We start from the raw sequence: 72,089 nt of genomic DNA, 5'->3' as shown, positions 1-72,089 counted from the left end.
TACTTTAATTACATCCTTCTTTTTTTTTGAAAAAAGAGTAACTTTTGCGCCTCTATGAACTAATTTTTCGTGTACCTTCATGATCATATCAACAATTTCTTTTTCTTCAATAGCATTTTCGTCCTGTAATGCCCCAATAAAGCATAAACTTGCTCCAAATCTGTAGATGTTTTGTATCGTAATATAAAATCGTACATCTGTAATCGTTCTATCCATCTTATTATCCTAGGAGAATTTATCTCACCCTTACAGTTTAAGGCTTCCGGTGCCTTATGAGCCGTGTAAATTGTAAATTTCCTTCCGATGAAGAAATATTTTAAATGTTCCATTGCCAAAATGTGTCTAACATTTCCTTTTCTGTAATCGTATAATTTCAACGGCCTGTCGTAATTGCCTTGAGGCGAACGCAATTAGTTTTCTTTCCCGTCTATTTCCTGGCCAAGTACGGCACCTAATCCCGTGTTCGATGCGTCTGTTGTTAATACAAAGTCTCGTGTAAAATCAGGTTGATACAAGCATAAAACCGATATTAATGCATCTTTCAACGTTTGAAATGCCGTTTCTTGTTCTTTTCCCCAAATGAACGGTTGTTCTTATTTAATAGTATCACTAGTGGGTAGCATATCTCTGCGCAATTCTTTATAAATTTTTTGTAATAATTTACAATGTTTAATAATTTTCGTACCTCATCTACATTCCTCGGGGTTGTATATTTTTTTATTCCTTTAGTATTATTTGCCAACGGAGTTATCTTATTATACGTTATGTTGTGACCCCAAAAAACTTATCTCTTTTTTTTATTAGTTTCTTTTTTTTTATTTGCTAAGAATCCTGCGTTGTTAAGTAATTTACATACTCTTCCCACTGCCTTTATATGCTCTTCAATGGTTTCAGTATATTTTAGAATATCATCCAAATACGCGAAACAATTTCTCCCAATTTCTCCCAATTTCTTGCTTAAGAACTTTATCAACTATTCTTTGAAATATTGCTGGGAGTTCTTAATCCCCATAGGCATCCTAGTGGATTCATATGTCTTGTTTTTTATCCTGAAAGTTGTTTTCATCATGTCGTCCTCTTTTAGCTTTACCTAAAAGAATGCCTCCTTCAAATCTATCTTAATAAAATATCTGCTTTTTCCCAGGCGGTAGATATGCTCTTCTATCTTTGGTAGCGTAAAACTATCTAGTGCCACTATTTTGATCAGTTTGATTAAATTTATCGTAAGCCGTATGCTTCCATCTTTTTTTTGACGAGTCTAACGTTATTTAACCACGTAGAGTGAGATTCTCTAATATATTCGTTGGATAATAATCTCTGTATTTCTTTTTCAATTTTCCCTTCCCATGCTTGGGGTATTCGATATGACTTATCTACAACCTTTTTACCATCCTCAGTATATATATTACATTCAAATCCCTTTATTCCTTCGTTCTTTATTTCTGTGGTATTATTTACCACATTATTTTATTTTTATTTATTTCCCTTCAAATGAATTTTCAAGAAAATATTTTGCTATAAATATTTTCCTTTTATTTTACCCCAAACACATAAGGATGAAACTGAGAAGAGAAAACAAGGAGTCTATTAAATCAAACAATAAAAATAATTATAATAACAATCAACATTATATTGCAGGGAGGAGCACGATCGAGTGCTATTTACAAACAGGCCGCCTCCCTGGTGGTAACACCACACTTATAAGCACATAATCTATTTATTTCTTCATTAAAATCTGTTATTACAGTGATAGGATTTGCGGGCTTTGGTGTTATCATCCATTTACGTCCTATCATCGCCGTCTTATCATTTCGCGTTGGTAAAATATATAACTTCTCTTTGTAGCGTTCTTTGCTATGCTCAAATTCTATTTCCACATATTCATCTAACGTAAATTCTTCTAATAGGCAGGTATATAAATAGATCGGCGTTTTCAATAAAGATGCTCCGATCTACAAGAGTGCTTGTATCGGTTTTGCTATAAAACCATTTCCGAACCTGTGTCAAAAATGGCCCTAAACCGAAGACCCTTGTTATAAACTAAATTTTCTTCAATAATTTCATCGACCGTTTGACGTTATTCAGCTGTCTCTTATGGGCTGTTCTCGTTGCGCTGCTTTGTTTTGTATTAAGTCTTCTGAAATACGCTTCTCTCTTGATTACCTCTATTTTCCTTATAGTATCTAGGAATTCTTCATCAATTATTTTTTACTTAGGTGTTGTTTGTACACATTCCTCTCTCAAATTCCTCAATCCATGGTAACTATTCTCTAGTATAAGCTCATCATCATCAATAATAGCATCTCCCAATTTTCTCATCCTTATAAAAAATTCATAACATGTTTCTTCTTTTTCTGGAATTCTCTTTTAGATATTTTTTTTGTTAAAAATGGAAAACATGTATTCTTTCCATGCTTCGTAAGAAACCTTTCTTAGTTTTTTATCCCTTTCTAAGCATTCATGGGCTTCGATTATAGCCATATCTGCTTTGTCCAAAATTTCCTCAATTTTTTCTTCATCCGTTAAGGATTTAAAAGCTTTCTTTCTAGTTTTTTTTAATGTAGCTTTCAGATCTTTAACAGTTATTTGTATGGTGAGATCAGCCAGTAACTCCACTATGTCTTGTTTTGAAATATTCTCCACCATGTTAGACATATCCAAGTTAAGGGGTATTTAATAATAAAAATTTAAAGTAAATAATGACATGAGAATGTCACAACAGTTACAAAGCTATATCTTATGAGAACATAAAAATGAAAATGAATGAGTAAAGATAATCATAATATAGATTTGTGTAACTTCTATGCAACTGCCAAATCATGAAAGCGGGAATCTCCTTATGAGCTAGATATATTTGACGAGAGGTAGGACATCTTATATTTTAAAAAACAAATTTCATATTATATTTAAATTATCAAAATTATACATAGAATTTTCAAAACAAAGCGATATTTTTTTCACATAGATAATCCTTTTTGCCACAAATGAAAAGATAGAATATTGTCAGGAATGACAAATGAAAAAAAAAACAAAAATACTTATCTAAGATGAAAATTCCACATGTTTTCAACAAAAAAAACTATTTTAGAACTAAAAGTTGATAATATGTTACATAAAATTTAATGAATAAAAAACATGCCAAAGAATATTCGATAAACCCTTTATCTACTTTTAATCAAAGTATTTATGAGTTTTTTATGTTTGTCTGGTTAAATAAGGATTTCCCTTCGTTTTATTCGTTAGAGACAAAAACATAATGTTTCAAGGGCATGGAATTTAAAATACATCGTACTCTTTTTTGCCGATATTTAATCATAAATTCAGGCGACCTTTATAAATGAGATAATGATTGCAAAGTTCTTTTATAAAACTAATAAAATGAAATAGGATATAAAAACGTGTTCATATTTGTGAGACTACGATAATATCATGGGAACACGGAAATATAGCGTGAAGTACTTGATTTTAATCTGGGTATTTAGCAAAGGGGAATGTATCTTACATTCTTAAATTGCTTTGTAAGTGGCCATCAAATTTGAAAATTCCAGAGTTGATTAAAAAAATATACAATAAAACACCCGAAAAAGCAAACAAGGCAATTAGATCCCGTAAACGATATAAGCTTTTGTTAAATTTATTTTCCCCGTGATTGTAATACAAAATCAAAAAGGAACACGCCAACGAAGTAATAACAGATACTAAATTACAATTACTCGTATCACAATATCAAAGATGGAGAAGATGAATTTTTTTTGTATTATACAAGCGATAATTTGAGAAGTTAGAGATATTTGTTAAGATTTGGATAGTTCAAAATTAATATAAATGTTCTTATATAGTATAAACAACCCGCATTATATCAAAGATTTGAATATAAGACGCAATCTGTAGCATATGATAAACCCCCTATCTCTGTTTCAACTCCCAAACTTTTAATGATGGAATATGTTTTTATATCTTTGAATCAAATGAAAATTATCTAAGAATATACACTCTAAGATTTTTAACATAAAAACAGAAAGATCAACATTTAAAGAATTAAGACATCTCTATTTTGTATGTATTTATGTCGTTACTCGAACATATAATGGCCAATATGTCAAAGTGTTAAGTAAAATATTGTTATTAACGGATATTTTTAATTCTTCCGTAAGAATTTTACACAGAAACTACTGCGATTTGACTAGGAGGAATGTAAAATCTTGTTTTGATGAGCTCCCGCCATATATTTGTATAAAACAGATGGATATTTAATAAAATCGGCAGCAAAAACAAACAAAATGTTCAAAGCCAAGAAAGCTATTCATTGCAGTGATAATTTTATACTTAAAATAGAATACAATAACAAGTTAAGGTTATTAAATAAAAAAAAAATCATGACCTAACCCTTGATCGATATAAATAAAAATTCAACAGCCAAGAGACTAAAATGCAATTGTGGGAAAGATACCTCTCTCCTTGCTAAATATAAAAAACCTTCATTACTATTAAATGCCCAATTTAATGTTGAGAGATTAAAAGGGTTGTATCATATCTTTTTTTCGAATGTAATTATATGCAATCATCTTGTTTACAAGACTTCGAATCATTATATACAAACAATTCTGTATGTTTTTACAACTTTATGCTTTAAGTTCTTATGTGTGGACGGCGGATAGTCCAGATATCATGATTGGTAATTCTAATCAGTAAAACGTTTCATTCTGAAACAATGTTTCAGAAATAAATATAAATACCTTTTTGGAATGACAATCATGGGTAAAAATAAATACAATTCAACTAAATCTCATATTTCGTCTAACGTCAAAATTGGCGACAACGAAGATAGACCTGCAGGTAAAGACAGGCCGAGCACGTTATTAGAAACAGTGGGTTCTAGGAAAGACATAAGATCATTTGGTGGTAGTGATGGCATAGAAGTTGAGGCATGGTTTGAACAGTTTTCCTATTTGGAAGAAGAATGGAAAGGCGAAAACTACTCGCGTATATGAAGCCACATGTTGTGGGGAAAGCAAAGAAATGGATGGTAGCTTTGGAAGACATCGAGTACACGGATTTCACCACATTCAAAGTAGTTTCACAACCAGGTTCAGTAAAACCCAAAGTACAACAAAAAATGAGACTAAAGAGATGTACAAACTTTTAATATCAGGTCCCCGAAATAATGACTTCGAAGAATATATACTTGACATTATGGCACAGAACCGAAAATCTAAACTTGATTTTAGTGTACAAAAGAATGAATTAATCGAGCTTTTCCCAAGTGTTCTTTTCGAACAAGTGAAAGCATCGATTGATTGGAAGAGTCTTTTGAAAATCATAAAAGAAAATGAAAAGCTAATTAAAGGACTATACAGTCCTAGAAGATCGCCGATAGAAGTGAAATCTAAAAATTTGATATCGGCAAGTAAACATGGAAAAGAATCTAAAATTAACTTTGCTTGCTATAACTGTGGAGGACCACATGTTGCAAAGAAGTGTCCAAGCGATAAGCGTCGACAGACAAAAGAAACTAAAGAGGTGAAAAAACTTTTTGATGAAGAAGAAAATAAAACTGATTTAGTCTATTTGAAAGTTAAACTTAATAAAAAACTTGTTGATGCCTTATTAGATACAGGCGTATCTCATTCTTTTATTGACAAAAGTTTAGTCAAAAAATGTAAGTTATAAAAAATGTTAAAAGAGAACCCATAACAACCGCAACTGGGATAGTTTCAAGTTATGGTACTATAGAAGAAGTCCTGGAGATTGAGAGGAAGAAGTATAGGATCCCACTCCAAGTGATGCGTCCCTTAAGTGAAGACATAATATTAGGTAGAGACTTCCTAACAAGAAACGAAGGAAAGATTGATTTCCTAAAGAAGAGAGTAACCCTTAGGAACAATATTATGAAAACAGGATACATGAAAAAGAATATGGACTGTCTCGAGTTGAGACAATTATCCATAGAGACATCACGTCAGCCAAGTGTGCACAGTGCGTGTGACACCTCCTTAGGATTGGTAAAGGAGTACTTCAAAAGACTGAATGGACGTGAAGAAGGTCTCGGGAACACGTTGGGAATAGCCCATAAAATTGATTTACTTCCCAACGTGACGATAGCAAATATGAGAAGCTATGCCATGGATGGCAAAAAGAAAGAATTTATTATTAATGAATGCCTGTAACTGGCTAAAAATGGTATAATTAAAGAAAGTGTGAGTAGGTGGAACGCGCCTATTGTAGTTGTAAAGAAACGCACAGGAGGACACAGAATGTGTATAGATTATCGTCAGTTGAATAATCGGACGGCGAAGGAAGTTTGCCAACCTCCAACGATTGAAGAGTGTCTGAACTCTCTGAGCGGAGCTAGATGGTTCACACAGTTAGATCTAGAAAAGGGTTATCATCAAGTACCGATGGACCCAGAGTCGGAAGAGCTTACGGCATTTATGTCGCCAGTAGGTAAATTTCAGTATTGTAAGATGCCTTTTGGATTAACGAACGCGCCCGCAACCTTCCAGAGACTCATGTATGGAGTTTTTAGGAATTTAATAAATTCAAAAGTCGTGGTTTATATGGACGATATTACCATATACAGTAAAACACACGAAGAACATCACAGGGACGTGAAAGAAGTGCTTCAAGTTCTGTTAGCGAATGGATTGAAAATAAGTACCGAGAAAAGTGTGTTTTGTACACAAAGGGTAGACTTATTAGGGCATTCAGTGATGAATGGAAAAGTGGGCGCAACGGTCAGAACGGTCAGAACCCGGACTTCCATAATATTTTACGTACTGAATCCGGGTACTGACCGTAAAGTGGGGAAATATTTTTTACGAACCATATCCCCAAGAGTCGAAATTTTACAGATTTGTTTAAATTTCATTCGCATTAACATTTCTTGAGTTATAAACATTTTTGTTTTTTAGATGATTTTTTCAAAAATATTTTACCCTTATGGTATGTATGGAGCCGCTTGACAGTAGGTCGAAAATATTCCAAGATCCACATGAGGCAATATGTTGGTTAGTGGATGAAATCTACTAAAAACAACAATGGAATGTACGAAATGTCCTGGTATAATGATATTAACACCGGACGATTCGTACATGAACTGCCACCGGTTTAAGTGTAGGGGGAAGACTGGATGTGGAACATCAATCGGAGTTTTTGATAAAACTTCATTTTCTAATCCCCGAATACCTATACATAATTATTTGTATATTCTGTATTCGTTCACTGAAAAGCAGTCTACACTAAACCTAAACAAAAATTCCCGGGTGTCTGCTTCTAGTGTCTTCAGAGCTAAAAAAAATATACGAAGCACTGAAAAAAGAAAATCTCAAACACCAAAAAAAAATTGGAGGATTTGAAGAAGTGACACAGACCGATGAAACGGTTATAGTAAGGGGGAAGTTTGTCAAATCTCCATCGGAAAGATATGACACAGTCAAAAACTGTGTGTGGTTGGTAGGGACGATAGACGAGCGAACGTTAGAACTGAGAATCGAAATAGTACCTAACCGGACTATACAGACGATGACTCGGTTTTTTAAAAAGTATATAAAAAATGACACTACATGCATAACTGATGGTCATAAATCTTATCCCGCTGCAGTAGAATCTATCAACGGTGATCATCGCGTTGTAATTCATGATGAAGGCTTTAAAAACGAAGCAGGAGAGACCACAAACTTAATAGAAGGTGCTTGGTCACATCTTAAATGTGATATAATAGCTAGAAAAGGGATCAAAGAAAGTGCTATCCCTGATTTTTTGGAAGAATTTAAGTGGAGAAGAAGATGTGCAATTTATAAAAACATCAAAAGTTCAAGAGAGTTCTTCATTGAAATTATCAAAGTTTTCTTAGAATAGAATGGTTTTTTATTATTATTATTTTTTTTCGTTTCTCTCCAAGGGGGGACCCTTAGAGAGAAAAAAAGTCCGGGTTCTGACCGATGCGCCGAAAAGTGTTTCCAGATGAAATAAGATTAGGACCATTTAAGGACAAGCTAAAAATAGAAACTATTAAACAGCTGCATTCTTTTGTTGGGGGAATAGGTTACTTTAGAAACTACTTTAAGAACTTTCCGAATAAAACGTTCGCATTGAATGAAATAATCAACCGGAAAGAGAATTCTCGAAAACAGAAGTCGAGAAAAAAGTAAATGATTTGCGACTAAAATTAATAAATTCGGCCTTTTTAGAACTTCCAGATATGGAAGAAACGTTTATAATAGAATCTGATGCTTCTGACTATTGTATAGGCGGTGTTCTTAAACAGAGAAAAAAACGGAAAGATGTAGTTATCAGATTTTGTAGTCGAAACCTAATGCCCGCTGAGAGAAATTATTCTACTCTCGAAAAGGAGACCCTAGCCATTATTTATGCGGTGAAAATCTTTAAAAATTATTTACATAAAAGATTTATCATTCGAACGGATCACAAGTCTCTTGTGTGGCTCTATAAAGTCAAGAATCCTCAGGGAAGGATAGCGAGGTGGTTGATGTTTTTGGCAGATATGGTATTTACCATTGAATATAAAGAAGGAAAAAATAATGTTGTAGCAGATTGCCTTTCAAGAGTTCAATTGAAGTCGTTGACAAAAGAAGATGATGGGCAGAAGACTACGAAATACATCTTAGAGGCTCATTCTTTAACGGGACATAGTTGTGCCAATAACACTTATAATTTTTTAAAGATACATCATGCAGGGGCAGGAATATCTAGAGAAAAAGTAAAGGAGGTGTTAAGAACTTGTAGAACTTGCTTAAAATTTAAAAGAAAAAGACCGTTTAAGCAGTATCCCCAGACTTAGAAGGAACGTTTATGAAAATGGGGATCGACTGTATCGGTCCTCTTCCGAAGTCCAAATCAGGAAATAGATTCATTGTTCTGGCAACCGACTATTTTACCAAATGGGTCGAAGGTAAAGCGTTAAAAAAGAAATCGGCTGAAGAGATAGCTAGATTTTTTAGTGGAAGATGTATTTTCACGACATGGAACGGTCAAAACGATCAGGAGTGATCAGGGTTTGGAGTTTACAAACAGATTAGTAAATTCAGTAGCAGAACTATGGGGATCTAGATTTAAACATTCATCTCCATATTATCCACAGGCTAATGGTCTTGCAGAGAGAACAAACAAGACGATAATAGAAAAAATATCTAAAGCCATGGTAGATCACGAACAAAACTGGGACAGAGTATTCCCATATGTGCTGATGCAATATAGGATAGGGATAGTAGAACGTTTTAATGCTTCACCGTTTATGTTATTATACGGTAGAGAGCCGATAATTCCAAGTAATCTACTTGAGATCCCTAAAGACTTCGAGCTATATTTTGTTGATCCAATTGGATACGTAAGACAGAAGAAAGAGAAATTAAATGTCATCCAGCAAAATGTGAAGGAAGTAGAAGATAAGAAAAGAGAAAAGGTTAACGAACGAAACCTTAAGAAGTCAGACCCTAATGACTTGGAAATAGGAGATATGGTTCTTCTGAAGAAACATGCACTTTTAACAAAAATTTGAATCACCATACGAAGATGAAGAGTTTGAAATTATTGCCGCGAAAGGCAAGGGTGCTTATCAGATAAGAAGTCTTTGTGGAAGAAAAGCCTTTGACATTAATCGTAAGGATTTAGTTGCCGTAACCGAAACTGAAAAGACGATATCTTATTTACTGAAGGGAAGAGTGTGGACGGCGGATAGTCCAGATAACATGATTGGTAATTCTAATCAGTAAAACGTCTCAGTCTGAAACAATGTTTCAGAAATAAATATAAATACCTTTTTGGAATAACAATCATGGGTAAAAATAAATACAATTCAACTAAATCTCATATTTCGTCTAACGTCAACACTTATGAATATTATGTCACATTTTTTTTATATATTATGTAGGGGTTAGAACCCTTAATAAATAAATGGTTAACATGGCGAACACAAGGATGAACAGGGAAACAAGAAAGTCCCGTAGTCAAGAGGCTAGAACATTAGAGAAAGAGGCAATTAGGATAGATAAGAGACTAAAGTTAATATTGAAAGTTGAGAAAGTTGAGTGGAAAGATGTTATGGATTTGGCATCTGCGAACTTGCAGAATTATATTTTTGAAAATTTTTGTGACGGAAGGAGCAGTTGGGAGGAAATTTATAAAGGCTTACAAAAAGGAGCAGAATTTGAGAGAGAGTCAGAAGAAAGACAAGAAATGATTAAAGAGATTATGGATAAAGTGTTGAAAGAGTTTAGGGAAGAAAGAAAAGAAAATCTTAGGATGTATAGGAAAAGAAGAGAAATCAGAGAAACTACAAAATGTTTTATATGTAAGAAAGAAGGGCATTACGCTAGAGAATGTCATGAAAGTGTAGCTGGTAGGGAAAAATATAAAATTAAAAAGGAACAAGTTTTACAGAAAGAACCAATTATCAACAATGAAGGGAAAAGATGTAAAACAGTAAATAAGTTAGAAAATTTAATTGAAAAGTATCCGGAAGTTTTTAAAGAATCAGAAGAAAAGATAAAATATCTCACAGGAGAGAAGTGTCCAATAAATACTAAGCAAGGTGAAAAGGTTGTGAAAAGTGGGCAGAATGTGCCATACTACCTTAGGGTGAAATTTGAGGAGTACTTGAATAAGTTGGAAAATAGAGGGGTTATAAGACGTTCCAAAAGTGAGTGGAGGAGTCCAATAAGAGCACTTGAAAAACCAAATGGGGACGTAAGATTGGTAAGCAATTTGAAGGCGTTAAACGATTTGGTTGACAAGGACCCGTACTCACTACCGTTAATTAAGGATATTATGAGAGCCACACAGGGGTCAAAAGTATTTACGGTTATCGACTTAAAAGAAGGGTTTTATCATATTGAGATTGAGGAGCACCATAAGCACAAAACAGCATTTGAAGTGAATGGTCGAGTATACGAATGGAATAGTATGGTTATGGGGTTTAAGAATTCGCCTCATATAATGCAGAGAGTAATGAACAGAGTTTTAGATGAATTCAGAGGTAAAGGCGTGGAAGTATATATGGATGATATAGTTATTCATGGTAAAGACGTAAGAGTGCATGACGAGTTACTAGAGAGGGTAATTAAAAAGTTTAAAGAGTGTGGGTTGAGAATAAACCAAACAAAGATACAATACAAAAAAGATGAGGTGATGTTGCTGGGAGTAACAATTAATGGGGAGGTCATGGGACCGAATGAGATTAAAAAGCAGGAGACATTGGAATATAGAAAACCTGAGAGTGTTAGAGAGTTAAGAAGATTTTTAGGACTAACTGGTTGGTTTAGAGACTTTATTCCCAACTATGCGTATAGAACAGTAAGGCTTACTGAGGCTTTAAAGAAAGATGTTAAGTGGAATTGGACGGAGGATATGGAAAGAGCCTTTGAGGATATGAAGCAAGGCTTGAGAGATATGAAAAAGTTGAAGATTCCGGACGGAAAAAAGCTATTTAGAGTAAGAACTGATGCGTGTGATACGGGGATCGGAGCAATTCTATTACAAGAAAATAAAGAGGGTGAGTGGATTCCGATACAATGGGCATCGAAAATGTTGACTCCTACCGAGCGAAGATATACGATAAGTGAGAAGGAGATGTTGGCGGTGTTTTTTGGAATAAAGAAGTTTGAAAGTGATTTGAGAGGAAGGAAATTTCATTTGATGACGGATCATAAAGCATTAGCAGAGATCAGAAATAAGCCATACTTCAATAATAACAGAATAAACAGATGGGTAGAACAGATACAAGAGTTTGACTTTACAATAGAGTATGTGAAAGGGGAGTTGATGACAGATGCAGATGCGTTAAGTAGGCAGTATGATCAGGTAGAAGTTTCGGATGAACAAAAAGAAAAGGACAACAAGAGAAAAGAAGTGATAGAAAAACAAATTTTGGGAAAAAAGCAGAAACATATTAAAGAAAAGGACGGTAAACAGTATTGGGAATTTTCCACAGGTGAGGTGAAAGAGATATTGAGCCTAGATAGTAGAGAACATGAAATAACAAGAGTACATGAGGAGTTAAACCATAGAGGTGTCAAAGGCACTTATTATAACATTAAACAAAGATGGTATTGGCCTGGTATGAAAGATCATATTAATAAGGTAATTAAGAATTGTGAAATATGTGGGATTAACAATAGGAAAAACACAGGAGGATGTGATTTCGTAGTAACTAGAAAGAAATTGGAGAAAGTGGCGTTGGATTTAATGGACATAGGTGGAGAGAATAGGTATGTGTTACTGGGTATTGATTACTTTACTAGAAGGTTGTGGGGTTCGAATTTGAGATGTAAAGAGAGTAGTGAAGTTATAGAGGTATTACAAAAGTGGATAAGGGAAGATGGATTTCCAGAGGAATATGTGACAGACAACGGAAAAGAGTTTGTAAGTAATAGATTTAAAGAATGGTGTAGTATTAATGATATTAAACATAGGAAAGTGGGCTTAGAAGCTCATAGGAGTAATGGTAGAATCGAGAGATGCATCAGAACTATAAGAGAGACATTGATAAAGCAAAATGATGGGAATATTTCTGAAAAGATAGAAAGAGCAATCAAAGGATATAATAATACACTACATACAGCAATAAAATGTACGCCGATGGAAGCGTGGAGAGATCAAACTGCTGAAGTTATAATTGAAAATGATGAAAATGGAAAATATGCTGGTCGATTCAAGAGAAGACACAGAGAGACATTTACAGTAGGCCAAGAGGTAAGAATCGCTAGGAGAGAAAATTTAGGTACACGTGCGAAAACAGACAAGGGAAGATTCACGGGTCGCGGAAGGATCGTAGCTATAAGTGAAAATGATTCATATATTGTGAGACTACTGGATGGTAAAATTGTTAAAAAGAGGCATTATGATTTGAAAGAGATAAGGAAGAGTTGTTTAGAAGATGGAGAGACTACCCGTCTGGAGGGGGGATGTAGGGTTTAGATCCCTTAATAAATAAATGGTTAACATATTATTTAAATTTCATTTTCAGCGAAGATCATTTATATTTTTTTGTAATCCTTCATTAATTTGTTTCTGTCCTATATAAACGGGACTTTGCTATATTTAAAATAGCATTCTAAAATGTTGTTAATATTAATAACTTTATTGATGGTGTTTCTATTCCTCAGATATTCCATACCCTTCAAAGACAGACTTCTTTTTATATTTTATTTTTAATTTAATAGTTGTTCAGGAATTTTGATAAAGATTAGTGCTTTCTCATTTGTAAGCATGTTTTTACAATATTCTTTTGTTTGTTAATTTATTCACGATTTGACATGTCATAGATGAAATGTTTGACAGATGGCACTATTGACACCTGTTATTGTGATGTAGTCCATAACATCCCAGTTTCAAATTTTATGATTGCATGTTCGCATATATTTTAGTAAATAAATTGGTTAAATTGCGATGTTCCCCCTCCTCCACCCCTAAAAAAATAGTAAAAAGACCAAACTAAAATTATACCCCTAAAATGAATATCAAGAATTTTAGAAAATTAATATATAAAAAAGAGGAATTAATTATATTCCTTCTTCAAAAAAATATATTAAAGGTACCGATGTGCAATAAGTGCATGAAACCCATGACCAAAATTAAAAATAATTTGGACAAATATCGTTGTTACTTACGACGAAATGGGTGAAAATGCTCAAACATAGGTAACAGTTACAAACAAGGCTTTTTAAAAGTTCATGATTAGATATCGAAGATTTTTTAATTTTGCTGTGTAAATGGGTTAAAGATGAAAACAATGTTTACGCTACTATCGAATTGGATATAGATAGTAGTACCGTATCTCGCTGGTTTACGCGTTTTAATGACGCTGTATTCTTATCCTATTTCAACTATATAAGAAACAAAACCATAGGAGGTTTAAATTGCATAGTCTAAATAGAAGAGACATTACTTGTCAAAAGTAAAAACCATAACGGTAAAATCCTTCAATACCAAGTTGGGGCTGTTGGTAGAGTAGTAAGAGGAGACAGCAATTCTTTTTTCGAAATTGTTGAAAATCGATCAAGAAATACTATGGTCGATTTAATAAAACGAAAAATCGCACCTGGATCTACAATTATTACTGATTGTTGGCGGGGTTATGAAGGGTTTTCGGAACTATGTCCGGATTATAACTATTTACATTTAACTGTAAATCATAGCCAAAATTTTGTAAATCCAACAACAGGCGCCCACTCCTAAACAATTGAGGGAATGTGGTCTGAAATTAAAAGGGAATTGCGCAAAGAAGGAACAAGCCATGGTTCTCTGATGAATCTCATTCGAAAACTTTATATAGCTCGTTTTAAGTTAATTTATAGAGAATCACTACTTGAAAGAATGTTATGCTTTTTTGAAGTTCAACATATATGGTTTTTAAATTACGATTTAGCCCGCGAATTTGACTTTGAATTAATTGAATAAATTTTAGTTTTGTCTTTTTTTTTATTTTTTTAATGGTGGGGGAGGGTAACATCGCAACTTAACCGTAAACACGATGCCGGAAAAGTTTCAGTGTGTAATGAAAGATAATTTAGCTTGAATGGACAGAAAATGTGTTTATAATTCTATCAATGATTTTTCTATTGGGGATTTAGTTGTTATAAAAAAAAGATTTTGACACTAATGCGAAAACAAAAAAATAAATAAATTGAGTTTTTTTTATGGTGAGCCAAAGGAAATAATAGAAAATTTATCGAATAACCGATTAAAAAATAACATATATAGGTAAAAGGGAAAAAAACCAATGAAACTGGTTAAAAATTAAATAAATGAATCTTTAGATGAATTTCACCATTTGTTTTTCAGTCTATTTCATTTTTATAGACACCTTGTTCCATTTTTTTAGAAACCTTGTTTAATTTTTATAGACACTGTGGTATCCACCACTGAGGAAAGTATGTAAAATATTTTTATTGTAAATATTACTTCTTCTTTCCATAACTCCGTACCCCTCTCCGGATAAAATTTTTAAATATATGTTGGAGGGAAGACTGGAAGAATTTGGAGGGAAATATTTAAAAACTATTTTTATGATATTTAGGATATCATAATCCGCCCCTCCTTAGATTTTATTTTTTAGTATCCGCAATATGAACCTATTCATATTTTTCCTTGACTTTGATCCATCTGTTATTTTTGCTAACTAATTCTACTATGTATGGCCCTTTAAATGCCTTTTCCTATTTCTTGCTTTGAAAGTTTTTCACGTATACTTTATCTCCGATTTTTGATTCGACGAAACTTTTCTTAATTGTAACGGTTTCTTACTGCTTGATATTTTTTTCAGCTGGATTCTGTCTTCAGGATCATATTGATTGGTACCTGTAACATATTCTTCAGGTGCACATCCTATTGATCTTCTATAGTTCTTATTAAGTCTAATCTCTATATTTTCTATTATGTTTTCTAAAGATTCCTTTCTATATAATCTGATTATTTCAGAGATAGTGCTATTTGTTCTCTCACAGATACCATTGCTCTGTGGATGGTATTTCGGAACATGTATAAGATTTATATCATTCTTATCAGTAAATTCTTTTACTAAATTACTAGTATACTGTGTTCCGTTATCAGTAATTATTGTTTTTAAATGGTGAAATATATTAAACCATTTTCCAAAACACTCTACCACTCTTTTATCTGTAATTTCTCTTAATTTATATACCTTTGTGTATCTTGTGTAAACATCAATTATAGTCATAATATACCATTTTTTATTATTTATTTTTGTTGGACCATATATGTCTGAACAAATTTTATCAAACGGCGCTCTTGCTTTAATTTTTAGTTTATTTTCAAATCTGTGATAGCTAATTTTTTTATTAAATTTACAGTTCTGACAACTGTTAACTACTTTTCTTATGACTTCTTTCATGTTATTTATATAATAATAATCTTTCAAATTGTTATATAGTACAAACATCCCTGCATGCTTGCTTTTTAAGTGCATATTCGACTAAATTTTCACTTTCATTGGGCTTAATATAAAGTTTACCGTTCTATTTAATTGTTGTAATTGCCGGCGTCTCTTTTAGTAATATATTATCTTCCCTTCCATTATTACTCTTTACTTGCAGTACTTCATCTGATGACATTCGCGATAAATAGTCTGCGATTACGTTTTTCTTTCGTTCGATGCTTTCTAATGTAAAATTATATTCATTAAGCCTTAATTTCCATCTTATCATTCTACTATTATTATTTTTTGTTTCGAATAAGCAATTTCTGTTATCACACATAATTTTTACTTGATATCCCAGAATGCATCCTTTAAAAAATATTAAACTCTGTAAGATTGCGAACATCTCTTTTTCAACAATCGTGTAGTTTATCTCAGTTTCTGTAAACTTCTTACTATAATATCCTATGCATCCATGTTTTTGGAATAATACTGCTCCCATGGCTTTATCAGATGCGTCAGTCTGTAACCAGAATTCTTCGTCGTATTTAGGGGACACTATTTTTCATTTTCTTTAATTTCCGTGATCGAATCTTTTATATCTTGCTTTTCTTTATCTGTTAGTTCTATCTTTTGTTCTGCTCCTTTTAATTTATCCGTATAGTTCAATACTTTAGCACTAAAATTTGGTTCAAATTCTCGGTACCAATTCAATACCCCTGAAATTTTCTGTAATTCTCGGCGTTTTGATATATTTAATTTTAACACCAATTTATCAATAACAGCTACATTTGGTCTAATTTCTTTTTCGTTTATTATTAGTCCCAACATTTCAACTTCTTTAACTCCGAAAATGCTTTTTTCAAAGTTAATTTTTACTTCGTAACTAGCCAACCTATCTAATACTTGGCATAAAATCTTATTATGCTCTTCTTTGGTTGTGGTGTATATATAAATATCATCAATGTATACTACCACATTCGGTATTTCAGCTATTATTTTGTTGATGGTCCTTTGGAATATTTTAGGACCAGATTTAATACCAAATGGGATTCTAGTATATTTGTACACGTTTCCTAAAATTTTGAAACTTGTTAAATTCATAGAATTTTCTTCTATGGGTACTTGATTAAATCCATTTTTTAAATCAATTTTAGTAAAATATTTTGCCCCTTTGACCTCGTTAATCAGATCTTTAATTTTGGGCAAAACATCTAATTCATCTATTATATTTTTGTTTAATTCTCTGTAGTCTACTGCTAATCTTATCTCGTCATTTTTCTTAGCAATAACAAACGCTGGACTGCTATACTTACTTTCACTATACTTGATATTTTTCTCTTTTAGCAATCTTTGTATCTCTTGTTTAGTCGCTATAAGGAATTTATGTGGAATAGTGTATTTCTTATTTATCAACTTCAAATCCTCTTTTGTGTTGATATCAAATGAAACTTTTTTAATTTTCATCTCTTTATACAAATCATTATTTTTTATATATTGTATTATTTTTGAAGTATTTTTCATGCTGACATTTTCCTCATTTATTGAAAAGCATTTTTGCATTAATAAATCATTGTTTTCTTCGAATGGTTGAGGTAATCCGTTAACCATGTTAATAATATTCTTATTATGATGTATTGTTTGGGTTATAAAATTTAGAATAATTTGATTCTCACTTAAAACTCTACTCCTAAGATTATGTCTGTTGATAATTCTTTTATCACGTGCAATCTTAAATCAATGTTTATATTTAAATTATTTATACTAATCTTCTCTTCTATTATCTCATCTGATTTTTCCTGATAACCGTTTCCAAATATAAATACAAACTCTCTGTCTTTTCTTGCCATGAAACCTAATTTCTTAACCTTTTTTAAACTTTTTAAATTTTTGGTACATCCTGTATCTAAAATAGCGATTACGGTGTGGCCCTTAATTGATATTGGAAGTTTTACTGTTAAATATTCGGACTTTTCTTTTAAAACTACCTTACAATGAGAAAACTTAAGATTTTTATTTGTTTTTAATTCATCTGTGTAAATCTTATTATTCTTATTCTCGATTCGCCTATTTTTACTGAAACACTCACTTGTGTTATGAGTTCTTGATCTATGCAAGCTACACCATCGATTCATCTCATTTCTCTGTCTTGGTTCATTTATCTCGACGTGGGCATTTCTTGATAACTCCAAGTCATTCTGAATTCTGACTACCAATTCTTTCTCCAAGTTTACCAATAGATTTATAATATCCTTGACACTCTTGATACTTAATTTCATCACATAGTCTTTGGTAGCGTCAGACAAGGCATTCAAACAAATTTTATTAAATCTTCGCTCATATTCACTTATGGTATATTTTTCTAAAAAAACCGCCACTTCAAGCTTGGCATGGATATCGACAAACATATCTTCTATCAAATCATAATTCTTTTGTTTAATCTCTAACAATTTAATTCCCAGATTTGAAAATAAGTGATGTGGATATGCGACACTTAATAATTCCTCTTTACTTTTTAAATAATTTTTAGAACTGTCTTTTCTTTCCATTCTTTATTTTCAATTAAATTTTGTAATACTAGGAGAGTCTCTTCCTCGTCCCATTCCAGTTTATTACGTAGCTCTTCGAACTTTCGAAACCATTCTAGCATATTGGTTTTCTCGATGTTGTTTACAATCTCTAATTGTTTGATAATAGGCTGCTTTAGGCCTTTAACATTGATCTCGAAGCTGATCATGTTTCTCTGTTCTTTAATCTCTATCCTTTTGGTTAGTTTAGGATACGTCTTTGTTAAATTTAACTTGTGGTATCCACCACTTAGGAAAGTATGTAAAATATTTTTATTATTAATATTAGATCTTCTTTCCATTACTCCGTACCCCTCTCCGGATAAAATTATTAAATAAATGTTGGAGGGAAAACTGGAAGAATTTGGAGGGAAATATTTATAAATTATTTTTATGATATTTAGGATATCATAGACACCTCATTTTATTTTTATAGAAACCTTGTTTCATTTTTATAGACACCTTGTTATAAAATTTATTTTTATTTTTTTCATAATTTATTTATATAGTTGAATCATTAAGAAGAGATAACGATAAAGGTATAAACATCAATATTTTCATGGGAAACAATGAAAACATCTTAAAGTTTTTGACGTAGCCATGCTGATAAAAATGTTCCAGCATGTTGTCGTGGTCGTTTAAACTAATTTTTTTATTTACAATGTTTTTCTTTGTTTTCTAATATTCATCGTTAGTCTGTATTCCTTTTTGGTCTGGGTAAGGGCAAAATTTATATAAAAAGTTTTCTTTGTTTGCAAACAATTCGTTCTGATCAAACAAACGAAGAACAAAAAAAATGAATTACTTGTGGGATACCACAGTTTTTTGAATTAAAATTTTTAATTTCATTAATTCAGAAAAAATCCGCATTGACAAAAGCTTTCTCGATAAATTCTTTCATATGAAAAAAGTAACCATCCATGACGAATACTTCTGTGTTCAGCACGTCCTCAATACAATCAATTAACAAAGGAGTGGTTGTTGGTCTTGGTCTCTGTTAAACTCGGGACTTGAAACTGTTAAAAAACTTTTCGATGGAATTTAGTTGTGGAGAATATGGAGGGAGAAGTTTTAGACTGTATCCTTTGTTTCTAAGGGCTGCAAATACTTCGGCTGTTCTGTGTATAGATGCGTTATCCAATATTATAATTCTGTTTTCCTCTTGCTCACAAATAGGTAGATTGATGTTAATTAATTCGACAAAATCTGTAGATTTAAAACTTCCGACTTTAGTTTTATGCGCATATAATTTATTAACGCTTATAGCACTCATTTTTAAACAGTAGTCCCTTTCGAATTCGGGACCGTTACACAACACTTAGTATTTCATGAAGAATAACCAAAAGTATTGTTAAGGTGCAGATTTAAACCAGTTTCATCGAGAAAAATATAATAATCATTTGATATGATATCTATTACTCTCGCATATTGAGACCTTAGCAGCTTGTTCTGAGGACTGTTTCTACTTAGTACAATCAAGATCGGGGTTTTAGAACTATACCCTAATTTTTAACAAGTCTGCAAACAGTTGACTTAGAGTAATGTCCCGTGGAATTTACATTTTGCAATTTATCAGAAAAATTATAAAGACCTAGACAGGGAGTCAGGGTTATTTCCGTTGCAATAATATTTGAAACCATAATAAAATATCTTTTAAAGATTCACTCTTTTTTTGTCCTGCCGTTTTAAAAGTTGAAAGATTTGTAAATTCTCCTGTAAGATAGCTTTTATATTGCGTTTGACGCTAGACTTACTGAGATTTTTAGCAACTTCCATATCAATAAGTTTCATACCAGTGTCGAGCAACGAAAGAAAACTTTCGATTATCGACCCGGTAATTATCTTCCTGGTTTTTCTTGGGTATAAAACTGCGTTTCATCTTCTATCTCAACAAATATTTCTTCTTTACGATATTCCTCAAGTTCTTCTCTGACATTTAGGCTTCTCATATTTTAAGGGTTAAATATTCAAAGGATAGTAAAATAAATATTAGAACAAGGGTTCTTAATAATGAAATAAGGGTTCTATAAAAATGAAATAAGGTGTCTATAATAATGGAACAAGGTGTCTATAAAAAAGAAATGGACTGTATTATAAATTTGGGGGTTGTACGATCTTTATTGATATACTTTATATATTGAAAACTGCATTTAATGTTTTTATTTATGGGTTATTGTTTGTTTTTGAATAATTATAAGTTATCTGTGTAAAAAAAAGATATCACTAATTCAGTTTTTTAATATAATCTATTTTATAATTATATATATATGTTGTGTGATATTCCATAAAAAATAGTGTAAAAAAGCAAATACCAACGTACTAGAAATATAATATCTCAAATGAACCTCGTAGATACTTTATTAAACGGGTGCCTAAAATGTTAGTCTATACACAGCTATGGGCCCCTATTAAACTAAAATATATTTTTGTGAACCCAATTTAAGTATTTTTCTAGAACTTTGTATATGAACGCAAAATCATATTTTCATTTTTTTTAATTTATTTTCCAAGATAATCAATGATTGAGTAAAAATTTTTGAACGTAATAAAAAAAATATAATTTGTTTATACATAAAACCCCCTTTTAATTTATTTTTATTGTTTATAAAAATTCTTATAAAGCGAGGTTTAATTAAATTTTAAGAATCTCTAAAGCTAATCTAGAAAAATCAAACCATAAAAATCGAGCTAATTAAGTATTATAAAAAAAACAATTAAATACAATGTAGCCATAAATTTGTAAAAATATTTTTTTGATGCATATGCATATAACTGAGTAGACAAAAGAATTATCAGACAACAGCTCTTTGTTATAATCTTAATGCGTTTATAAAATCACAAAGAGCTTAAACAAATTTGACAAAAATATATTTTTAATTAAAAATCTTAGGAGGTGGGGTACCACAGACCTCCCCTTTTGAGGGTGTTCATTTTATTTTTTTGAACTCCAAAAACGAAATGCAAAATAAAGGAGGAGCAGGAAGGAGACAAAAATTACTAAGCACTTATGGCATAAAAAACAATAAATAAATATTTATGTACACAGGTATATTTTAATGCAAGTTTAACAATAATATAAACTAAAAAGCATTTTCCCCTTCTGATTTTTTAGAATTGGGGACCAAAACGCCCCCCTCTGAGTGTGTTCACTTTATTTATTATAACCTCAAAAACGAAGTGAAAAATAAAGGAGAAGCAATCATTTGCACCCAAAATACTTGCATCTTTAGACAGTAGAAATACCAAATAAATATATGTTTGTATGCGAAATTTAATTTTAAAAAAGTATATACCTATAAACCTATATAATTCTAAATAACTTAACATATTGTAAATTAATTTTTTTTATTTAACAATCTATATAGATCGTTGAACATTTATTTACTTTTTTTATATGTACGTTATTAATATTTTTAATTGTTGTTTATTATAAAAAAAGATTTTCGTCAAAAATCTACTTTTATAATAAACCAACAATGAAAAAAAATGAAAAAATATTGAGAGCAAAAAAGAATCAATACCATAAATGATTATTATTGATACCGGCTGTGTTGCACACGCCAATAATCAGACTGTAACTGAAAGGTGAAACAAACCATAATGATCTGAAACATACTTGTTTCAGATCCGAAACTAAAACTATTTAAGAAATTTTAAATAGAACTAACATGCCAAATAAATATAATTCTTCTTTATATAAAAAGCCTTCTTCAACAACCAGCTCTTTTTCTGGTAACAAGTATAACTAAATCTAAAATCAATTTTTGGATCTAAGCATATATTTATTTATTGTTTTTAATGTCATGATCGCTTAGTAATTTTATTCCCTTTTTTGCTCCTCTTTTTTCGCACTTTAATTTTGGGGTTCAAAAAAAAAATCGAAGCGCTTCAAAGGGAGGGGGTCTAATGTATCCTTCACCTAAAATCTTATATTATGTTTATATGTTCATGACGTATGTGGGCATTAGTAAAGTGTTACTATAAAATTAAGATCTTTTTGTATATAACCTTGTTAATAATAATACTTTTTTAAACCCCAAATAAAAAGTTAGATTGAACACACTCTATGCTTATGTAAAATTTCTTCATAAATTCTTCCGAGTGCGCGACAATAAAATAGCCCATTTTTTCAATCCAACAATGTTTATTTATATATAAATATGTATATTGTCAAAAAGATAGTAAACTGTAGAAAAAAAAACAAAAGAAAGGGCAAAACAAGAGTATTTAAAGCAGCCTTTGTGTGAAACGGCGAGATTAAAACTTTGATAGTCATAACGTTGCGGAAATTAGGCGAAAGAATATTTTTTATTATTTTCTAAACAAATAAATAGCATAAATCATCGATTAAGCGTAATAATATGTAACTAAAAAGTAAACGCGTCAAAAATGAGTGACTTATTATTATTTTAAAACTATATAAATATAAACATATGAAGAAAAAATATTCCTTGAAGTTATGGAAATATATAAGTATAGTATGTCAATAAAAACTTTTTTAAAGATATAAACTTCATAAGCTCCTAATTTAACAAGAAAAATATGGTTATGGTATATAGAAAAATTCACTACACAAATAAAAATTTAAGTTTTAAGGTAAAATACGTTAATTTACTACATAAATATGAGCATAATGAAAATTATTCTAAAATGCCATGCTATAACAATTGTTTTGTCAATCTACATATTAATTATGATACTTTGATGCAAAAAAGTACATTTACAAACAAAAACATAAAGTTACAGACATCTATTAAAAGATAATAAATAAAACCATTATCCATATAAATGTAAATTTGATACTGAATATTTATCATAAACTACACATATATAGGCCTTTTTTTATTGTAAAAGTTTTGTTTATCTTTCATTAATACTAATATGTAATTATTATTTTTTTATGATGTTTCATGTTTTTATAATAATTCCATTACTTTCCTTAAAAATATATTTTAAATTTAATTTGTAATATTATAGTTAAATTACAAGCTCTTTAAATCAATTATATTAACCTTTTTGATCTTTATTAAATAAATTCAGTTTGGTTTATTGAGTCATGTCAACGAACATACAATTTTGACATCTTTGTATTGACAGCTGACGTATGATGTTTATCATATAAATCTCAAAAATATTGGGTAAATTGAAAAATAGAAAGATAATTTCGACCCACGAGATTATTGAGAAGAAACACAATACATATTTACATATAAAAAGTGAGTAGTTTGGAGTTTTTTTTTATAGAATAGATTTTATTCGTTTGTAAACTGCCTGATTTGATAAAGTAAAAAAACTCTGTATTCATATTAAATAGATGGGATTTAGGTGTTTGTAAAAGGCAATATAAAACTTTTCAAAGAGAATGTATCTTATATAGTAATCTTGTATATCATCACGACAAATAAATAAAAAATTAACAATAAATATATTTTTGCAAAAATTCCAAAGAAAGAATGCATTATGCTTTTTTTCCGGTTAAAAAATATTATAATTATGAATCAGCACATAAGTCGAAAAAGCGTTTTAAAGGCTTATATGTATATGCTCAGTAGTAATATAGTGGTTCGTTATATTACATGTCGAGAAAAAGATTATTTTTATTTTTTAATTTCCAAATTCGTCTATATGAAATAAAACCCTATATACATTCTAACTCTTAATTATGTTGGTCGAACACATTTTCGATGTAAAAGTAGGCCATTATTGATCGAAAAATTAATGAAATGAAAGTATGCACATTGGTGCACTTAACATAGATGAATCGTAAATGTATTTTGTAAAAAAAACTAAATGAGTATAAAATCGCCCAATTACTATTTATTTTATTAATTTACACGTGTAATTAGTTGAATTAAGCAATAAGTTCGATATTTAATAATAAATCGAGATTCTAATAGAAACCATCGGTAATTTACTTTTTGTAATAATTAATTTAAAAACTAATATTTAGAAAATAATGACTAAAATGTTGTTTTTTTTGCATTCTTGTATACTTTTTTCTTTATAATTTGAATTTTTAGATTATTTTATTTGGAACCAAATATGACATTACGTACTCATGTTTATTACACGTGCTTTAAAAAACATGCAGTAACAAAAGCAAAAACGATTTTTTTTCGATTTTATAAATATTCGAAATACGTATATAAAATTCCTTGCCATATTCAAACAACAAAAAAGCCCGTAATTTAAAATTAAAACGTTTATACATATTAATTAAATACATAAAAAATCATAATTTATAAATAGTTTTTTCAATATTATAAATTCTGAGAAATAAAATTGAATTTTTATTTTTGTAAAAATTTTTATGGATCGCAGCAATTCTAAACAAAATAAATTAAATGTTGACATCTTCAATGGGGGAATCATAGTAACACAAGTTTGAATTTATTAATGTGAAATAAAATTGTCACAATTTATGTACAAATTTAGGTGCTTTTATCATAAAATATAAATATTTCGTGAGAATTTACAATTTTAAAATTTAACTTGTATTTAAATTTTATTATATATGCAGATCGCTTCACACGAAGACGTGTGATCGGTCTAATTATACCAAAAACATGAATATAAGCAGATAATATTGACCAATTGTTTTTAATAATTAATTAAATAATGACATCTTAAAAAATTTAGCAAAATTTAAAAATTTTCATTTTAAAAGGCAATGAAAAGTACCTTGTACAAAACCTACATAGTCAGTTCTTTGCAAAATTTTTAATTAGATTTGTTTCTTCTTGGATGACGATGCTTTAATTTTAAATATAGACTTTAATTAAGCTGTTAAAACTATCAAAATATCAGCATCATGTTTTTTATGATACAAAATCTTATAATTTGAATATTGTTTGGTAAAAAGTCAATTTTTTTATGCATTTGACATGATTCATAAATTTAAAAAACCTGTTCTTTTTTTAATGACAACACTCTCTTAATCAACTGCTTATACTAAAGATATTGATTTTATTATAAAATTTTAATTTATATACCTTAATGAATTATAAAAAAATAAAAACAGATATTCAAGAAATTTTGAGAAGGAAAAATGAGAAACATCACAATATGCAACAATCCTCATTGCTTTATCATACACCAACAATTGATAATTTTGAACAGCATCGAACAAGTATCAATGAATATAACAAAAGTGATTTTCAGAATCACATATTTTATTTACATAAAAGAGAAAGAATACAGAACATGATAACAATTAATGGACAAAGTTTTTACAGCAGGGAGGGCAAAGTGCACGAAGTATTTTGTTGTGTTCATCCAGGTTGTAATAAAATATATATGAATAAATATTCTTTAAAGTATCATGCTGAAAAGGGACACATAACAAGTAATCTTGATATTAATAAGCCTTATGCCTGTAATTTTTTCGGATGTACTAGGAGATACAAAAATAAGAGCACATTAATTAAGCATGTCGCAGACACACATTTGCAAAGACATAAATATTAAAGTCTAATATATTACAGAATTTATTTTTTAAAGTATTAAATTAAACATAATTGTCCACAACAATTATGACACGAATTAAAAAACAAACAAACATTTAATTAATTAGCATTTAATATATTGATTTAAATATTCGAAAAAAATTTATGAAAATAAACGTTTCTCCTCTATGTTATTTTTATCTTATAACAATTGTTATATGTCCCTGGAATCATATAAATATTAGCTGGTAAAAATACAATTTCAATTTAAAGTATCAATTATCATACTAGTAATAGTTGCAATGTTATTTTTAAATCTAAGAAATCGAAAAATAATATTGTATGATTACATATGTTATACACTTATTGAAATGTTTCTCAAACTAATATATTAAAATGTTATAAAAAAACAGTATGTTACATTTGTTGCCAATATAAACCTATAATGAACTCTTTATGTATTGAGCTAGTATCATATATTTTTGTTCAGTATTTATAACTACTCTCAAAGGTCTCACAAAAATTACTATAAACATTCAGATTAACTTATTTGTTTACGAATTTCTAAAATCTTTGAGATATGACAAAATTAAAATCTTTAAGATTTTATGGTTGAAAATCTATTTTATGTAAATATTAGATTTATAAGTATAAGTCCTTTTCTCACAAGATTCTAAAATATTATTTATAAGCCTTATAAAAAAGAATTAGTACTTAATGATCTTTATGTATTTTTAATATTTGTATAACGTATATTGTATAATATATTATATATTCTAAAACTATATAAGGACGGGTTTTTATATGAAAATGATAATTAGGGAAATTACAGAACATTGAAATATTATAGACTTTATCTTAACTTATTTTTTTCAAGATTTTAACAAATCAAAATGTCATAAATTAATAAAAATACATATTTTTATACTAATAAAAAAATCAAATTTTATTTAATGACTTTTGATATACATTTGTAGAAATCTCAGTATAAATAGTATTAAGCACTATATTTGTTTTCAAAAACGCAAAAATGTGGATCAAGAAAGTGCGGTACTTGAAAGCGTCATGGGGAAATACAAAGCAAACATGGATTATTTTCTATATTAAGAGATAGGATGGAACGGCTGCTAGATATAAGTAAAGGGGCTAAGAGACCGCAATGTCTAATATCTTTGGAGCGTACATTAATTTTATCGTTTTGAAGTAATTTTTTCATTTATTTTTTTAGATGATATAAGTGAACAAGACAAGGTTTTAAAAACATATTTTAAAGAGTTGAAGTTCTTCAGCTAAATTATGTTTATAACGAAAAATTAGACAAAGAGCAATTTATAATAGTACGACAATTGAAACTAGTCTTGGTTTCGTGAATACTTATATTTATATAAATTTAAATCTAACGACGGCAATTCTTAAAGATCTCCTCTATAACATAACTTTTAAAGATATAAGTAGACGATAAATGTTTTTCATGGTAAATGATCTCGCCCGCTTTGGTCAAAACGAAAGAAAGAATATAAATGGCATAAATAAATTTTAAAGAGATTGTTTTTGCTAAGTTTATTAAACCCAAACACAAGAAAATTTTGTGTACTTATTCAGTTTTACATTTCACTTTGCTTTTTGAAGAATTGCGTATTCGACTTTCTTAGGAGAAGAGGTACTATAATATCAGTCTTTTATGTTTTTATATTTTATCAAAGTCTTTAGCTACAATGACATTATACCCAATTCCAAAGTATATTCGGAATATGGATCAATAAAAGACGATCCAGTTTAGAAATATAATTTAATCATTCAAAAAAGGGTTGACATTTTCTACAAGAATATAGTTCGACATCTTCATTTCTTTCTTTCTTAAGTGAGATTTAGATTTTTTCATACTATCACCTATAGACTAATTCATTATTTTGAGTAGAAACAGAATAAATACCCTTTAATTAAATAAATAGGTCAACCCCCCCTTTTGTCGCACTTTACTTGGTTAATTATGATTTTAAAATACACAATCATAAACTTTAAGCTATCTTCTTCATACTCTGTAATAAAATTTGCAAGGGCCGATAAACCATCTTTATATAATTTTTTTGAATCTTTCTAGTTAAAGTTTGATAAAACTTTTATATTTGCCCGTTTGATTTTATGGGAAGCTACCTATTATGTTTTTAAACAATTTTAGAGTAGATAAAGCTGTTTTAATTTGATTTACAAAAATTTATTTATTATTTGATTTGAAAGATCTCTGGTGGACTGAACAACTTGAAAAATACAAACCCAGTCTTTTTTCGTCATAGCTTGTTTTATTATGCAAAGGCCGGTAAAATCTAAAATACACGTCTAATCTCTTTAATATTAAACAATGCCCACCTTCAATCTTATAATGGCCGTTATATCAATATGGTCGATCAAAATTTGTCCATCGACTTGTAAACTACAATATAAACTTTGCGCTTTTTGTTTTTTTTACGGTTGCAATTGTCGACATGTGATTCACTCAAATCAATTTGTCATATAATTGTAGTAGTGAATTAATTTCTCACTTTTCATGATGATCTTAACGTTTCAACACTTCTTGATTAGGTTTACGAAAAGCTTTACAATCGATTTAGATAGCTTCAAACTGTCCACTATTAAAACCCCTTTAAAGGGGTTTTAAGATTTGTCTCTTTAAGATAACGTTTCATTATAAGGAGGTAATTAAATGCTCAATATATAGCCCTTTTTGTTGTAAAAAAAATAACCTCATAATTTTTGCCTTGTAAGTTTAAGACTAAATTATTTCAATCAACAACATTTTAGTGAGAATATGTTTATAAAACTGGGCAAAAAATAGTTTTATTCTTCAAATTTCACATTTTAAGTAATTTTTGTTTTTTTTCTTTATTGATCCAGGACCTAATGGCCTATTAAACTCCCGTAAGCACTCCGGATACAAATCATTTTCAAGTCTATTTTTAATCGACAAAGAAAATCTAGACAGGATTTATCGTTTGGAGGAACCATCGAGTCAATGCTGACGCCCCTCAATAAGTAAGGAAATTATTTTTATTTATAAAAAATCAAATAATACAAAAATTTTTAAAAAAACATAAAATTTGATTTTTATTCCTTTGTATTTATAACCTTCTCAGTGCAGTAATCTTCTTATATTTTATAGCCTCTTTCAACCCCTTGCCATAGTTATTGTAATCAACAATTGATAGGAACGTAGCAAGCGTAAAATGAATACTATTGATGAAATTTAGTAATCTATATTCAGGATGTACTTTACCAAAATACTGTATTATAGATGTAAAAATCAAAATTCCACTTATAGTTATTAATAACAAAATAACAGAATATTTGGCCGTTTTATTTTCTTCTTCTTCCTCTTCCCTTTCTAATACTTTAACTATAAATATAGGCAATGCTAATATATGAAACTGGTATTTTACAAGGGGATTATCTTCAAGTGTTGTAATTTTAACAAAAACTAAAACCAAATACAAAATAAAAGATATTCTTTTTACACTTGAGTATACGTGGCGTGTTATATAGACATCTTTTATCCTAATATCTACTCCTATTTTTTTATTATAACTTTGTAGAATAATATTATACACCACTGGCCAATAATAATAGATGCAGAAAGCCAACATAATATCAGTTAGTATATTCGTAATTATAGGTAGCCAAAACCTTTTTGATATGTTAATATAAAGATAAGCAACCAATCCCTCCACTCTTAAAAGCACCACAGTTAGTATACTTGTAAATTCTTTTTTAAAATAAAACTGTGATAACGAGATAAACCCAAATGTTTGCAAAAATGATAGGTAAAACGTAGCAGATATAAAATTACCCCTACTTGTCAGATCCCTGTAGTGAAATAAGTTGCAATAAACAATGGTTTGAAATAAATCGATATAATAAACAAACATATACCATAAGAAAAAACGATCCATGGGTTATATTTCAAAATGTTTTATGTAATTAAGCTGTCAAACAAATCAAAACGGAGGGCCTACAATATAGTTTGTTATTATTTGATTACCTTTGTAATTTCTTCCAAAAAAAAGCGAACTTAAATATGCTATGGTTATTTTAAAAACTATAAGTTATCTGTTATAAAGGACGTCAATCCAATTAAAATTAATATTTCACAATTAATATTTATCCTGACATATTGCATGCTTAATACATTTATTAATATATGTACAATTATCAAAACAAATCATTCGCATATACAATTTGAAGTTAAATTTTTTTTTTACAAAACTCATACATTTATGGAAATTGTTTGTAAATGAATATTTATAGCGTATTGTTGTTTGAGATTTTTGACATATTTTAATTTATTTAATAAATCCAAAGAATTCCATAAACACATTTGTTAATAGTGCGAAAACATTAAACTTTTATATGTCACACGTTGTTATGAAGTATTTGTATCTCTAAATTTAATTTTATCTATACAAGTTAAAATATTTATATTAAATATAAATATATGCTCAACAAGATTGGAAATTGAGCTGTGAAATGGTACAAATATTTCCTCTAGAGAATAATTCTTATAATATTTTCCAAAGAAAATATACGAAAGCCAACCTTTCATTTATTTTGGGGTAATGCATCACAATAACATTAGATTTGAAAGTTTTGTTGAAATATTATTGTACATCGCAGTTTAATTTTTTTTGAATATTAAAATTGATGAATTTCGTTTTAATCATTAAACATATTTATTCTAAAATTAAGGTTATAAAATATAATTTTTCAAATCTCAACATCCCCCTCTTAAAAACATTCGTCTATTATTAATTTCAGCTGATAAGAATGTCGCTTAATAGTTTTGTTATCTGTCCTCACCAGATATGTGTTGTTTCTAAAACTTTAAAAATTAAACCTCTAACCTTAAATTTGGGTTCTTCCTTTTTGACACCTGTTTCCGTTTTTATAATAACGCTATCCCCCTCTGAAAATTGTGGTTCGGTTTCTCGGTTTTTATTTCTTTCATTGAATTTTAGTATCTCCTCATATTGTTTTTCTTTCACCTTTTGGAAATTGGTCGGGTTTAAAGCATCATTCGGAGACATACCTAACTTACTATGATATATATTGTTATATACATCTAAAACCTTTAAAAGTTTAATTTTAAGATTTTCTTTTCCCTCTTGTTTGTATATTCCTTCTTGTGTTGTTCTATTAAATCTTTCCACTCTTCTATTGGACTAGTGGTGAAATGGCGAGGTATAAGGTAATTCGACATTATTACTTGCTGCCCAACATCTTATTTCTTTACTATGGTTTTCTTTCGATTGATCTAAAATTAGTTTATGTATCTTAATTTTTTGATTTATCATATCTAAAAATTTTACAATTTTCTTACTCTCCCTGGAACTTAGTACCTTTCCAAATCCAATCGACTAAAGTAATCAATCCCAGACACGATATATTGGTTGTTAACTGGACCAATAATATCTATTGCTACTTTCTTTCCAATCGCATGTGACTTTACAAATAAAATTCAATCCCCTCTTTTAATATTATACATTTTACACCGAATACACCTCTTTAGCTCGTCTTTAGTCAATTTTTTCCATATCTTTCCAATCGTATTTCTTTTTAAGTTCATTTTGAACTGCTTTATAACCTCCATGGACAAGTTCTAGGTGTTTATCACGGATAATTTTTCTTTTGTCTTCCTCGGTCATTTCTAATTCTAGATTTTAAATCTCTAAATTTCTTGTCTTGGTGATCTGGATAAGCAATCCACATGTGGAATGTTTGTTCTTTTTCTATACACGACACAATAATTATATTCACTAAGTTTGTCTAACCATCGTTGGATCCGCAAAGATTTTATCTCTCCCCGATTTAGTGTTTCTAGGGCCTTATGATCAGTGACTGCAGTAAATTCATTTCCATAGAGATAATATCTGAAATGTTTCATCCCTATAACATCGGTAAACATTTTTTTTCGCTGATTCCATAGTTTATCTCAGTAGGTAACAATCTTCTTGAAGCGAAAGCAATTGGTACTGGACCACTTCCATGATTTTGTGAGAGGATAGCTCCTATTCCTGACTGGCATGCATCTGTTTCCAAAATATAAGGTTTTTTGTAATTGGGCTGGGATAGAACCACGCGTGATCTCAATATATTTTTTAATTTCTTAAAAGCTTTTTCTTCTTTCTCTTCCCACTTAAATACAACATCCTTTTTAAGTAAATCATACAATGGCCCGGCAATGATTGAACATTGTGGAATAAATTTACGATAGTAATAAACAATCCTAAAAATTCCGTACAAGATTTTCTATTATTTGGTCTTTCTATACTTTAAATTCCTTGTTCAGCCGAAAATTTCGGCTTTATCTTGTTATATTCAATAACATGTTCTAAAAATTCTATGTTATCTTTTTTATGTATAGTCTTTGAGTCGTTAATTCGTAGCTCATATTTTTGTAGCTTGTTAATAACCTTTGTATAGCTTGTATCATGTTCTTCTTCATTCCTACCAAAAACAAGGATGTCATCAACATAAACAAAGCAATTTTTCCCTTTTTCTTCTTCAAGGACGTTGTCCATAAACCTTCGAAAAACGGCTGGTACATTTTTAAACCCCATGAGCATTACGTTCCATTCGTATAATAAATAATTAAATCTGAAAGCGGTTTTGTGTTTGTCTTTTTCAGCCAATTTAATTTGAAAAATCCATCTTTTAAATTAATTTTTAATATATTTTATGTCTCTAAGACTGTATATAAGTCTTTCAATATTGGGGAGGAAATAATTATCTAGATCTACCAATCTGCTGAGCGCTATTAAATTTGTAGTAACTCTTATGGATCCATCCGGTCTGATCACTGGCCTAAGGTTATTTAGCCATGTTGAATTAGATTTCCTTATATGCCCGTTTTTTAATAACTCATTTATAGAGTTTTGTATTCCTTCCTCCAATTTCTTTGGTAAACTATAAACGTGTTCTATTACCTTCTCTCCTGGTTTTGTATTGATCTCACAAATTCTATTGCTCAATTGTCGAAAAACTTTACAAATATCATCTTTTCCTATTAACATTTTAAAATTTTTTACTTTAGGTAAAACATACATTCTGCTTTTAAATATTCTATTACCATATTTGTATTCCTCAATAACATGGTTTTCAACTAGAAATTCTTCATCAAGACATGTGAAAAATTTCAAAACATTCATATTCTTATTGAGTTTCAATTTTAAATCATAGACAGCTTGAAGAGAGATAAAGTTGTAGGCCGTACCCGAATCAAAAACCACGGGGACTTTTTTAGTCCCAACATAAATAAAATTATTTTTATTCGTAATAAAGCTTTGATCTACTTCCTGACTATCCTTTTCAATCTCATTAATATTCCTTCGATCATCATTAGCCTGTTTATTATTTCGATTCACCCTACAATCCTTAGCTAAATGTCCTGGCCTTCTGCATCTAAAGCATGTATTTGGTTGGTTCTGTTTAGTAAGTCTTAAACCAGCCAACTTGATATTCAATAATGCTTCGTTCTCCATTTCATTTAATATTTCGTAAAATTCTTTGTTGATCTCATATTGGGTCGTAAAAAAAATTTTAATCATTTTTAACTTTTTATCTACTCCTGATCTAATAATTTTTCTTTTGTCGAAATTGGAAATTTCATTTAGAAACTACATCTTCAATAAAATCAACAACTTTTTGTTCTTCCTTTTGCTTCATATTGTAAATGTCAAAAAGCAATGTTTTATTCTCAAATTCTTGTTCTACTTTATTTTTCCAGATTTCAAACGTTAAAGCGGTTTTCCGTGTGACTTTAAAAGTCCTACAATCCAATCTACAATATGAGAGTTAAGTCTGCTTATAAAAAAATCTAACTTCTCCTTATTGGTCGTTTTTGCCCAACTACTCGGAGCCTCTGCTATTCTAATTTCTACAATTATATTGTCTTTGTTTATCTCGTTCATTATATTCTCCACCATAAACATATTTATTCTAAAATTAAGGATATAAAATATAATTTTTTAAATCTCAACAACAAGCATTTAATAGTATAAAAAAAAATCGCCAATGCTTCTGGCTTGAAACTACTAGATTTCAAAAAGAAAAAATACTTATATATAGATGCATCAAATTTGGCATTGGGAGTAGTATTACAGCAAGAAGATGAACATGGATAATTGAGACCCATTGTATGCATCTCAATAACTTTGAGCCCAGCAGAAATTAATTACACGGTATCAGAAAAGCAGTGCTTAGGTGTAGTATGGGGAGTTAAAAAACTACGAGTTTTTTTTTGACACAACAGTTCATAATAAAGACAGATCATTAAGCATTAAAATGGCTACTAAATCTAAAAGAGACTACAGGTAGACTAATGAGAGGGATTTGGACCTTACAAGAGTATAGATATAAAATCGAATACATGCCCGGAGAAAAAAAATGTAATGGCCGATGCACTCAGTAGAATTGTGATGATAGCATCAAATACTCAAGAAGAGAAAAAGATATCCGCTGACGAAAAGGTTCGAGTAATTCTAAAAATTCATCACGATTGCGAACATGGCGTGTTGATGCAACATACGTACTCATGTTGAGAGAGCTAAAATGGAAAGGCACGTATAAGGACATGATTGAAACGATAAGCAGATGTAACATATGTAATCGAAAACCACGGGGGTGCCATTAATTTCGAGAAAAAAATACTTCCACTGATGAATCCCCTGGACATAATAGGGATAGACCTGGTAGATCCTTTACCGAAAAGTTGTAGTGGAAATAGATACGTAGTAATCGCAACAAAATATGTAACTGATGGTACTAAGCAGAAGCAATAAAATCCAAATCTATAAATGTGATTGCTTTATATATACTAAAGAAGATAATTTGCCAACATGGACCACCTAAAAAAATATTGTCTGATCAAGGTTCGAATTACCAGAAGATTGATAAAGACTATTTGTGGCATGTTGAATTGTAAGAAATCGTATACTTCAAGTTACAACCCGAAATGTAATGGGTTAGCAGAGCGCACTAATAAACCCCTAATAGGTAAACTAGCTAAATTAGTTGATGGTAGGTGGAAACAGTGGGATGAATACCTCCCCTATGCGATATTTGCTTACCGAATATCTCCAAGAAAACAATCTAAAAGGTCACCGTATGAACTTTTATATGGGAGATTGCCAAATTCGTTTCTAGAGGCTAAGATTGATGATAATATCCTTAAAGATAATGGCCTTATAGTCGAGAGATTAAACGAATTTCGTAAATTAATGATAAATGAAGAAAAAGAAATACGCGCAAAAGAAATAAAAAATGTTAAAAAGGTAGAAGCCTTGACGATATTGATGAAAATTATTACGTAAAAAGAAAAAAACTGTTAACTGAAAAAGAGAATAAGTTAGATGCAAACTTTGATGGAATCTATAGAGTTATAAAAAAGGGGAAGAATGGAAACTATGAATTTGAAGGTTTAAATGGAAAGCCGATACTTAGTTAATCGAAAAGATCTAATGAAAATTGAAGAGTCAGATCCAAGAGATTGGATTCTTTCAAAGGAGGGAGAGTGTCAGGCTGCAGACCTGCACTGACGATACGGCTTCCAACCAAACAATGATCATTGGAACTGTCAAACATCTTGAAGTATTGTAAATAAATATTGGACATGTTTGACATGCACAAACTAAAAGTAGGAAAAGTGCATGTCATATGAAGTAGTACTAATTTAGTAGAACATTATTTTCTTGTTTGTTTGTTTACTTCTCAAAGAGTTGACAGTTGATCTAATCAACTATTTAAACGGAATTTACCCCAGACCGAAATTTCGATGAGCAATAAAAAAGACAACAATTTAAATAAATATGTTAGTTTTGACTCCCCTAGGAAAGACTATACCTACCTAGATCCGAAATTGGTAGAGGCCTCATAAGTATCATAGATAGAAGCGAAAGTATGCTTCTGAATATTTATAAAACTTTAGATGAGTCTAAAAAAGCTCACTAAGACGGGCAGCGATACTTAAAGTAGAGACAGAGAGCAAATCCCACTTGTTTACAATTAACGAGTATCTAAGGATTAGGTATAGTTTTGTAGGAGAGACAACCCAGAAGATGCTAATAGAATATTAAAAAGAAGCGCCTTACAACAAAATTAAAATAAAAACAAACCATGGAAAGTTGTTTAAAGCTAGGGACAATGATTTAGTAAGCATTAGGGACAATTATACTTGGCTGGTTAAAGGAAACAATCAGGCTATATCCGAAGCAATTTACAGCTTCCTACAGGATAGAAATATCTTCTGTGGACAAGAGGGACAATGTCCCCATTGTGGATCTCATAGGAAGACCGTGGATCATTTAGCTACCTAGTGTGATTGAATGTTGGGGGTTGATTATATGAAAAGACACAACGAGGTAGTTAGATGCATTCATCTCTTACTATGTATTAAATATGGGTTTAAGAAGACAAAGAAAATACGTGGACACTCAGTACAGAGATCATGGAAAATGATCGCCAGAAATAAGAGTAGATACGAGAATATCCACTAATATAGAGGTGACCCCATAATAAGCTTGATATTCTTGTATTTGACAAGAATAAGAAAGAAATTTTAAAAGTTGAAGTTGGTATAATTAACCAGGATTGACTTAACTAAGTTGAGAATGATAATATAAGAAAATATGACCTTCTTGCAAATTTGGGACTAATACATAAATCCCAGATAAGAATAGTTTCTTATGTAATGACGTGGAATGGAGTGGTAACCAAATATCATAGAAAGTACATCAGGGAGCTGGAAATTTAACCCTACCTTGAAGCATATATCCAGTATATTGTGATGAAGAAGACTCTAGAGTCCATATCTTTGGAACGACGACGAGGATACGATCAGGAGGATGCAGGAGAAGAAGAGGTGGCTAGAGCTGTAAGCGCACTAGCGAATATGGCGACTGTTAAAGAAGTGGTGTCAGCAAAGGAGAATGAAGCTAAAAATTTCGAGTTAACAAAACATAAATAATTCCACAGAAACCAGAGTCTGTGAATAGCTGAATCAATGAGCGATACCGGGGAAAGCTGTTCTAAGATTATCGTATCTTACTGGCAAATTAACTCAAAAAATCGTTTATCAATAGTCCCCCTCTTCTACTTCGGATCAGGCTACATGCCGGATCACACAAACAATGAAAATAAATAATATGATTTAGATTTAGAAAAAATTAAATTCACATTCTATATTTTAGAGAGATTCTTTAATCAAAAATTGTATAATAAATATGTTAAACTATTGGAAATATGTAGTTAATAGAGACAATTTTTTTAAAAATTATATTTTATATAAAGACTTCTCATGCTTTCTGTGATGTTATTTACTACATCACAAGGGCATGTGTCATAAACATCGCCTGTCACATATCTCCAATGACACGTCGGGAATCACAAGCAACCCGCCAAGAAGAGTCACACAAACAAACAAACAAACGAAAGTTGCACGGCTGTTACTACATTGGTAAGTATGCCAATGTTTGTGTTTAGTGTTGACAACATTTAATAAATTAAAAATAAACTATAAAAGAAAGTCTGTCTTTGAAGGGTATGGAGTATAAGAGAAATAGAGAAACCATCAATAAAAAATATAATATTAAAAACTATTTAGAAAGCTATTATAAATATAGCAAAGTCCCGTTGATACAGGACACTTTCTTATTTTAAAAACGGGATTTATTCATTGTCACAGTTCGGAGCGGACGCCAATGGTAAAAAAGTAAAAAAAAATCTCTTCAGTGAGGATCGAACCAAAAAATAAGAACAAATAAATGTTCGTATTAAATGATTACCCAAGTTTTGTCTCGATTTTTGAGGATAAATTTTTACTATTTTTTTTATAATAATGGGAAGGAATTATGAAAAAAGGAGAAAAATTTCTAAAACAAAAATTTTTAGTACTTTATTCATTGCCAAGCAAACCGAGATCTCTAGTACTTATTTCTCCTATTATAATGCCATTATCATCTTCTTTGCATAATTTTACTTTAATAAATTTTATTATGTCTGTTACAATATAGACCTCAGCATCTAAATGTTCATATAGAGAATGTTTTCTGGTATTGACGTTGTTGTTAATGTAAGGTCTTATAAAACTCTATCTACAATTTTAAATTCTAAGAAATCATTTCTCCACATTCTTCTATGTACCATTCTATCTGCAGCAGTATGTGTATGAATTCTATCTGCATCATGATAAATTTGATTTAAAAACGAATTGTGCTATTAAGAGCATATAGTTGCTGTATTTCTTCATTGATATTGCAATCATGAACATTTGATAGAAGTTCTTCGGCGTGTTCTTCGTCCTCACACTCTTGTTCGTGATTTTCGCTATTAATCGATTCTAGAATGCCCGTGATTCTAGACTCAGCCATTGTGTCCCTAATGGGTCTACCAAACATTAAATAGAATGGTTTCGTCTCGTAGTAGAGTGTCTTAAATTATTTATGACCAGGTAAATCGCTCGTACCTTGGTCCGTTGCCCACAAAATATTTTTTGTCCTATGAGTAGATGCAATCATCCTATTTATTGTTTGATTGCATCGTTCTATCTGTCCTTGTATCCATGGACATCTAGCTCTTCCCCTTACATGTCTTATTTCATATTTCTGACATAAATCGACAAGTGTTTGATTTACAAATTCTCTGCCGTTATCAGTATGAAGTATATATAAGAACCAATGTTCTAAACAATGTCTCAAAGGCATTCCCTGCACTAATACCTGTTATGTCAAGCATGGTACCGTCCAACAAAATTCGGTAAATGAATCTGCAATATTCAATAACCATTTATATCCTTCATTGAGTTCGTGATATAGCCGGAGATCAATCAAGTCTGCAACATATCTTTCCTTTGGATACCTTGCTACAATTGGTCTAATAACTGGTCTAGTTACTAGATTTTTCTTTGATTGACATATATCACAGCTATTCAAGACCCTCTGGATATCTTTTTGTGTTGCGTCGTAGACTTTTGTTTGCAATAATGGAAACAATCTGTCCCGTCCCGCATGCCCATTTGAGACGTGGATCAATTTTATATAATCGATTTTGAATCGTTGCTCGTTGGCGGTAAAGAATCTTAATGATCTATATAGACCTACTTTAAATCTCACCGTGAGCTCTGTGATACCGTCAATTACATCCTCAAAAAGATAAATTTTTGCACTTTTTTCCTGGAAGCAATTTTTTCTTGTTTTTCTACCAACCTTGTTCGAACAATGCCAGCCTGTAAAAAACAAAAACTTCTTGTCTTTCATTGTTATTCAATTTTATTGTCATGCTGTTGAAATTAAAGGAATTTTAAATACAAATTACAAATAAACAACAATTTTTTTTAATTTTTTACCCTTCTCAAGTAAGCATTTTCCCTGGCGTCCGCTCCGAACGGTTCCATTCATTATGTTTTATGATATCGCCTCCTATCAATTTGCGTTTCCATTTTGGGAAGATAGAATTTGAAAAGGAGATCATGGTATGATTTTCCAAAACACTTAAAGTAATATATAAAGGTAAAAAATGTATAAAACACTTATAAATCTTAATGAGATAATTTTGGAAACTTATAAAGCTTGAATATTGACACTTTGTATTCAAAATTTAATTTTTCAAATGATTTTCCAATTTTTTGGAGGGGCTAAATAAATTCTAAAAACGATTTTGACGATATTTTGAAACCAAATTTTCCAAAAAAAGAATTAAAAAACAATGTATTATATTTAAGTATGCGCATGCATACTTCTCAAATTAGAACATTAAATCTAAAGTTGAAATTTTAAATACATCTAAAGTATTAAATAAGTAGTTAAAAGATTATAATAAACCTACAAAAAATGGGCAAAATATTTATTTAGTATAATAAATGTTCAACGATGCAGAAATTTGAGTGCTAATGTTTACTTCTGTTTTTTGCACTTCATTTTTACGATTCAAAAAAAATCGTACACCCTCAAATGCGCGGGGCTGTAAGTAACCCTGCTCCGAAAATGATTATAATATTGAATATTTATTTTAAATCAAAAAAAACAAGACGATATTTTATAGCGTCCATTTAAAATCGACCGTAATTTGCCAAAATAAATATTTTAAAATGATAAATAATCATCATATTTAAAACTGCAGGGACAAACATTAGCAAAAATCTATTAACTTTAAACTTATAATAGTAGAAATGTATAGCTTAGAGTGTTTTACTTTTTTTTTGACTGATGTTAAGAGCAATCATTCACTATTAAAATTTTGCATGATGAATTAATGGAAAAAATTATGGACTTAAAAATGGTATCGACAAGGAAACGTTTAGAACAACGGCACTTATTACCGAATTATACAAATTTTTGGTATAAATTATTAATAAAGAGGATTTTTTTAGATTGTAAAGCAGCATCGTTATTATTAATTTTATTCTTATGAAATTTGATTTATTTTAATATCAAATTTATAACATTAATAATATTTTGCAAAGTGAAAAACATAATCAATGCTTATACAGTTCTTTGTATCCCTATATTAGTAAAAAAGAAGCATTGTCTAGATAATTCATACTCAAGCGATGATTAATAATCAATAATACAAAAAAAGAAGCATAATAGTTAAGATAAACGACACCAATATTATAAAAATAAATTTGGAGGTACATAATTGCTCTGTTATTATAGCAAAATTTATATTAACAAGTGATTTTGCCGAGCAATTCAAATTATGCCCTTCGAACTCTTACCGGACACTAAAAAACAATTTTTACAATATTAACAAAGCTTTTTGTGCTATGTCCAATCGAAACACAGAAAACTTTTCGAGAATGTCAAAAGCTCGCATTTTTTCGCAGTGGGGCAATCATGAAAAAGATAGCGTTTTGGATTAAAAAGAGCTTATAAGTCTTGTTTTTAAATACTTGTAGTAATTTTATAAGCAAAAATGAGAAATTAGAAGTTTTGATTATCAAGTAACTGACGATTTTAGCTTCGTTTTATAAATAAAAATCATTAAGACAATTTAATTATCATTTTTCTTGTAATGAGTATCAGCAACATGCTTTATCAATGTGCTCTTATTTTTATACCTTCTATTACATCCACAGAAATTGCAAGCATATGGCTTATTAACATCAAGGTTATCTGAAGTGTGTCCCTTTTCAATATGATATTTTAAAGAATATTTACTTATGTACTTTTTAAAACAACCTGGATAATCACAACAGAATATTTCATAAAAATCACCATCTCTGCTATAATAACTTTGTCCATTGATTGTTATCACATTTTGTATTTTGTTTCTTTTAACTTTCTCAACTTTATGTTTTTGAAAATATTTTTCCTCATATCCAAAAGGAATTGTCGGGTAAGAGCCATAATTTGAAATAGTGGGTTTATGATAAAATCCGGGAGATTGATGAATATCAATGTTCTTTTGATACTTCTTGTTGAGATATTCTTCATTCTCCTCTTTTATTTTTTTGTAATTCATTATGGTATCTAATAATAGATTTTTTATTTATAAACAAATGTAACTTTTAAACATCACAAATTGAATAAATTAAAGCATTTTAACAATACGAAATTGAAGTAATAAGAAAATAATAAAAGTTTTTGTATTTCGTCTAATACCAAGAAAACTAAATTAAAAAAACAGGATGTTAACTATTAAATAAATCTTATATTCTAGGTTAATCTTTATGAAAAATATTTTATAAATATTTTACTATATTTAATTAATCAAATTGTTTTTTAATTAATTTTTATTATACAATTAACTTTTTAATATTTAAAAATAAAAACAATTACTCTTAATATTAGTAAAATTTTAGTATTTTTTTTTATCATAAATTAATTTTTATTTTGGTTTGGGCGGGAATCTTAAATAATTTATATATACCCCTTACAATTATAATAGAAACATATCCCATATTTACAATATTTAAAATACATTGCAATTTTAACATCAATAATACTGCAATTTATTACTTACAATGAATAAGAAATTGTTCAATTGAGGCATTTCTTGGACACTGGTATAAAGGAGTTGACAATCATGGTCTATGAACATATTTGTACCAAATAAAAGAAAGACATCAAGCATAATGGAAAAATAGAAAAAATATTTGAGCTTTCATACGGAATAAATCTTAAGTAAAGAAAGGGCCAAAATTGAGTTAAAAGAATCAAAAATATAAGGAATATAATTATAGATCAATTTTATACAAATCGTATGCAAAATAAGAGCTAAATGATCATAAATACACATTAAAACTATATTTCTTAACTAGTAATTATTCGTTTTTACTCATCTACATAATCTGCTCTTTCTTGTTTTGAGCATACTTTTTTTTAAAGCCAAAGCTTCAAGGGATATTTGCATAGATTAAAAAATTTTATTGTACTTTATGTTTAATTAAGAGCCAATATCTTTCTTCATTTTTTAAGTATTTTGCCCATTATTTAAAAACCATAATTTTTTTTACTCTTCCTTCTGAGAGTAAAAGAATTCTTAAAAAACGGATTAAGCACATTAAAAACATCATTGATAAACTAAAAGCTTTATCTAGAGATTATATAAAATAAATGTATTTAAAAAAATTAAATGTTTTAATGAGCCAACAAGTATTTTTTTCTTTATTAAAGCAAAATATTTAATGTTTTGGCACACATAAAGATTCCACCTTTCAATGATGGATGGTATTATTCCGGTCTCCTTTTACTGTACATCTAATATCCTCACATTTATTATTGACTTTCATAGTTGATAGATTTAAATCTCAGCAATCTCCCTGGTATTTTTTCACTTTACCTTTCATTTTAGCTCTGATAGTATTTTCATTAAATATATATAAAACACGATAAAATCAGCAGCACGACAGTTTAGATATTAACTATGGATGAATTCACATAACTTTAAATATTAAAATCTTAAATATTAAATCTGTGAATATATAATAGAATGTCTTATGTGTATTAATACTGCTTTACACATAATTAAAAACTAATTTCTCATTCTAAAGATTTTGCCGAGTAATACTTACTTAAAGGGTAAGATAATTCATAGGGCTTGTCCGCAGAGGAATTTTTGATTATTTAAAAGATTTAATATTACTTCATAATACAACAAAAAAAACTATGTGCAACAAATTATAAACACAATGTTAAGAAATAAAATATAATTTAATTTCTTGAAATAAATGCTAACTTTACTTGTGCACGATTTGTTTGACAATATAAAACTTTTCGCAATCGATCTATTAACAAATGACACAACATCGTATTTGTTTTTAGTGCCTGCAATTATAAAAGCGAATTCAAAAAAAGAAAGTGATCGGAGTATTACATAAAACTATTAACAAATATATAAGATAGTTATTGTAACCGTTCGGTGCGATTTTCCTTTAAAGCTATTTAGAAGTGAAAAAAATTCAGTCGGAGCGATATCCCACTTAAAATACTTTCTTTATATGGTTGTGATGACTTTTATTAATGAATGTGAAACATCATCACATTAATCATTTAGTTTATAATATTTTCTCAAACTAAATGTCATTCATTTGTTTGTTTGTTAACAAACAATTAAATATTTAAAATATTTAAAAATAGCCCCTCACCAAAGGAGAGGATGATGAACCATAAAAATAATAAATCTCAATATAGTAAAAATAACATTTACAAACAACAATATAATAATCTCATTGAGACGTACCTCCGCTTGGGGTACGTCAAGTTGAATTCAACGAGTGAAATCCCAAGCAAGGTGAAACTGTCGAAATACCAAGGGAAGCAGGCAGAAAAACTAAAAGGAAAATATATTACATTTGAAACCAAAATAGAAGGTTTAGAACAAAGGTTCACTACAGATATCTATTACATTGAAGATATACGGACAATAGATATTATAGAATGGTTAAAAGAGATCGAAAAAATCTCAGAAGAAAACCAATGGAAACCCAAACAGCTGATGATGGTAATAAGGAAAATGAGTAAAGACTCATTGATCGAGCAAGAGAGGATAGTGGAAGATTTTTTCTCCACACGCGATTATCTGATCGGTCTTAGATTTCCGATAGAACATAGCAGAAGCATATTAACAGAACTAGCTTCTATTAAACAATTAAGCTATGAAACCATCCAAGAATACATCCAAGAAATTAAAGAACTAGTTAACATTTATGCCGTAATTAATAAACTCTCAAAAACAGAGTTCAATAGGCGAGTAGAAGAGACCTTTTACAATGGACTTGGTCCATATACAGATGGAGAGCTTTTCAAGCATGAATTTAAAGACTATAAAGATGCAATTAGATTTCTTTACACGTTAGAAAAGAAAATAGTATCTAAACAAGTGATACTAGAGAAGAAAGTTTTTGATCCTATAAGGAAAGAACCCTATAAAGAGACTTTAGAGGCAGTAAACAATAACAAGTGGTGCAAATACCACAAGAAGAATGATCACGATTCAAAAGATTGCGAGACCTACCAGAAATTTATTAAGGAAAAAATTAAGAATAGGGATGAAAAACAGAAAGGAGAGACTAGGAACTTGATTATTAGCGAGAAAGGAATAAATACTAAAACACCCGAACTACAAGGGGTAATTAAAAAATACCAAACGTCATTTTTTATGGACTCGGGAGCTTCAAGGAACTTCATAAAGAGAGAAGTTGCCCTTAAGCTAAAAATACCTATCGTCGAGGATTCTCCAATAACTATAAAATACGGAAATGATGACATGGAAGAGTGTACTGAGACAGTAAATGAGGAAATTAAAATAATAGGAGCTAAGTCAAGCCACGTAGTTAAATTTTACTTACTGAATAACTTACCAGTCGAATTTGTATTAGGAAACGAATTTCTTAGTAGTAACGAAGTAATAATGAATTATAAGAATCAGACTATAATAATCAACGGTGATGTGATCAGTACAAAGAACCAAGAAGACAGTGAATCAGACATCGAAGATTTAGATAAAATTTTAATTGAAAGCCTGTGTCTGTCTTTAGAAAATCTTAATAACGACGAATTAAAACGTTATATTTATTCATATGTAAAAACCAATTCTTCTTATAAACAAATAAAAATAGAACCGATAGAAATAAGGATGAGACAAGACATTAAAACACCTAAACCAAAATTCTACAGTGTTCCACATAAACATACAGTCGGAGCTAAACGAGAACTACAAAGGTTACTAGAAAATGATATAATCGAACTCTCAGATTCGCCATATGCCAGCCCGGCATTTTTAATAGAAAAAAAGAATAAAGATTTGAGACTGGTGGTCGATTATAGAGAAATAAACGAATATGTCATAGATGAGATTGCGGCAATACCCAATATAACAGAAAATATTATGCAAATGGGAAGCGCTAAATGGTATACAAAAATCGATCTGAAGAACGGTTTCAACCAACTATACATAAAACCCGAAAGTCGGAAATTTACGGGGTTTACATTATTGGGAAGACAATACCAATACAAAAGGGTCCCATTTGGAATTCGTTCAGGACCTAAAATTTTTCAAAAAACAATCATCAAAATACTAGAAGACATAGATAATATATTTGTTTACATTGATGATATAATGGCCTTTTCACCAGACCTTGAAAGTCATATAAAAACCGTGTCAAAAATTTTAAGAAGACTCAAAAGTTATGAAGTAGCAATAAATTTTGAAAAAAGCGAGTTTTTTACTAATAATACCACGATACTAGGAAACGTGATTTGTGAAAATACTATGAAACCAGAACTAACGAGCATTCAGAAATTGTTAGCACTCAGAAACCCTAAATCAAAAAAGGAGCTGCAAAGAATAATTGGCATAATGAACTGGTACAGACCTTATGTTTCTAACTTGAGTGATAAAATTGCGAACATTACAGAACTGCTTAAGAACACAAATACAGGAATACTTTGGACTGACAAACACAAAGATATAGTAGCGCAAATCGCAGTTGATATTAGTAAAGCTACACTTAAGTTGCCAGACTACACGAAGAAATTTGTTATACAGTGCGACGCTTCGAATAATGGCATAGGAGGTGTACTCTTTCAAGAAGGAGGAATACTTGGATACTACAGCAAAAAGCTAAACAGTACCGAAAAGAACTATTCAATAGTCGAAAAGGAATTATTTGCTATTATTAAGACGTTAAATCATTTCAGAAATATCATATTAGGTTACTATGTAGAGGTATCTACTGATAATAAAAACTGTTTACTACCGAACAAGCAAATATCTAGCAGGATTGAAAGGTGGAAGTTAATATTGAACCAGTTCAATATCAAAATAACGTCCATATCTGGCACAAAGAACGTAATAGCTGACAGCTTATCTAGAAATTTGATATTAACGACAAGTCAAGAAGTTATAGACAAAACGAGATACTTAAATGAACTTAATCAGTTCGTTATGAAAACAAAAGAAACCCCCAATGTTTGGGCTAAAGACAAGAAGAACAGAATAATAATAGATAATGATCAGTCAAGGAATTTTTTGGATTATATGCATCGAAGAACTATACACGTTGGATCTACAATTCTTTACAATAATATTAAGCATATATTCAAAGTTACAGGTGTAAAAAAGTTAATTAAAGAAATTACAAGTAACTGTATCAATTGCATCAGAACGAAAAATAATAAGAAAAAAAACCGATCTTATAATAGTATTGTAGCCTCTGCACCATTCGAAAAGATATCGAGTGACATCTATGGACCATTTAGTCTAGAGAACTACATACATAACGGTACATGTCATAAGGGATATTATATCACTATTATAGACGTATATACGAGAACGCTAAAAGTATACTTTACATATAAGGTTACAGCGGAGCGTATAATTACATGTATTAAAGACTGGATAGAAGTTTATGGAAGGCCTAAGACCTTTATATCTGATAATGGAACTCAATATGATTCAGAGAAGTTAATTAAATATTGTGCAGAGCACGAAATACAAAAGATAGCAACTCCTATATATCACCCAAGTAGTAATGGTATCAGTGAGAGGCTGAACCAAACAATCACGCAATGCCTCAGGTTATATAAAGGTAGAAATCTGAAATCAGTATCAGAAGGAATCCACATAAGACATAACCACAACTATAATACTGCACTTAAAGTATCTCCAACTACCTTTTTAATAGGACACAGTCCATATGATCCTTTCGGGATTAAAATTGATAAATTACAAACTAACTGTAGAGAAAATACCGAGAAGTCGGGCGGAAATAGGAAGTCCCCAGTTTTCAAAATAGGTCAACAAGTTTTCGTGAGAAACTTTAAAGCAAAGAAATTAGATGATCAATATTTAGGACCAGTGACAGTAACTAAAGCAGGAAAGAAAGGAAAGTGGTATAAGTTAGAGGGATTTGAAAATGAAATACATGAAGATGATATCAAATTCGGAGGAGTGGGCAGGATGTGATGACTTTTATTAATGAATGTGAAACATCATCACATTAATCATTTAGTTTATAATATTTTCTCAAACTAAATGTCATTCATTTGTTTGTTTGTTAACAAACAATTAAATATTTAAAATATTTAAAAATAGCCCCTCACCAAAGGAGAGGATGATGAACCATAAAAATAATAAATCTCAATATAGTAAAAATAACATTTACAAACAACAATATAATAATCTCATTGAGACGTACCTCCGCTTGGGGTACGTCAATGGTTAAAAAAATATCCACTAAAACGGTTGTTTTTATGTCTTTGAAATTTAACGTTAAAGTTCTCTAATATTAGGGCATGAAAAAAAATTGAGGGACGAAATAAGGCAAGAAAATTTTGCTTCCTACAAGCTGGTCTTTTTTAGCAAAATTGGTAGAAAAACAAGAAAGAGTTGTGAGGCATTGCCCGGTAAAAGGCCAATCCTCATATAGTGTTCAATGATGCTTCTCCTGGGTGCTAGAGTTTCGTTGTTAATTAAATTATGTTTATTTTATTTGCCTGTTTGTGCATTATTTTCCCTCCTCTGGGAATACAGCGATTTTTTCTCTCCTGTGCTTTTGTATTTGGGGTGAAATAAAAGAAAATATTTAGAGAAAAATAAATTCTAGGAAATTTATTTGATAGAAAAAAAAATAATGTGGTTAATAATGTCATAAGTTGCTTTTAGGGCGAAATCGAAAAGAATTATCCTAATTCGGGATTTGATTAATAGAATCACAGAGAATACGGCGAGATTTAAAGTAGGCCTATATAGATCATTAAGATTCTTTATCCCCATCAAGTAACGCTTCAAAATTAAACCTCGTCTCAAATGAGAATGAAAGACGGACAGATTGTTTGTATTATTGCAAACAAAAGTCTTCGACGCAACCCGTGAAGATATCCAGAGAGTTTTGAATGGCTGTGATATATGTCGTCCATAAAGAAACTTGTTACTAGACCAGTTATTAGACCAATTGTTACAAACACAAGAAAACATATGTTGTTGGGTTGATTAATTTCCGAATATATCACAAACACAGTGAACGTTATTTTTGGTTAGTGAAAATTGCAGATTCATTTACCGAATTTTGTTGGGTGGTATCACTGCTTGACGAAACAGATATTATTGTGATCATGCCTTTGAAACTTTGTTAAGAGCATTTAAGTTCTGTTATATACTTCAAACCGATAACGACAGAAAATTTGTAAATCTAGTACTCGTCCTTTTATGTCAGAAACATAAAATAAGACACGTATGGGAGAGAGCTAGATATCCAGGTACACAAGGACAGATTGAATGATGCAACAAAACATTAAAGTAAATGATTGCATTTACAATGAAAACAAAAACGATTTGAGCCAATGACCAAGCGACGCGAAGAAGTTACCTGGTCAAATAACATGTAAGACACTCTACTACGAGACAAACACCATTCACTTTAATATTTGGTAGAACAATAAGTGACATAATGGACGATTCTAGAATTACGGATATTCTGGTATCGATTAATGGCGAAAATCACGAACGAGAAAGTGAAGACGAAGAGCAGGCGAAAGAACGTATATTAGATATTCTAGATGCAAATAACAAAAGAAGAAACTGCACATTTATATACATTGAATAGCACAATTCTTTTTTAAATAAAATTAAATATGATGCAACTAGAACCAATACACAAACTGCCGTGAATAGAATGTTACAAAGAAGTATATAAAAATGATTTCTTAGGGTCTGAAATAACAGAAATGGTCCTTTTGGACACTCTTTGAACAGCGAATTTACTATCAATAGTAATTTTAATTATGAAAAATAAGATGTAGAAGTCTACGTTGTTATAGCCATATTACAATTTAATAAAGTTAAATTATGCAGAGAAGATGGTAATGAAATTATTATAAAAGAAATCAGTACTAGGAATCTAATTTTGCTTGGTAATGAATAAAAACAATATTTTTGTTTATTTTACTTTTCTTCTTTTTTCATTATTCCCTCACAAAATTTCAAAAATAAATAAAAAATTATCCTTCAAAGGTCGAGACAAAATTTGGGCAATCATTTGATCGAACATTTATTTTTTCCTATTTTCTGGTTCTCCCTCACTTAAGAGTTTTTATAGGTTATAACCCTTGGATATTCACCGGACTGTGACATTTATTAACGTCTAACTGCATTTTTATCACTTTACTTATTATCGCCCTTTATTGAAAATAACATAAAAGAAAACGATTTTCTGTTAGCATTCGTACTGCAAATGCCGCCCAGAAGACACAATATAACATTTTAGGAATTTCGAAGATACTTCATATAAAGCAAGTTTATAAACTTTATATTTTTAACTCTATACAAGTTAAATTCAAATTAATTTTTGCCTTGTTAATTTCACTTTTGAAAAAACATACTTGGAATAAACATTTAAAAATTGTTCATAAAAATATTATAAAAAACACAGCAACCACATGGCGATATTAAATAAACAGCTTAGTTTTAAGTATTTTGCAACTAATGTCATGGTTCATTGTTAAATCTAGTTAAAACAATACTCAAAACCAAATATATGACAATACAATGGGTTAGAATGATAATGTACTTTAATTTAAAATTAAGTTTAAGTTTATACATAAAACTGCCTTTTGCATCAGAAAACACAAAAAACTTTAATCGCATTCTTTAAGTAATTTGTACCTATTAACAAATAGCCTCGATTATTAGTTTTTTTTCTAACCAATCAGTGTTTGTTATTTAAATTTTGACTATTATAAACTTCGTTAGATAACAACATTTATTAATTCTTTCTATGGTCATGATATTTGTTATTAATTGTTTTTGTACGCATGTCTTTTTTAATTTTTGTAATTCAAATTCGGATTAATTATTTATGAAAATGATTTGTTTTGTCAACAGAACACGAACGTAAATTCCTGATATTAACTTCTTACAGTAAATTATAGTTTCATAGTTGCAAAAGCTAAAATCTTTGAAAAGTATTTGAAATTTTGCGGTTCCAGAGCCTACTTATGCTTTGCTAAATATATGATCATTAATATGCATTTCTAGAAACGTAATTAACTTACATTTTTTTGAATAAATGCACTATAAAATTATTTGTTACTTTTCAGTGCATTGAAAAAAAAAGAATATTAAGTTTGTGTAAAATTTATTTTTTGGCTTTTAATAGGGTTAATTTTATTAGTATGTAAAATGTCAAGGGACAGATCTCCAGTGGTTCTAAGATGACCCTGGATACCAAGAATACTATTCTATAAGTATTTTTTTTCCTTCTTCTCTTAATGTTATTGGAGGAAAAATAGACAATATTTTCCCCTTGACAAACATAAAAGAAACCAATGCTCAGAAGGGTATAAAGAATAATAAAAATTATAGTTAAAAACATTCTTCTCAGTCTGTTGGGAAACCAACAGACCACATAAAATACTGATATATTTTTATTTCATTAAAAATTTTTATGTAAATTATCATAATATCGTTGAATACTTTCTACAAAAAAATTTTTATAAAAACATAATACTATAATGACACAACAAGAACAACAAACTTTAATATTTACGATATTACTTTTTTTTTTATAATAGAGAATTTCATCGGTTTACAAAATATTAAATTTGATTTATGTTTTACTGTTTTGTTATAATAAAAACACTTTCACATAAAAAAGACAAATATACGTTCTTTGAGATCGACAGTATCCTCAAACGTTACCTAAAATTCATTATGCGATGTACTAAATCATTTAATGTAAAGAAATTACTTGTAGTACAAATCAAACGCAAAAAGAAGAATATTAATGTTTTTCGTTTATCAGGACGATTTAATGTTTGATAACTTAAATATTTAAAGATATTTCAAAAACAACCACATTCTTTATTAAAACAGCAAATGTAATAACGAAAGGATGAAATAACAAATTTTTAAATAATTAGAGAATTGAGGGGCTAAATAAAAGCAAAAGATTTTCTAAAATTCTAAATAATTTATTCTATTATATATTTCTATTATCTAGGCTGTACCTGTTAGCATAAGATAACTGTTCCGCTATACTTTATACGATATTCGGCTAAAATCAGCATTAGTGTAAAAAAAATGGGGGGGGTCAAAATTTTTAAAAAATTGCCCCTTTTTTAAAAAAAGGAAGGGAAGAGAAAACTTCAGGAAAATCCTAAAATGCAATTAAGATGTAGAAATGCATAAAAATTAACATTAAAATAAATAAATATATCAAAAACATAATTTTAATAATGCTTCGAAGGTTTATTGATTCTCATTTCTCCTAATCATATAGAGGGTCAAATATATCTCAGCTAGTTCATAGGTCCGCCACCTATTGGGTATAGAGGCTTTTAAAGACCTCCAATTCCCTTCGATGGTGTTTGTATGAACACCCGTCTCACTGTCTCTAAAAGTTTGACTGTGATTCACAGTCCTATGGTCCGCATAATGATTTTTTAACGTTGAATACGCCCTCCACATATCCGAATAAATGACGGATTCAAAATCTACATGCTTAAATAAAATGGGTAGCAATGTTTCCTTGTTTCTTTTTTTTATTATTTGAAAGATTATCTTCTTTTCGGCTGTCCTTTCTACCATCCCGAAACACCAAAAACCTTTAACCAATCTTCCCCTGTGGTATTTATTCTTCCCTATTTTACTTTCATCGATCTCTACTATAATATTTCCGCCTCCAATTTGTTTTGTATTATTTATATACTTCTCGTAAATTTTTAATTTATATAATTTTTCGAGTGTGTAACTTATATTTTGACCATTACAATCCAAAATTTTTGAAATTTTTTTCTATTTTAATTCCAATTATCCACAGATTAATTATTTTCAACATAAGAAGATGATCTATTTTACTATTTGAAAATAAGGTATTATTCCAAATTGAAAATCTGTGCCTGCATTTGGGAAACTTGCATCTCAAATAAGCTGTTTCGTTGGATACTCTAGACGTATTCCAACCACATTTTGCACATTTCTGCTTATATTTCTTGTTTAGCAGACGTTCGTAAAAATCTTCAATTTCTTCCTTACTCAGCCTTCCCTTCCTTTTTTTAAAAAAGGGGCAACTTTTTAAAAATTTTGACCCCCCATTTTTTTTACACTAATGCTGATTTTAGCTCGATATTCTTTTGCAACTTATTTAAAATATAATCATTATGTTATTTTTACAGATGTAAAATATGATAGCCTATATATTCCTATATCGCTTATATGATTAGTATCTTTAAAATTTTTAGATTTTGTAATATTTTTATAACTTTAATATCTATGTATTCACTATCATTTCATATACATTCAAGATTTCTATGGGCAATGCACTTACATTTCTTGTTACTGCTTTTTCATCCGGTCTTTGGAACGTATCCTCGTCTTTGTCCAAAAGATGTGCTCAAAAGAATTCTTCATCACCCCGTCTGGGTGTATGCTATACAGGAGGTCTATTTCTGCTCGTTTTTGTACTTTATACCATATTTTTACTTGACTTTGTCTTATATCATCACATATAAAACCATTCTTGTTCATATTTACGTATTAGACTTTGTAATTAGCTTGAAATTCATATTTTCTTGCCTTTTCGTTCTAGACTATAGTAAGTCGAACTAGATTGTGATATCAACTTTCACTATAAAATTTACATTTTTATTATTCTCTGACTAAGTGAATTTGATTATAAAAGTTTATTTTTATATTTGTAGATATTCCCATGTCCTCTTTTATTTTAACTTGATTACTTATAATATGATATACTGAGATATACGTATCCTTTTTGATTTCACAGACCAAAATTACACATAACAAATGAATACATATATTGGGCTCATTATGTCTTTTCATATAATTTAACTACGAACATCAGATCAAACTCGAGGCTAAATGATTCGCATTCTTCTCATGGGATCCGCAATAGGGACATAGCCCTCTTGTTTTTAAAATTTATTTCAATCCTGTAAGTAATAGAAATTTGCTTCGAATTTAGTCTGGTTGTTCTCTTACAACAATTAGAAAAGAGATTTATATGCATAATTTTATAGTAGCTGATAATACACATTAAAAGTAGCTTGCTTTGATAGATTTTGTTACAACAAATTAAAGGACATGTCCTAAAGAGGATATAAATTCAAAGTAGCTATTACCAAATAGTCATATAATTTAAAAAAAACATTGAAGACATATTAATTATTGATTAATTTCCACGCCTATACTTATAAGAAAATCAAATCCGTTGTATCTGGAATTTCGAGGGTCGGGATTGATTCCTCAAGAGATTATTTCCTATTTTTTAAAAAAATTAAAGATATTTTTTCTCAAATATATATAGTTCTTGTAATAACCTTGAGCTATGTATGCTAATATTTAATATATGATGTATTATCTCTCGTATAGCATTTAAATGATATCTATGTTAACGACTTAAATTTGGCTGATCAAAAAAGCTCGAAGAGATAAAGCCATTGGTTTTTTTTTATATTCTTAAAAACGGATTCTAAATCTAAAGGTGAAAAATATCAAAATACTATTCTAAACATCAAAGTATCTACAAATTTTTTAGTTTTGTATATATTTAATATATTTTGTGTATTTTAAAAGAAACTATGAAAAAGCATCCATTTGATAAATAACTAGCAAAAAAAAATTGAAGTAGCTAAAAATTCTACTGTATGAATGTTTTATAAGAGTCTGATGATTTGATTAATCAGATTGAACATTATAATATTGCTTATTCGTAGTGCATCCGATCACAATGTGCATGTACGATTAAGCAAGAGTCTAAGTTTTCTTCGATGTCTTGTCAGAAACTAGATGTTGTTTGTTTACAAACAAGCTTCTAATATTGTAAAAGGGAAGGGCCTCAAATGCATGAGCATACGACGAATTAAACTATCAAATAAATAATCTTATATTTCCGAATCATCACCGATCTCATTGAGACGTACCTCCGATTAAGTACAATAAAGGCTGAAAATAATACTGCTATATAATAACCAAGTTAATCACATCATCTAATGTTCTCAGTATGTTAAATATAAATAAAAATTTTCAAATCCCCTTTAACCTATATTTAATGCAAGTTTGAAAAAAAAAAATTATATTCAAAAAAAAGAAATTTAATGATAAACTACTTTATTTGAGTATAATATAATATCTTAACTAATAATTACTTTTCACAAGATATGCTAACAGTCTCATGGACAGTTCCCCGTTTCCCTTTTGAAACCCACACAACGGACTCTAAAATACCTCTTCCTAATCAGTATCAAGCCCATGTCTGATATTTTTAGTTTTTCTAAAGTCATTTTAAGGACTCTTGCTGTATATATGCTGCAGTTTTGGTTCTAATCGGAGCTCTTAAAAAAATCATACTTTTTATTTTTAACAATAAAATATTTGAAAAATAATGTTCCATGTTTGCTGTCCTTTTTTGAATTACATTTTTCAGTAACAAATGATTTATCTGCAAATTTATTTCTTGTTAGTTCTCGGTCCGATGTTCCTCGAATTTATATTCTTGGAAACATAAAAACACAATAAAACATCATTGTGATAAAATTATGAATACTAGTTGCTGAAAAGAGTAGATGAGTCTGAAGGAAACTTTAGGTGTATTGAATAACTTTTCTTTTTATATTTGTGTTAAAACAATAGTTTGTGATAATTATTTTGGATTTGATCAGCTTGTGATGAAACAGTTTGATATATGATAAGGAGCAATGATTGTTAACTAGAGTTACAAGACTTATATTAAGAAAATAACCAAGAAACTTATGTATTTGAGTAAAAGTTAAAGATGCACAGACAAAATTTTCTAAATCTCATTTTTATGCTCGTTTTAATTATTTCTTGCACATAAGCAAATATCATAAACAAAATTTCGTGACTTTCAGTTCAAAAGTCTGCTCATCAGTTCTAATCTAAATCATCCGCGCTCCATCCTAAACCAGCAGACTTTTTTATTCATCTAAAAACTACAACAAATATTTACGATAGTCAGCCCAAAGCACCATTTGATACTTCTTTGCTACAAGCATAATTCCATAAAACCCGTCAGCATCTAGTTCAAAAAAATATCAAAATCAAAAACTTCTACTTTTTAGTATAAATCAAAGTTACTACCGAGTTATGCAATGTTTATGTGTAATTGATAAAAATATCAATCATCAGAATTCTGTTAGATAATTTCGTAAATTTGATAAAATTGAATTTTTTTTAAAAGAGAATATTCGTTTTTGTAAAAAATAAACTTTTATCTACCCCATTATGAAAATCTTGCATTTAATTACGACGATTTTATTTATGCAAGCAGATCAAAATATGCACGAAATTTTTTTTAATAAAATTATAAAAAAAGTAGAAGAGAGAGATTATGAGTATTACAATACTTCTGGACGTTGCATTTTAATGAATATTATTGCACGTCATTTCGATTGTGATAAAATAATAAATTTTCTTATTACGGAACAATGCGGGGATGCCTTTACAAATAAGAATTTACAAGATTTTGAAATTGAATATGAAAACAAAACCATTGATGCTATTATCCAACAAATTGAGGAGAATATAGAACAAAAGTTAAGAAACACAAGTAAATATTCAATCGTATTTATTTATGATGCTAAAGAATATATAAGATATCCTATAATAAAGGAGTTAGTAAAACAATACAAAATTGTAAATCTCAAAAGAAAAAGAGGAATAAAACAAATAGAAATTTGCTATGAAAATTTTTCTTCTAGTGATAATTGTTTTCAAAATTTTATTTGGAAAATGAAACGACAACTCTATGAATATTTCCCAGAAATAATACAGTCATCAATTCATTATTATAAAACTCGGAATGAAGTTGAGTATCATATAGGTTTGCGTATCGACATATATAACTTTCGCTATTTTTTTGAATTATGCATTGATGAAATATATTATTTGATCGATAGGAACCTTGTTGGTTCTAAAGAAAATGAACAGCAACTATTTAAGAATCTTTTTGATATAAGCAGGTTACCTTATATTGATATTGATCTTTTTTGTTTTACCTAAAGATACATTAGAAATAAAACGCACACGTCTAAAAATTGAAATATTTGATGTTACTGAGAGGTTTACAGTTGAGAAAAAAAATGGAAAAATACATATTAAGATTAATTCTATGGAAGATATATACTACATAGAAGGGAATTCAAGCAATTATGATAAAAACATATTTGTTGATAAGAACTTTTTTGAGGATTGTCAAGCAATCTTTATCAGAGCGAATAAGCCTACATATATAACTGGAATCAAGTTGTTTTACATTATACTAAAAAAACAAGACAAAATCGAATTTTTGATTGAAAAAATTTTAAACTATCCAGAAACAGCGTTAAAATTTATATTTGCATATCTTTTGTTGTTAAATAAAACAATAGATAAAAATACTTTAAACTTCATAGTTGGAAGCCAACAATGTAGTGAACAGATTAAGAAACAACTAACTAAGAATTTGACAACTAAAATTCATGCTTGTTTGTACACTAGAAAATTAAGTTTAATAATTTTTTGCTTGGTACTAGAAGCAGAAAAATATATTAATGAAAATGATTTAGAGGAAAATACAATATTTAAATTATTAAAAGATATTGGGAATATGTTTTTGACAAGAATAAAAGAAAATGAAGTGCAAGACGAATCGATTGGCACAAGAATTTATAATTTTTTCAGTAATCTTTTTTTTAGAAAATCGAATGCATCAAATGATAATAGCAGTTTCTATGGAAGTATTTCGAAAAAAGATATAGATTTACTTAAGGTTTTTAGACTAATACATAGTACATACAATTATATAAGTTGTAATCAAGAGAAATTAGCTCAAAAAAATATCTCTAGTATATCTGCATTATTTACTGGATTAAGTTCTGTTTATATTTATAATCACTCAATGGAAAAAAACTACAAGATTAAAAAGGACGAAATATGTGAATGTTCAAATCTTGACAGAGGTAAGATTGATGAAAGAAATAGAATTATAAGGAAAAAATTAATGAAGAATACTAGGGATGATGCAAAACTTCAAGAAGACGCTAATCATCTACTACAAATATGTCCATTATCTCGATTAGAAATAAATATAGAACAATATCAATTTAAAATTCAATATAATTATTTAAATAGTGAATATGTTGAGAAAGAAAAAAAGAAAATACGAAGTGAAATAACAACCATTGTTGATAAATATTTTATTGACAATGAATCGAAACTACGCTCTAAGAATATAGATACAAATCTTATAAAATATTACAAAAAGAAATTGATAGAAGAAGTAATACAGGATTTAGGAAAGAGCAAAAATGAGATTATAAAAAAATATAGTAGAGCATATTTATATCGAGCTATACTTGATAAATTTAAAAGTGAATTCAGTGATGATAAATGTGTGCAGCAAAAATGTAGTAATATTTTACAATCACTTAATAAGCTCTTGGGCAAAAAAAAAATCTTTGAAATTATAAATGGTAATGTAAAATTATTTGATTCAATAATGGACGAATTAAAAGAACAATCTAAAAAGATAAAATTAATTAGTGCTTAATTTTTGTGTTTTTATATTTTATTTATATAAAATCAGTTTTGTACATATTTGTGGTATTATGCCCACATAACATCTCTATTTCTTATAGGATGAATTTTACAATTTTAATTATTTTCCCTCCTTCTTATTTTTAAAATTTTTTATTTTAAACCCCACAACAAAAAAGGAAATGGAATCCAAGGAGAAACAACTAAATAAAAATAATTACAATAAACAATTTAAAGCCTGCCAGGGACAGACGGGCAAACATTTAGTTCTTTAGAATATTACTTTAGAACAAGCCGCATCCCTGTGCAGCACGCCAATATTATATAAAAAACACACGTTTAATATTTTTCTATCATCATTTGTGTCAATACATTTATTGTTGTCCTTCATGAAAATTTGGGGCTTATTAATTTTGAAAATAAATATCAACTGTATTTATTTATCATAATTGGGGATCAAAAATATAAGAATATATAACATCCCCCCTCCAAGACGGTTAGTCTTATACATCACCATTAACCCCAAGCAGATTTTTCAAGTCATAATGTCTCTTTTTAACATATCGCCCATTAGATAGCTTCACAACATACGAGTCCCCAGGGCATATCGCCATTATAATACCTTCGTCTAAAAACCTTCCCTTTTCATATTTATTACATCCTTTGATGTTTTCTTTCTTAGCTATCCTTACTCGTTGTCCTTCAATAAACCGCTCTCTATATCTTCTAACAAATCTTTTACTGTAGTCTCCTTCTGGTCCATTTAATATCATCACTTTTCCCGTATTGTCTTTTACCGCTTCATTGGGAGTACTTCTTATACCTTCATGGTAACTATTATTATAAATTTTAAAGCTTTCCATCACTATGTCTTCAAAACTCGCCGTCTCTTTACTCATTTTCAATATTAGATCTCTAAGCGTTCCTATAACTCTTTCAACTCTACCATTGCTTCTATGAGACTCGACACTCACCTTATTATGGGTAATATCCAATTTTCTACACAAATCCTTAAAGTCAACATTATCTAATTCCTTTCCATTATCCGTTATTATTTCCTTCGGCCTCCTGCCATTTCTACATAAGTTCTCAATAAACTGGGCCACAGAGGATCTCTTCTTATCGTATAATACACATCCCCACGCTATCCTCGTATGGTAATCTATCGCAACTAATACATATTTGCCCTTATCTCTAAAATCAATTAAATCTAACGCTACTTTTTCTAAATACCTGCTTGTAGCAACAAAATCACATCCTCCAATCTTTTTCCTATTGTAAATTTGACACTCCTCGCATCTTTTTATCATTTTCACTATATCTTCTTTTATTCCTGGCCAATAATAATCAAACTTCATGGCATAATACATGCTTCCTAGTCCTCTGTGTCCATGCTCTTCATGATAACGTCTCATAAGCTCATCTCTTTCTTTTATTTTAGGAATCAATGCTTTCCTCCCCGAATCAAAATTCCACTATTCTTTACCGTCTATCGTCTCGACGTGCTTCAACCATTTACCTTCAATTTTACGCTCACTTCTTTTTTTTATCATTTCTTTTCTTGGATCAACCTCCTCGTGTATCCTACTCAAAGCATCCGCCACGACCATATGTTCTGGTTTCCTGTAATCTATTTCAAAGTCAAATTCTTGGATCTTTCAATCCATCGATTAATTCTATTATTATTAAAACACGGCTTTCTTCTTATTTCCGCCAATGCTTTGTGATCCGTTTCTACTTTAAATTTTCGTCCTCTTAACTCATACTCAAATTTCTTTATTCCCCAATATATGGCATACATTTCCTTTTCACTTATACCATATTTAGTTTCCGTCGGGGTGAATTTCTTCGATGCCCATTGTACTGGCACCCACTCTTCTTTATCATTCTTCTGCATGAGTATTGCGCCCATTCCTATATTGCTCGCGTCAGTTCTTAATAAAAATTCCTTGTCATAGTTTACAATTTTCAACTTACTCATACTTCTTAACGTTTCCTTGATATTTTCGAACTCTTTATTTAAGTCATCAGTCCAATTCAATTCTTTACTTTTACCTTTCAAACTTTCAGTCATATATAATGTCTTCTCCGCATAATTCTTAATAAATCCTCGAAACCATCCACTCAGTCAAAAAAATCTTCTTATGTCAGACACATTCTGCGGCGTTGGAAACTCTAGTGCTTAATTTTTCTTGATTTCAGACGGCATCATATCATCTCCGTTTATGTAACCCCCAATAACTTGACTTCCTTTTGGCAATACTGAATTTTCCTTGAATTTATCCGCATATTATTCCGTTCTAACAATTTCATCGCTTCTACAAATAAGTTATCATGTTCTTTTCTAGTCTTCGCATGAATCACTATATCATCCATGTATACTTCTATTTTACCACCCAAATGTTTTTCAAAAATTTTATTCATAATTCTCTGCATGATCTGAGGCGAGTTTTTAAACCCCATGACCATACTATTCCATTCATATACTATCTTATCATACTCAAATGCAGTCTTATGCTTGTCTTGCTCTTCTATTTCGATTCCATAAAAAGCCTCTTTAAGGCCTATAACACTGAAAAACTTCGATCCTTGCGTGTTCCTTATGATATCCCTAATGTTCACTAATTCATAAGGGTCTTTCTCCACTAAATCATTTAATGCCATGAGATTGCTAACCAGTCTTATACTTCCATCTGGCTTAATTAAAGCTTTAATCGGATTTCTCCATTCCGACGTCGATCTTCTTATGACATTCCTTGTCTCTAACCTCTGAATATATTTTCTCAGCTCTTCTTTATGCGCTTGTGGCACCTGCTGACCTTTCCTTACAACTTTCTTACCTTCTTCAGTTCTGATTCTGCATTTTTCAATTTTACAATATCTTATTTTCTCTTCTTCGTTGTTATAACGTTCCTAAACCTCTTTCTCATGTCTTCTAATGTTAGACCGTTCTTTTCTACCTCATCATAACATCTTTTATTTCTTGTCTTCCATTCTTGTTTCTTTTGTCTTTTAGCATCCCATGTGTTCCTATAAGTCCTTTCACCACAGCTACTGCTACCTTCTTCTTTAATACTCTCACATTCGTCTTTATTCTTAACATTTCTATATCTATAATAACACATGTGACTCTTATGTCCCATTCTTGAACAATTATAACATCTCATTGTTCTTCTCTTCTCAAATATTCTTTCCTCTCTACTAATATTTCTAATCTCCTCTGCCACCATCTTTATGACCTCCTCAATCATCCGTAATCTCATATCCTTTTCCTCCTGTACTTTAACCAATTCCTCTAATTTGGTTTCCATAACTTTCCAATGATCTCCAACCTTAATATTCTTAACCATAAATTCTTTTAACTCATCAGTTCCAAGACCAAAAATCTCCTTCTTTACATTCTTCTCAAAATCATAATCAGACAATACTAATCCATAAACAATCCTCTTAAACTCTTCTATAACCTTCTGGCCTCTTGACCACAGCCAACACTTGTTAACTCACGATTCGGTATCGCCCCCATGTATTTATTTATCATAATTGGGGATCAAAAATATAAGAATATATAACATCAACTAATGAAAAAACCTTTTTTCATGAGTTATGAGATGATTCTTTATTCTAGATAGTATACTTCAAAATCAAGCATATGATTATTGATTTATGTCACAACAAAAAAGCGGGTCTCTATATTTATTAAAAAATTTCCTTATTTCTGTGCACACATCAAAACGTCCTTTTTAGCAAAAATAAAGGTGTACTAAACTGTAATAGTGATAAGTAGTAAACAACATGTTCCATGCGACCATATAATGAAATTTATATTTAATTGAGCGTATAATACTTTTTCAGAATTAATAAAATATAAAAATTTATTACGGTAATGATCTTAGCTTTAACCATTATTATAATTCCTCATAGAAGCTAACAACCAACAAAGTTACGAAATTTGCTAAAAAAGAAGACGTCAATAATTTTGAACACTTGCGTCTCAAGACAAAGTTGTAATGTTTTTTTGTTACCGGATATATCAAATCCGTTTGTTATAAGGCTTAAGTGACTTCCCTAACATTATTGTTTGTTTCTTTACTTTTATCGCTTGTCATGCAAATAAACAAATAAATTTAATTTATTTGGGTATAATATTCGGCTTATTAATTACTTTTCACAAGATACGCTTACAGTCTCATCTGGCGTTCCAGGACTTCCTTCTGAGATTCACTCATTGGGCTCTCGAAGACCCCTTCCTGATCTGTATCAAGCCCATGTCTGGCTGACATAGTTAGGCTTTCTAAAGTCATTTTAAGGACTCTTACTGTATATATGCTTCCGTTCTCGGTTCTAATCTGAGCATTTCGATATGCGTACGGTGAAAATTAGTTACTATTCCATCCCACGTCATCACATAAGGAATAATTTTCGGCCTGTATTTGTAGAGAGAAGCCACATGATTTGCGAGCAAGTCGTATTTATGTTTCTTTTCTGTTTCTACTGCTGCAAATAAACAAACAAAAGTATTTAAGGATAACCCCCAAAATATTATGCCCAATAAACAATCTTTTTGTAAAAGCAAATCTTCCTCCGCTACCAGCTCCCTCGCTGGTAAAGCTTTTTTTGTGAATTAGAAGAAGAACTTATTATTAAAAGGACATAATACATCTCATCTTTAATTACATGTAAAGATCGACTAGATCGCAACCTTTATCTTATGCATATACTTAAGAATCTTATCATTAAATTCCAATGATGCAATATATGTCGTTAACTACTCTTTAAAGTCTCTATTTGAACTAATTATGTTTTGAGGCATATATTTTCCTTTATGATTCATGTAAAATAAAATTTTTTTTACAAATTAATTAAAAGAAATAAAAAACAAAAAAACGTGTTTATATAATGATTTTAAGAATATACAATAAATTTAATCAATTCAAAAATAAATTAATACTCACTGACGAATTGCAAACAATGGGATAAAACTTAGCATACTAGCTGTCACTGAATTATAATTCATTGTCATGCATGAATTCATCAAATTCTCATCCAAGTTTGGACTAGCTTGTTGGTGTTTATTTATAACATCTTTAAGGCCGCTGACACTTTCATTTACAAACTTATTAATTTTCTCTTGTTCCTCGCCTTTATGTTTTTCTTCCATAATACTAGTGTTAATTTCTCGAAAGGAAATGTTTTTATATATATCATCAATAATATATTTAAGACCCCCTTCTATAAAAACATGTTCAATGACAATTTTTTTCGTATCCACTTTAACATCAACATATTTATCAATAATAAGTTTTGTTTTTCTAAGGTCAAGGAAACCTGCGTTGAAACGAATACACAACAAAGTTTGATATAATAGTATAGTTTGTGATATAATATCCTTCATTAATTTGTTCACAAGTATATATTTGCGTTCCATATCATAAATTGTTGAAAGGTCGATTCCTTTAATTAATCCATAATAATATATTCCTAAAGTAAGATCTTTTTTGACTATTACGTATTTTGTCTCATTAGAATTCTCTGTCGACTCGAGTATTTCTAATGGGAATTGCATTTTTTCCAAAACAGAATTAAGTATGACACTTGAAATATCATGAGAAATAAAATTATATTTATAAACGTTGCTTGCTTCGGGATTATATTTTTTTTGTATTTCCATACATTTTTCTAAATTATTCCTTTTTTCTTCGATTATAGTTCCAGATATTGACAATCGTATATTTAAAATGATAATTTCTATTATAAAATACATCTTGCGGGGTATAAATGTTTTTTTATTTATAGAAAAATTATTTAATTAATAAAATTATATGAGTATAAAATTCAGCATACATAAGAGTTTTTAATGTAATCTATATTAGTAAATAAAAAAAAATCAATCCTGGGAATTTTAATTTAAATTTTTATATTAAAATAAATCTATCAATAAAAATCAAAATTCAGATGTATGAAATTCCGTTGTTACACATTTGCCATGCTTTTAAAATGGCCATTAAGAAAATAAAAAACAAAAAATATAATTATATTCATCAATGGATAATAAATTATTGGTTGATTGAACCAAATAACCAAAAATAAACGTGTTCTTTTTTTATTTTTTATTGCAAAAAATTAAATTCAAAAGTTTAGAATTCGAGAATCAACAAAGAAATAATTCTTCCATGAAATAAAAACTCAGTGTTTTATATTATTTATATAAAGTAATAGTACTCTTAACAATCAGTATGAGTATGATTCATTGTAAAAAATTAAACTGTAAAAATCTTATAAGAGGTTTAATGTTTAAAGATTTCTATTATTTGGATTGTTTAAAATACAGATTTTTGCATATTTTGTAAAATTGTAGGCTGCTTAAGGTGTGTAGACATAATCTCCATTATTACAAAATCTAATACTTTGGCGAACCTATATGAAATTTAGTCTTTAACTTTGAAAACTCATACACAAATAAAATTCTATTACGAAAAACATTTACTAGTCAAAAAAAGTCTAAAAAATCTTAAACATATATCTTGTTCGGAAAAAAAAAAAATAAAAAATAAACCTGTATATAATGAATTATTCCCACCTTACTGAAAAACAAGATAAATTAAGTTGTTTTTTTTCTTAATACTTACAAATATTAATTTTGTGGTATAAAGAAAGAAAGCGTTATATTTTGACGCTTTCGGTTCGATGTGCTAAAACATTATAATAATCACTTTTCTCATAAAAAGCTCCCTTTTATGTGCACTGATAAAATTTAATTTTAATTATAATTTTTATATATTTAGACATTTACTAAATATTTGATATAAAGGTTTATGTAGAAATATTATGTGGATATTAAAACGTTTAATTCGTCCTTTTCTTCTATGTTACTTGGGAATAAAAAATATAAGTTTTTAATATTAAAATAGTTAGTAATACCAAACGTGTGAAACATGTAGGAGCTCTTGAGCTTTTACGACAATAAAAATGCGAATTTTGAAACGAAAGTAAAGACTAAGAAGCCAAGTTTGGTTGTGAAAGATAATACAACGTAGATTATTTCAATGTTTAAAGTTTAATTCACTCTTTCTAACATCACATCAGATCGAAGCCAAACATTTAGGAAATCTGCACAGTTGATTAATGATCTGTTTCTATTGCTGAAGTTAAATCTACAGTAACATCATATCTGATAAATTTAGGTGGTATTGTATCAGAGTATCTTGAATCACTTAAAATAAGAATTTAAATCAATATTAAAATTGGGCGTATATAGAGTCTATAAATTCAACAAGATTTTACAGTAGATATCTATAATTAGAGAAGACTACACGGATCTACAGAAAAAATAGTGACCTGAGGAAACATTGGCAATATAGGGAACCGAAAGAGCATGGTATGGATGTAAATTTAAATAAAAAACTATATGACAGAATGGAAACAAAATCTAAAAATCCTATTTGCATTCAAATGCTTGATAGAATAAATTAGTACCGGGGGTTCCGGGTTATAAGATCCAATATATAAAAGACCATGGATCTTACCTATGGGTGGATCTTATCTTTTGATATAAAATATTTAAAATTCCTTTTAAATTTTTTTGACACTTTTCCATGAAAAAAGATCTTACACATAAAAGAAAAATTAGAAGGATTACAAAAATTGCATGAAAACAATGGAAATATAATACGAATGCTTTCGAGCTGCAGATCACTATGAAACTTAAAGAGTTTCTTTTTTATATCAAAATTTTTACCATTTTGGTATGGGGTGGATCTCTTTTACTAGTAGCAAAATTCCCATTTAAAAAGTCGTAAAATTCGACTTTTGAATCGGATCTTATAACCCGTAAATCCCGGTAGTATTAATTAACATTCGTTGCAATACTTTTTACAATAATATTTTGAAATTATAAAATAAGCTAAAAAACCTAAAATTTATGTAATACAATGTTAATTACCTTCATTCTTACTTAAAATTTTATATAGAGGTAACTATTTTATAATACATGTATTGCTGAGGCAAGAATAAATAAGGAAGAAAAAAGTATATTTATTGGAGAATTTTTCTAATCAATTCAATATTCAAAAAAAAAATTCTAATTTAATTGACAAAACATTTGTTCTTTCAATCTGAATAAATTACAAAAACAGGTGTCTTCTGTTTTACGGACCTAAAAAAATGAGGCAGCAAAATTAAAAAAAAATAAAAAAAAATAAAATTAACGAAATCAATGCAAACAAACATTTATTCGGTTTTCTATACAATTTTAAAATATTTTATGTCAAAAGGACGATTATCGAGCAATGAAAAATCATTCACGCGCCGCTACTTCATTTTCTTGCACCGACCTTCCGCCCCTAAAAAATTTATTACAGAATCTAAAATACAAAGTTCTAAAATTTTTATAAAAGAGAGTTTTATCATAATTATTGAATATTTGATATTTCTTTTTATTATGTGAATTGCTTTTAGAAATAAATTAATGCTATGCCTAATTAAACCACTTCTTGATCTATATTCGTTCTTCAAATGAGACCACAAATCTTCTATATGATTAGTGCTACCTCCATCACTGTTTATATTAGTAAGCGAGTGTTTTACAATCTAGTGTTTGCTTCCAAAATTTTTAGAGACTGAAGGATAGGATAAAACCCTCAGTAATCATTTAGAGCCAGATTTACTTTGCATCTAAAAAAATTCTTCAAATGCTGCTTCATTGTTTCTCAGGTACATATCTTCACAAATATTCATCTTCAGATTCAACATTAACGGATTTCAAAATTTTAATTTTTAAACCCCTTTTCGTTGAATCTGGAGGAAGCAATTAAAATTTTCGAATCGACAAAAAATACCTCAACTTCAATCTTACTCCCTCGGAAAAAAAATGTTTATATTTGAAAAATAACAAGATTTTGTACCTTTTTATTAATGTTTTTTATAAGGGGCAAGAAAATGAAATAGAGCCATTCACGTGCTTTAATAAGTGCAGTTTAGTCATTTCTGGTTATATACTAGACATACAAGTTCAAGGTTATTTGTGAAAGTTCCATCTTAATTAGTAAATCCTATCATAGGATTTACAATAATGTGTTTAAGATTAAGATTTGTAGTGACACCGGAAAAAATATGGCCATCAGAAATAATAACATTTTCCAATAAACTTTTATCTTCTATTATCCTTTTTAGAGTATTTATCTTCCGACTAGGAACTTTTCGATATAAAAATATCTCTTTTCGCTGCTTCTAACAATACTAAAATTATACAGTATATTTTGCTCAATCAACAGTTAACGATCAAACTGATAGTTCCCGCCTGCACAATACAGTTAATCACCTAAATTTTAACTTCAGCTTCGTCGATTTTGCATTCTTATTCCGATTTACTTCTAATATATTCCTTTCATTAAGGCGTATTTTAGAAATAGGTTCATTTGACATCCCCGTGAAACTTATGATCAATTTATATTTGCTTTTGCAAAGGATCAAAAACTTAACAAAAAGATAAATTAAATAATAACTTGATGCTAGGTATAAGGCCGTTGTTTGCCCTACGTTCTCGTTCATGCATCTATATACTAATCTTTGATTCACATTCAAAAATAATGCAAGCTTTGCTACAACATAATCACAAGAAATACATCATCTTGCAAAATTCATAATTACAGTCTCTATCATGTAGTATTTACCTCATCCAAGACTAGAAAACAAATAATATCTAAAATTGTAAAAAATTCCTTTGTCATTTTTCATCTTTGGGGATCTTTTTTTTCAAAACATAAAAGTTACAAATTCTTGCTTTTCTCTGCTTTACGGTCCCATTCTCCAGACTGTAAAACATAGAAGAACAAAAAAAGAGATACAATTAGGGGGGTTGAAAAGTTTACGGCCAAGGATGTGAGTATGGTATATCGAGAAAGAAATATACGCGCATTTTCTGGCGTTAAGCATTTAATATGAACTTAGAGAAAAAATTTAGTAAAGAAACAGATTAGAAGGCATTAGTAGAGAGTAGCAATATGTCGGTCTTTCAGAATGCTTGAGTAAAAAGACATGAAAGAAAATTCAGAAGTGTTATTATTGGCGTGTATACCGGGGAGCTTGCCTGTGGCAAGGAAGCATTCAATGATGCTACGGTTTGGAGTGCTGTGAACCCCGGAATTTAGGTAGTTTAAAGGAAAAAATTGTTTATTGTTATAAAAAGTGTTTGGCTTATCTGAATTATAGAAGGAAGAGTGTTTGTTAGTGTTCGAGTGATGTACCATGTCGATGATGAAGTTTCTTTATTTATAGTTAGAGTAACCAATAGAAGCAAATGTAATATAACTAATCAATAATAGTTGCCCATCATATATCGTTCCGGCGAAGGATCAGCGTTTTAGTTTCCATTGGTTAATTATAAAAAATGTGGTATAATCCATTATACCACAATTATGTTTGGATATAGAAAGCCTGAATAGGGATCGTTAATTGTATATGTGGCATTTTTACGACGAGTCAGCAGAAAAAAATACGAAGATAACGCTAGAAAGGAGAAACAAAATAGAGAACTAAATTTAGCTATTTGGCAATGGATAAGGGAAGATGCTATTTGATAAAGAAAGATAAGAGTTAATATATAATTGCCATCTAATTTATGCCTCAGATGCTAGACAATTGTTTATTACGAGCTAGAAAAAATATTATTAGGCAGGAATTTGGGTGGAGATTATAAGGTAATTTAAAGAGGCGAATTTGTCATTTGTATAAAGAAAGACAAGTGTGCAGTTAGATTATGAGTAATGAATACATTTAGAAAAGATGGGCGTGGATTCGATTGAGTATATAGAAGAAAAAAAGTTATTATTGTTGCCGTAATTATTTTACAAAAGATTGTGAGTTTAAATCTAGATAATTTAAGAGTTTTCGGAATTGTTAGATTTCTAATAAATTATATGCAGGGAAGAAAATCATACGAGATCATGACTGAAATATAAGAGAATTTTAGTGCAGAGTTAGAACACGCAGACAACATAATATTGATTTTAAAAGATAGTTATAGAGCTTCAATAGAGAATTGTAGGATAGAAAGCTATATAAAACGACAATATATGGCTTTTAAAGTATGAAAAAGACAAATTTGAGGTATAATTTTTGAAGCCATTTTGAAATATAAAAATATTATCGAGTAAATATCAAATGTATTCCAGTATGGTCAGTGGACAATAAAATTGGCATTCTCATGGTAGAGAATACCCCAAATGAAGTTATTCAAGCTGATTTTAGAAATGTCATAGGTAGCAATTCGAAAATACACGTTATAAGACTGCCGAAAAAACAAAAACCTTGAAGAATTTGCAATATAATTGAAGGGGGACTTGAAATTATGAGTTATAGTTGAAAGTCAAAAAAGATTCACATATCGTTAAATTAGATAATCTAAGTTAAGTAAAAAAGAGACATTTTAATCTGATGGGTTGAGTAAAAAAGAATTGTTAGAGAATAAGACCAATCTTCTGGAAGTGACAGAGACTAGACGAAGTAGGACAATATAAGGTCTCGTGGTTCCCATTCTACAAGATTCTGCAACACGATAGCAGAAACTAATGAAAAACTCATGGTTAACGCATCTCAATAAAATGCCGGGCTGGTGATGTGGTCGTGTATGCGATACAGATGATTGTAGGGTCTTTTGAGTTAATACAATGATGTCTCTCCAAGGGTTATAGATAACCATGTCCGTTAAGCAAATCCGCTGTGAGATACCTCGGACGCGATCTGAGGTATAAATGGAAAGTGTTTATCCTAGAGCCATAGTACAATGGATACGGTGGAGCTTGCTGCGCCGTCAAGTTGTATGGTGGGAGTTTTAGTGAGTAAGAATCTCACAGTACCAGTTGAATAAAGATTCACCCAATCCCATGGTCCATTGTAAAGTTTCTCGCTATTTCTTACTTGCAAAGGTAAAAAAATATGTCTGAAGCCTCTCGACAGTAGGGGAACAGTTTAGGCATATATTAGGCAATAGGTTAAACTGTAGATGAAAATTTTTAAAAAAGCGAAATATTAGAAATTATTTGGGGAAAAGGTATTCTCGCCGGATAATTCGCATATTTACTGCTACGTAAAAATGTATTGAAATCGAGATGTGAAATCAGCAGAAGTTTTTTATTGAAACGTATTTTCTTTGTCGAATAACTATACATAATTTTTGTATATTCTTTATGCTGTTACTGAACCTCGTCAAAATAAAACCAAAACAAAAATCTTGTTGTAGCTTCAGTGTCTGAAGAGCGAAAAAAATAAATTACTAAGCACTGAGAAAGGAAAATCTCAAACATCATTAAAAATAGGATGGTAAGAAGAATTGACACGGATTGATTTAACAAGAATTGTAAAGTGGGAATTTGTAAAATTATTGCGGAAATATATGTTACAGTTGTAAACTATTCTTGGTTGTGTGGGAAAATAGACGAGCGACGTAATTATTGTGAACTAAATAGTACAAAGGAACAAATTTACAATGACAGATTTAGAGAAAAAGGGAAAAAACAAAATGATTGTATATTTGACGAGCATAACCTTATCACAAAACAGTAGAATCAATCAACAGCGAACATCGCGTTGTCATTATGAGGAAGGCTTTATAGACGAAGTAGAAGACCAACAATAGGACAGAAGATGCCTGTCACATCATAAATTGTATATTATATCTAGAAAGAGATTTAAGAATGTGCGATCCCTGTTTTTGTTCGTATGAATTTAAATTCCAGAGAAGATGTGCAATTTATAAGAAACATACGGTTACAGGTAATTTTACATTATTTTTTTGTCGAATTGTCTCAAGACAATATAGGTCAGATTTTTTTAATATTATTTTTTATTACAAATAGTTTAATATTCATTGCACCTTTCATGGGGCAATTCGCTTGAGCACTTTTTAAAAATATATTAATCAACAAAATCACATTTTTGAGTAAAATAAAAAGCGGACAAAAGCTGTAGAGATATGTGTAGAACTCTTATTTACCTCAAATTTTTGTATACTAAAAATGGTCAAACGTTGGGCTGTCTTCGAACACATGTCAGAATTTTTTGGGGTTCGGAATTCTGATGGGCAGCGTAGGGTTATCGCATGACATATTTTGTAAAGTTGCTTAGAATATACTGATTTTAGTTTTTTTTTGTTTTTTTCTCAAGAGGGTCCTTTAGAGAGAAAAAAAGTACGGCCTTAGACCGTTGCGCCACTACATAATCAGTACGAAGAAACTATATTTAATTGGCAATTGTAATAGATTGTTACGTAATATTTTTTCAGCAATAAAATATTTTCGGTTTATATGAAGTAGAATAACTACAAGGAGAAATCATTCATATAAATAAATGATCAGAGTTGAATAATTTTGCAAATACAAATGGCTTTTTTAGAAAAATGTCCATATGAATAATTAATTTATAAAATAAGAATACTTTATGACATATGATACATCTATTTAGTACGCTACATTGCTAAAAATTGTAGAAACGCATATTTTAGTTTGAATATCTATTCATTTTATTTTTTATGGTAGATCAAAACAAATTAAGTTCAATTGTTTACTTTTTATATTGTATTTATAAAAGTATTAGATCACCTATTGATAGAATTAACGCCCTTTAATTTTTTTGAATGTTTATTTATCAATATTTAATCATGAAAAAAACAATTAACTAGAATAAAGAATCAAATCATGCAACATACATATAGTTTAACATAAGGAAGGCTTCTTATATAATGAATACTTTGATTTATAACTTAATCATTATTTTTTAAAATCTTCTACTTAATTCAGTTTATTTCCATTGCATTAAAAACATATTCTACAAAATTAATAATGTCTTAGGAGATCTTGGGTTAAAACATATTTGACATTTCTTAATATTTGTGATATATTTGTCTAATTTCTATCCCCTATTATGATAAATAAAGACATGGGGGCGATACCAAATCGTCAGTTTACAAGTGTGGACTGTGGTCTAGAGGCCAAAAAGCTATTAAAGAAAGCTAGAAGAATTTGTTACAGGGTGGAGATGGCGGAAGTAGAATCCAGTTTGTGGAAGCAGAGGGGGAGGAAGGATCCGAAACCCCCCCCCTCAGAGGGTGTTCACTTTATTTTTTCGAACCCCAAAATTGAAGTGCAAAATAAAGGAGGA

General features: G+C 29.7%; 5 protein-coding genes across 5 annotated transcripts; 2 read left to right on the top strand and 3 right to left on the bottom strand.

Moving 5' to 3' along the window:
- Positions 1 to 25,455: 25,455 nt before the first annotated feature.
- On the top strand, positions 25,456 to 25,926 carry VNE69_07010 (C2H2 domain-containing protein; the record flags this gene model as incomplete). Its single annotated transcript, XM_065474014.1, has 1 exon — positions 25,456 to 25,926. One exon carries the CDS (start codon positions 25,456 to 25,458, stop codon positions 25,924 to 25,926), a length of 471 nt encoding a protein of 156 aa, XP_065330086.1.
- Positions 25,927 to 29,020: 3,094 nt separating this feature from the next.
- On the bottom strand, positions 29,021 to 29,848 carry VNE69_07009 (uncharacterized protein; the record flags this gene model as incomplete). The annotated part of the gene is made up of 1 exon (XM_065474013.1): positions 29,021 to 29,848. One exon carries the CDS (start codon positions 29,846 to 29,848, stop codon positions 29,021 to 29,023), a length of 828 nt encoding a protein of 275 aa, XP_065330085.1.
- An 11,089-nt stretch (positions 29,849 to 40,937) lies between these two features.
- On the bottom strand, positions 40,938 to 41,408 carry VNE69_07008 (C2H2 domain-containing protein; the record flags this gene model as incomplete). The annotated part of the gene is made up of 1 exon (XM_065474012.1): positions 40,938 to 41,408. The coding sequence occupies one exon, from the start codon at positions 41,406 to 41,408 to the stop codon at positions 40,938 to 40,940; it is 471 nt and encodes a 156-aa protein (XP_065330084.1).
- A 14,238-nt stretch (positions 41,409 to 55,646) lies between these two features.
- VNE69_07007 (uncharacterized protein) lies at positions 55,647 to 57,951 on the top strand (the record flags this gene model as incomplete). Its single annotated transcript, XM_065474011.1, has 2 exons — positions 55,647 to 56,244; positions 56,384 to 57,951. 2 exons carry the CDS (start codon positions 55,647 to 55,649, stop codon positions 57,949 to 57,951), a joined length of 2,166 nt encoding a protein of 721 aa, XP_065330083.1.
- Positions 57,952 to 62,886: 4,935 nt separating this feature from the next.
- On the bottom strand, positions 62,887 to 63,699 carry VNE69_07006 (putative SP-containing protein; the record flags this gene model as incomplete). The annotated part of the gene is made up of 1 exon (XM_065474010.1): positions 62,887 to 63,699. One exon carries the CDS (start codon positions 63,697 to 63,699, stop codon positions 62,887 to 62,889), a length of 813 nt encoding a protein of 270 aa, XP_065330082.1.
- Positions 63,700 to 72,089: the final 8,390 nt, after the last annotated feature.

The sequence above is a fragment of the Vairimorpha necatrix genome, chromosome 7 (genome assembly GCF_036630325.1).
Source record: "Vairimorpha necatrix chromosome 7, complete sequence".
In the NCBI taxonomy this organism is placed as follows: Eukaryota; Fungi; Microsporidia; family Nosematidae; genus Vairimorpha; species Vairimorpha necatrix.
This window is presented reverse-complemented; position numbering and strand designations above follow the sequence as displayed.